Source organism: Chrysochloris asiatica, unplaced genomic scaffold (assembly GCF_000296735.1).
Source record: "Chrysochloris asiatica unplaced genomic scaffold, ChrAsi1.0 scaffold00086, whole genome shotgun sequence".
NCBI classification, from domain to species: Eukaryota; Metazoa; Chordata; class Mammalia; order Afrosoricida; family Chrysochloridae; genus Chrysochloris; species Chrysochloris asiatica.
In genome coordinates this window covers 8,619,089-8,691,177 of record NW_006408604.1, presented here as the reverse complement: position 1 = coordinate 8,691,177, position 72,089 = coordinate 8,619,089, and the positions used below count along the sequence as shown (strand labels likewise).

The 72,089-nt window shown below is 40.4% G+C and overlaps 4 protein-coding genes across 4 annotated transcripts; 2 read left to right on the top strand and 2 right to left on the bottom strand.

The window, feature by feature from the left end:
- The first annotated feature begins 17,082 nt into the window (after nt 1-17,082).
- LOC102835343 (histone H2A.J-like) lies at nt 17,083-17,472 on the top strand. Its single transcript, XM_006866035.1, has one exon. It carries the CDS (start codon nt 17,083-17,085, stop codon nt 17,470-17,472), a length of 390 nt encoding a protein of 129 aa, XP_006866097.1.
- Nucleotides 17,473-32,714: 15,242 nt separating this feature from the next.
- On the bottom strand, nt 32,715-46,904 carry WBP11 (WW domain binding protein 11). Its single transcript, XM_006866034.1, has 11 exons — nt 46,798-46,904; nt 44,857-44,888; nt 44,019-44,112; nt 41,962-42,158; nt 40,589-40,722; nt 40,244-40,443; nt 39,645-39,836; nt 37,196-37,297; nt 36,504-36,794; nt 35,212-35,394; nt 32,715-33,734 (listed from the first exon to the last, which is right to left on the bottom strand). The coding sequence occupies exons 1-11, from the start codon at nt 46,859-46,861 to the stop codon at nt 33,301-33,303; spliced, it is 1,923 nt and encodes a 640-aa protein (XP_006866096.1). The 5' UTR covers nt 46,862-46,904; the 3' UTR covers nt 32,715-33,300.
- A 353-nt stretch (nt 46,905-47,257) lies between these two features.
- Nucleotides 47,258-54,023, bottom strand: SMCO3 (single-pass membrane protein with coiled-coil domains 3). Its single transcript, XM_006866070.1, is given in 3 exon segments — nt 47,258-47,313; nt 53,313-53,367; nt 53,370-54,023. Coding segments are annotated over 3 exon segments (765 nt in total).
- A 16,536-nt stretch (nt 54,024-70,559) lies between these two features.
- LOC102834574 (chromosome unknown open reading frame, human C12orf60) lies at nt 70,560-71,333 on the top strand. The gene has a single exon (XM_006866033.1). It carries the CDS (start codon nt 70,560-70,562, stop codon nt 71,331-71,333), a length of 774 nt encoding a protein of 257 aa, XP_006866095.1.
- Nucleotides 71,334-72,089: the final 756 nt, after the last annotated feature.

The following is a 72,089-nucleotide window of genomic DNA, read 5'->3' as shown; positions in this document are numbered from 1 at the left end:
TCAGGCAGAAATTCAAGCCAGATTTAGAAGAGGACACGGAATTAAGGATATCATTGCCTGTGCCTTATTGACTATGCAAAGGCTTTCAGTTATGTAGATCATGACAAGATATGGGATACTTCTTTATCTGGATTGAATTCTAAGTGGTATTCTCTTGTATGTCAATCTCTGGTTGTTGTCTCCTGTTGTTAGTTGTAAATTCAAAGGACTCCCTTTAATACTTTTTGTAAAGTTGGTCTGATTATTGCAAATTCCTTAAATTTCTGTTTACCTGTAAAGGTTCTAATTTTGCCATTGTGTATGAGGGGACAGTTCTGCGATATGATTCTTGGTTGGCTATTTTTTTTCTTCAGAGTTTTGTATATGTCTCCCCATTGCCTTCTTGCTTCTATGGTGTCTGCTGAAAAATCAAGCTTAATCTTATTGGTTCTCCTTTGTAGGTAACTGTTTTGTTTTTCTTGAGCTGCTCTCAGGATTCTTTCCTTGTATTTGATTTTGGAGAGTTTGATTATAATATGCTTTGGTGATTTTCTTTTGGGGTTTATCATGTTTGGGGTTTGTTCAACTTCTTGACTGTTTATCTTCTTGCCTTTCATGATGTTAGGAAATTTTTCTTTCAACAGTTTTTCAACTATCTTTTTTATGCTTTTCTTTTATCTCGTCCTGATCTGGAATTCTGAGCACTCATGTTATTCCTCTTCATGTTGTTCCACAAGAATCTTAGGCTTTCTTTGGGTTTTTAATTTTTTTGTTCTTCTAACTTAGTAGTATTTATAGATTTATCTTCAAGCTCACTAATTTGGGCTTCCATTGATTCAAATCTACTCCTTAGCTCTTTCAATGCATTATCCATTTCTGAAATCTTAGTATTAATCTTGAAGATTTCTCTTTGTAGGTTTTGTATTGTCTCTTATCTTCATCTATCTGGCTTGATTGTTCCTTTAACACTTTCCTGAATTCTTCCTTGTTTTCCATGATCTCTCTATTCTCTGTCAATCTTTTGGAGGTACCTAAATATCATTCTCTTGAATGATTGTTTTTCAGGTAGTGCCAATGCCTTTTTCACCCTTCAAAAATGTTTTCTAGTTCTGCCTCTTGACCACTTGGTTAAGCTACTCTGTCTTGTTTCTACATGTGAACACAAAATGTCTGCTGTTTTTAAGACATTGTGGTGTTGCTATATTTGTATTAAGTTGATGATTGTATGTTGATGTATTCTTAGGCACTTTCCAGCTGCCTCCTGATGACTGTAATAAGGAGATGAGCTTGTGCATGTTCATTGTTCATGCAGTTCAGTTCAGGATGGACTTACCTGATGTTGATTGTTGGTGCTGAGCTGGTATTGAGTCTTCTCCAATGGGTGTGGCCATAGGGGGTAATAGTTGTGGCTAGGCTGTATGGACACTATTGCTGCCTCCTGTTGCTTGAGACAAGAATGGAACACACACACACAAGAGAGATGTAAAACTAACACAAACCAGCAGACAACAGCAAAAAAAAATAAAATAGTTTAAAAAAAAAAAGCAGGCAACTGCTCGAAAATGAGAAAAAGAGGGAGAGGAAAATAAATAATCTAAAAGAAAAAAGAAAAGAGAGAAAAATAAAAAGAAAGAAAAATACCTAAACATAATTAGGGGAAGGAATGAGTAAAAGGGAGAGAGACCAGAGAGTACTAAAAAAATTCTTAAAAAACAAGAAACAGTAAAAAAGGAAAGAAGTGGTTGGGAAAGTGAAATAGCAAAAATTAAGAAAACTGAAAAGGGGAGATGGAAAGATTAAAAAACAAGAGAGAGAAAGGTGAGAGAGAAAGAACAAACAAAATAATGAAAGGAAAAAAATGGGGTAGATGCCAGATCAAGAGAAGAAACTTCTGGGGTCTTCTGCCAGCCAATGATCTCATATTGTGGGTGGGAGAGGGATGAGACAGTAATACTCAATCCTGAATGGAGTTCCTGTAAGGCTAGGCGATGTCTGTTCTAGGCACCCAATCCTGAAGTAGTTCATGTAGACTTCTGAGCAGTTGGGAACTCAGGGTATTTCTGTCCCAGAGGGGAGCCAAGAGTGAGAGGTCCCTGTAGTCCAGGGCTGACCAGAACCAGCTCTGCAAGTCTGCAAGTCTGCAATAGGTCATACCTGGCTCCAGGTGCTGGGGTTTTACTGCTAGTTCCCCATCCGTTTTGATAAAACTTCAACATCCCGGAGCACAGGAGCTTCTGTGGAAGTGTATGTGGATGGGGGCCAGCCACATATCTGGGCACCAGGGTAATGTGGAATACAAGAAAAGGAAACAAAACAAATTTCACTCTGTCTCTCCACCAATAAGTGATATGGCTCTGCACTACCTACTGCCCTCTTGCCTTCAAAGTTGGCTGCAATAGTACAAGATGACCTCCCTGGGGCTGGCCAGACTGCACAGAGCTCCAGTCATTTTTATTCCCACTCTTCTCCCCAACCCCATGCATCTTCTTAGCTGCTTCTCCTAGTGAGAGGTAGTAGAGGACTGGACAGGGCTGACTCTAGATCTGGATCAGGGCCTGTCTGAATGGGGTACATGCAGATAGCTCCCCTTTCCTTTAATGGAGCCCACAATGGTGGCACCTATCTCCATGCAGCCCTGATGACTGAGACACCAGGAGCTTCCCAGGGGTGTACTAGGGTGGGGGCTGGCCTTGCCTCTGGTCACTGGGGAAGTGTAGAGAACAAGAAAAAATATAGCATCCTAATCTCTGTGAGTCACGGGTCTGTTTCTGCAATGCCAGCATGTTTTCCTGTCTCTGAAGCTGCTCACAAAAACTCAAGATGAATGAATCACCAGTTTCTCCTTTTTTTTTTTGCCTCATCTGCTTGGCTCTCTCTCCTAGTAAGCATTCAGTTCACTTCTCTATCCCTTCATCTGAAGTTCAGGGTTCAGATTGCCATCTGCATCTGTTTCATTTGCTTTTCCATATCTTTGCTGTGGAGCATGGTGAGGAACATCCAGCCTGCGCAGGTCTTATCATTTGGTCTGGCTCTGCCAAGGCAACCACAGGTGGAACTCAAAATTCAATAAGTTTAGGGGCTTTCCCCATAGCAACATAAGTTTATATCAAGTGAATCATAATAATAACTTAAATTTTGAGGGACAAGCAAGGAACATTCATTATGGGGCAGACAGGGCACATACAAGTACATGGCGGGACCGACATGTATGTTTCTCATCGGCTGCCTGCATCCCGTCTGCCTGTATTGTGGTGACTGAGAGGACAGCCAGGCAGTGTGGGAGTGTACATGTTATGAAAGTGTTGACACATTGTGTTGAAACTACAACAATCTGGTGATAATGAGAAAGATGTGATGCGATGATTCTTTGTGTCATTGACGATCTAGCCTCCAATGACTAACAATGATATTGTTGACTTCTTTGTCAATTCGGAAGATACTGCTAATAAAATCTTTAACCACACATCCACAATCAACAATCCTCACAAAAATTAAATCTTAGATGATGATTAAGGAAATTACAAATCACAGAAAAGACCGTAAGAGCCGATGATACAAATGTTGGATATGTTCCACATCCCAGATGTAGGATTAGAACAGTGATCAAAGCAAAATAATCATGTCGCTAGCAACACACGTACCAGATAGTATTAAAACTTAAGTGGTGTGACTTGCTACAAATGACAACTACAAAGAAAAAATGTTGATGCGGAGTGTCGATCTTTCCAAGAGAAATGGACAAATGATTATTTTTTTGTGAAGTAAAAGGTAAACCTGTGTGCCTAGTTTGTGGTGATGTGTTAGCAGTAATTTTAAAAAGCCAATTTGGAGCATCATTACAGCTCAAAACATGCTAACCTCAATGAATTGGGAGGCCAAATTGGTAAATTGATTTTCTTCAGCAGAGTTTGGTATCACAACAAGCCTCTTCCACTAAGCCTCGCTATTACAGAGACAACGTTATTCAGAGGAGTTATGTAGCGAGCAAGCTAATCACAAAGCAGCTGAGGCCTCAAGTAGAGGGAGAGTTTGTGAAAGAGTGTCTGGTGGCTGCTGCGAGGTTGTTAGCACCAAAGTAAAATTGTTTCAGAATGTTAGTTTGTCTTGGAGAACCATCTCAGATAGGATTATTGGCTTAAAACAAGACATTGGAAAAACATTGAAGGATTCTGCAGGAGATTTCCAATTTTCCTGACTTGTGATGAGACAACAGACATAACAAATACTGCTCAGCTGGCCATTTCCATTCATGGGATAACTACAGAGTTTGACTTGCAAAAGGAACTTTTGTTACTGGAAGTCATGCATGGCACTACAGGAGGTGGAGACTTGTTTGAAAGACTTGTTTTATCAATGAAAAAACTTGAACTAACATTTGAAAAGTTAAATGGCCTTACTACAGATGGAGCTCCAGCCATGGTTGGCTCACAAAAAGGGAGCATTTGCCAAGAAAGAACGGAATCTCTCAGTCTTGATCCAAGTGATTTAATTATATGCCACTGCATCATACACTAAGAAAGTCTCTGTGCACAGTCGTTGCAGCTCAACAATGTGATGTCAACAGTAGTATCATTCATAAATTTTGTCAATAAAAAAGGTTCCCTGCCTCTACTGTAGATGGTCTGTACACCTTTACTGCCTAGTCTGCCATCTTACTGCCTTTCACTCCAATCCATGGTATTTTCAATAGCCTCATATGCCTTTGAAAGTTGGATAATGAATAAAGAAGACCATAAAAGAACTGATGGACTTAAATTATGGTATTGGCAAAGAATACTGAAAGTACCATAGACTGCCAGAAGAACAAACAAATCTGTCTTGGAAGAATACTCATTGGAAGCCAGGATGGCAAGATTTCGTTTCTCATACTTCATACCTCTTATCAGGACTGACCTGTCCCTGGAGAAGGATATAATGTTTGGCAGAATGGAGGGTCATCAAAAAAGAAGAATGAGTTGTCAGGATAGGATGGCAGAGTATGCAGATGCACTGAATGAACCCTCTGCAACAAAGATATGGGAGAACAAGTGAAATATATACAGATGATGGTTCTAGAACAATGAGTTTCAGAAGATAGGGCAGAGAAGTAGACTGAGTGTTGACTGGAAGAGTAAGTTGAACAGAAGCAGCAAGAGAGAAGAAAAACACGTGGGCTATCAGCTGGCATGGAGCTGTACGACCATCCTGAACTTCTGCAAGTAGCTTCTTAAACAGTGGACCATGGGCACAGGATTGGACTGCAGGTGGGAGATAAGAAGGTGCAGTCCTTTCTTGTTCTATTGCCCTCCTGGTAGCTGGGGCATGGCCAGTCCCACCAATGCCAACACAGAGACCAGTGGAAGCCCCCCCTGTAAGCCTCTGCCTAGGGTGCTTCCAGAGTTGTATGAACCCACCCTAAACTATGCTACATATACAGCAAATGATGAACTGTGTTCAGACTTCTAGTCTCTATTCACATCTACCAGGAGGCAGGTGGTAAGTGCTTGAGAACATACCAACATACCACCATTAATTAAATATAAATACAACACCACAATGTTTTGGAGAAAACAGACAGAAACAAGACAGAGTGCCTCATATAAATGACCAAAATATAGAGTTAGAAAACATAATACCAGAAATGGAATCAGAAACACTTGATAAGGAACGTAAAAGAATGCTATTTAGGTACCTTCAATGAATTGAGAGAAAGATAGAAGAAAGCAAGGAAGAATTGAGAAAAATAATATAAGAATAAACTAAAAAGAAAAAATGAAAAATTGGAAACCAGACAAAAACAACAATCAGCGAGAAGTTTAACACTAAGACTTCAGAAACAGGTAATACATTAAAAGGCAGAGAAGTACAGTTGAATCAATGGAAGGTCAAATCAGTGACCTTGAAGACAAAGAGGTAAAATTGAAAAAAGAATTTGAAAATCCAAAGAAAGCCTAAGATTATGTGGTACACTATCAAAAGGAATAATTTATGTGTGACTGAAATTTCAGAACAGGAAGAGACGGAAAAAAAAACAAAATAAAAAAACAGAAAATTGTCCAAGAGTTGCTGGAAGAAAGCTTTCCCAGCATCATGAAAGATAAGAAGATAGTCATTCAAGAAGTTAAATGAGTAGCTCAAAAAAGGAAACAAATCTTTACAGTGAGGATCATTCCCACCCCCTTGATACACAGGAGAGACAGGGATGGGCAACTTGGACATTGGCTACCCAAAATGGGGGGCTACAAAGGCAAGAAGTGACTAGCTTACAAGCTTTCAAGAGGGAGCCTAGATCCAGAGGGTGCAGAGGAAGGTAGAATCTCCATGGAGTAATATACAATCTGTCTGGGTGGAGCTGATGAAAGGAGACGGGGATAAGACTCTTGTGGTACAATAGTGAATAATTACTAACAGGACTGATTGTGAGGGTTGGAAATGTAAAGGTAGATGTTTTGTAGCAAAAAGAGGGGAGTGGTTGACTTTGCAGTCCAGTAGTGGAGGTTCCTGGGACCATCAACGGAGAAGAACAGGGTGCAGGACCCTATCCAGAGAAACAGTGACACCAGAGATGGAGGCAGAGACAATGGTGTGGAGAAATTGAGTGGCTGGGAACTCTAGACTCAGACAGGGTGAGGATGACCTGGGAGCAGGCTTACAGGATAAACCTTTTGGTTGTTTGATGATGCACTGTTGTTGTTGTTAGGTGCCATTGAGTCAGTACCAACTCATAGTGATCCTATGCACAGCAGAATGAAACACTGCCCTATCCTGGGCCAACCTTACTACCGTTGCTACGCTTGAGTCCATCAATGCTGCCACATGGCCAATCCATCTCGTTGGGGGTCTCCCTCTTTTTCTCTGACCCTCCACCTTACCAAACATGATCCTTCTCCAGCAACTGGTCCCTCCTGACATGTCCAAAGTATGAGAAATGAAGTTTGGCCATCTTGGCCTCCAAGGAGCACTCTGGCTGTACTTCTTCCAAAACGGATTTATTGGCTCTTTTGGCAACCCATGGCACTTTCAATATTCTCCTCCAACACCATAATTCAAAAGCATCAATTCCCCTATGGTTTTCCTTATTCACTATCCAGCTTTCACATGCATATGAGGTTATTGAAAATACCATGGCTTGGGTCAGGTGCACCTTAGTCCTCAAGCTGATATCTTTGCTCTTCAACACTTTAAAAAGGTCTGTGCAGCAGATTTGCCTAATGCAATACATCATTCGATTTCTTGACTGCTGCTTCTGTGAGTGTTGATAGTTGATACCTAACTATCCCCTCAAAAAAAAAAAAAAATTAAAAGACCCTTAGTGAGATAGATTGACACAGTAGCAGCTTCAGTGGGCTTAAACAGCAAATATTATGGGGGTGGCTCAGGACCTGGCAGTTTTTCATTGTGTTACACATAGGGACATTATGACTCAGAACTGATTTGATGTCACCTAATAACAACAGTGTAGGAAAAATGAAAAAGCCATTTCCGTACATATTAAAAGTCAGATTCATACTAACTTTGTGACTTAACACATAATTTTCTTTTTTATCTACTCAAATTTACCCATTCTTTCAACGAATATTAAGAACAGAGCTATGTACCAGACTCTGTTATTTGATTAAATGTCTCCATTTTTCACTTATGTTAAATAAATTTCAGCTTCTGGCGCCGTCTCTCTGTCCTAAAAACTGAATTAACTCCAGTGTCATTAATAAACGTGTGTCTGTGTGGCTCAGTAAGGAGCCCTAGTGGAGTAGTGGTTGAAGCACTTGGCTATAAACCCAAAGGGTTGTGGCTCGAACTTACCAGACGCTGGTGGGCGAAAGATGAGGCAGTCTACTCCTCTGAAGATACATAGTCTTGCAAACCCTATGGGGCTAGTTTTACTCTGTCTGACAGGGTCTCTATGAATCTGAATGGACTCAATGGCTACCGGTTTGGTTTCAGTGTATGCGGAATAGAAGAAAGTACTTAGAAGTGAAATTTCTGTGAACAGGGACAAGGATCTCCATGTCAGAAGTGGAGTATGAGAGTTAAGGTTAACACATGGGGTACAGAATCCAACAAGTCTCTGCTCAAACTCTTACTCCTGAGCTTTAATTCTCCTTATCAGTTTCTTCATCTGTACAATGGAAATTAATAACAAATAGCTCATAAATTTGCTTGGCATACAAGCCCACTGCCATCCAATTGATTGCAACTCATAGGGTTTTTCCAGGCTGTAAATCTTTTGTATAGCAGAAAGCCTCATCTTTCAACCACAGAGCAGTTGGGAAGTTTGAATTGGCAACTTTAAGGTTAGCAGTCCAATAATTATCCCACTGCACCCCCCAGGGTTCCTTGGCCTACAATGTTGTTAAAGTGCTGTCAAGTGGTTCCAACTCATATCAATTCATAGGGTATTCAAGGAGTGGCTGATGGGTTTGAACCATTGACCTTGTGTCTAACGGTCTAGTGCTTATTCTACAGCACAGCACCGGGACTCCTGGCATATAATAAGCACTCACTAAACAACAACCATTACTTGTTGTTGTTCTTGGGTGCCATTGAGTCAGTACTGACTCATAGCAACCCTATGCACAACAGAACGAAGCACTGCCTGATCCTGGGCCAACTTCACAATGGTTGACACTCTTGAGCCCACTGATGCTGCCATTTTGCCAATCCATCTTGCTGGGATCTTCCTCTTTTTCTCTGAGCGTATAAAGACAGAGTCTTGTTGAGGGAACACAAAAAAATCATTTCCCTGGTTAGAAAACATTTGATGTCAAAAATTAGGACGTTCTTCCAATGCATTTGCTATTTTTCAGGCTGGGGCTCCAGCATACCATCTCCAGGAAGTTAAGCAACTTCACAATGTTTAGAAAAGTCAGAATTGGGGGATATTAGTTTACGATGCAAAGAGATTTCCCCTGCAGTCCTGGGTGTGGCGCTGTGGGTTAATGCGCTGGGCTACAAGGTCAGTTTGAATTGCAAGGTTTGCAGTTCAAATTCACCAGCTGCTCCTTGAAAACCCTATACAGGGTCGCTATGAGTTGGAACCGACTTGATGGTATTTAACAACAACAATCCCTCCATCCCGGTACAAAAAGCCGCAGAGCCGCCAATATCCACATTGATTTCTGTCTCAGTTTACTGGTGGCTTCTGTCCGCCTTGGGAAGCGCCTTCAAATGGCCACCTCTTCACCCCATTTTGCTTAGTCTCCTTGCCCCGTAGGATCACTCAACAGGAACCTGCATCTCCAAAGCTCTCTTGCCCACACCATTTTCACTTTATCAGAAACAACCCCACAGCCCTTCTCCCTTCCAGGTACCAGCCCGCTTGTTAAGTGCTGTGAGTCGGTTTAGACCCTGTATAGGGTTTGAACTACCGACCATGTGGTTAGCAGTCCAGTGCTTATCCTACAGCGCCACACCAAGACTTCAGGCAGCTTTGAAAATAGCCTTTACTTGGAAACCAGGGTTTATCTCCTGAATGCGACAGGGTAATTTAAAACGCGGCTCCAGAGCAGCTAGCAGCGCCGCCTGGAGGTTGGGAAAGGGCCTCCCAGCTGTTGATTTCCTGGCTGCTGCAGAAGGCAAACTGTAGGTAAAGAGGATCCCTTTTTTCTTGTCGTGATGCGCCGCTCTGCCGGCCAACTCCAGGAGGTCCAGCGCCAGGCTCTCAGGCGCCCAGACGCACATCCACTCGGTGCAGGAGCCTTTGCACGGCTCGTGCACTGGAAATGGTGGGGCCCGCGACCTCACATCTGACCTTCGATTTCGCTTGCACTTTGCTGCAATGCATCCCGCGTCTAAATTTGCTCACCTCTCACTTAAAACCGGCGACGAAACCGCATATTCCACACTTCGTTTCTGAAGGCTACAGCTCGCCACTTTTACAGGCTGAATGTAGTGTATTATAGTTTTCTTGTGAAGGCGTTTTCCTATTGGAGGCTGAGACATCTCTGTATTCAAAGTCTGTTGCACCTGAGACGAACAATCCTTTCTGACTTGTATCCCTTCCCTCCAATTGGAGGTAGAAAGTCTGCTAGCCCTCATTTACATAGAAGTCACTATGTAAGGGTTCAGCTGCGGGAAAGCTGCTTACCACTTCTAAAATGGAGATCTCAATAGAGACAATGATCCCTTCTCCTAAACAGAATCTAAATGACAGAGACCAGCATCTGTATTTGATGTACACAAAAGAGCAAGGTCACTACAGCACTGCACCGCCCTTCCAAGTTCTGTCGGAGATAAAAAAAGTTCTATGGAACCCAGAACTGCTACATCCGTGCCTTTTTCCAAACTCCAAGACCAAACGGAGCCAACCTTAGGAACTGTTACTTTACCAGCAAAGTTTCTATTAATGGTCTCAAGAACGTTCCATCTATAACACATACCTACATTTAAAACAAGCATGAGATAAAACATGTTAACAGTTCCTTATTTGAAATTATGGGGGTCCTGAAAAGGGCCTTTTCGACTGGGGAAAAGCCGAGGCCGCAGCTCAGTCATCATTGAAGCTAGACAAGAGTGCATTTTAAAGTATACACGACAGCCACCGCTTGTGGATGGTTCACCACATGGATGAACCTTCAGGACATTATGCTGAGTGACATTAGTCCATCACAAAAGGAGAAATACTGCATAGGACCATTTTTTTAAAACCTTAAGAAAAAGTACCCACACTAAAAGGGTTCCCGGATGTAAGGGATCCGACAAGGAGAGGGGAGGGAGAAGAATATGGAGCACAGGGTAGGGAATAGACACATGATAGTTTGGGTGCTGGGGTGGGGGTGGGGGGCAATACACAAGAAAGAGGAGGGGAATGGAAGAACAAGGTGGATAGGAGAACATTTAGGCAGGTTTACATGGACTAAGTGGGACAGAGGTAAATAGGGACAGAGGTAAATATGCTTAACCTTGGAACAACAGGGCTCTGGGACACAGGGATTGAGACATGGTTTGAATGGGTAAAAGAGGGGAAATAACGTTAAGATGCTTGGCTGTCTTTTGAATCTAGAGTCCTGGTGTGGCGCTTTGGGTTAATGCGTCAGACTGCAAAGCCGTTTGAACTGCTAGGTCGACGGTTCAAGCTCACCAGCTGCTTCTTGGAAACCCTATACAGGGTCGCTATGGGTCAGAATCAACTCAACAGCACTTGACAACAACAACTATTGTAAAATAGACACTTGAGGGGGAGAGAAAGGAATAGCCAGAAACATCACCATAGAAAGCTTATAAGTCCATCTTTAGCTCTTTGTATTTCTACATTGTTTAAAAGGGATTTTAATTACCATTATATCACTAATGTGAAAACTAGGTATAGAAGCAAATATCGCTTTACATCTTATGTGTCAAAGCAATGAACAGGTTTTCACTTGTGGACTTTTTTTGTTTTTTTAAGTCACTTATGGGGGAGAATTTTTTTTTTTTTAATATTCTTCCCTCCGCACCCCTTATTTGTCACCGTGTGGAGTAATTTGATGATTAAAAATTCTTTTAATACATCCAGTCTTACTCCACGCATTCCTGCTTCATCCCTTTCAACTTCCTTTATGCCGTTTGCAGATTTTTCTGTCCTTTCCTCCCCCAATAGTGAATTTGCTTTTCAACCAATTAACTTCTTCGTGATGTGAACTTTTCAATTGTGAGATTGTCAACTCTTCCATTTAAAAATGTTAAGTTCTTGTAAAATCACAGAGGCCACACTTGTGATTTTGAACAATGATTTAATTATTTATACTGTAAATCTCCAATAGGGAAGCTCAGGATTTCTTAAAGATAATCCTTGGGGAGGGGGTGGGGGTTAGAGAGGGTGGCGGGGCTGAGAAGTATGTAAAACAACTTGCCAGTGCTCTTGGAAGGAGACAGGACTCTGTATTACCAAAAGAGTTTTGTTGTTGTTATTATGTGCTGTGAAGTTGGTTCTGACTCATAGTGACCCTGTACAGGGTTTCCGAGACTGTAAATCTTTACAGGAGCAGAAAGCCTCATCTTTCTCCCGTGGAACAGCTGGTAGTTTCGAACTGCTGACTTTGTGGTTCGCAGCCCAATTCGTAAGCACTATGCTACACACACACACAGCTCCTTACCAAAAGACTTTACTGGGCTAAAAAGCAGTACATTTCTCAGGCGTACTTGGGAAGATGGAGTCCTGGTGTGGCACTGTTTTCATTGTTGTTGTTAAGTGCCACCGAGTTGGTTCCGACCCATGGCAACCCTGGACGGAATTTCCAAGGAGGTGCTGGTGGGTTTGAATCGCCAACCTTGTGATTCAAACTGACCTTGCAGCCCAGCACATTATTCGGTGTGATACTATGTTGTTGTTAAGTGCCGTCGAGTCGTCGAGTCGGTTCTGACTCATAGCGACCCTGTATAGGGTTTCCAAGGAGCGACTAGTGAGCTTGAACTGCTGACCTTGCAGTTCCAACCGAACTTGCAATCTAGCGCATTAACCCACAGTGCCACACCAGGACTGTGGTATGATGCTATAGGGGGTGGTTGAAATTCTATACATGGTCATCATGAGTCAGAACCAACTTGACGACTTTATAGCCATGCTTAGAAAGGTAACATAATTTTCCTCAGGTACTTAATCAATGTCTTGAAGAATGTTTTAGTAAATTGAGCTCTCTGCCCCTAGCTTGAAAGATGAGCCTTTGTAGCAGGAAAACTTTGTGGTAAACCTTTATTGCATTTATCCTTGGTTCAATCCTGGCCCATCTCCTTTGACCAAAAAGTACTTTTTTTGGTTAAAGATGAGTTTAAAGAGATCGTGAAATACTTTGTATGGCTGTGGAAAAACATCCTGAATAGTTAAAATGTACTACACTATTTTAATCCTTGATTCAGACAAGAAAAATCAGATCTTGAAGACATCAGGATTCTTGTAACATAAAATAGGTTGACTTATTTATATTTACTCTTTTTTCTAAGAAATAAACATTAGAATATTTTCAAGTTAGAAATCTCTCTTGCTTACAAGGATAAAAATAAAAATTGTGTCCAAGACAAAAAAAAATAATAAACAGCTCTTTATTAGGAATTTTCCATGATATCAGTAAAAACAATTAAGTCAATTCACAGACCTCTTTACAGGAATATCTTGTTAGAAACTGCATCAGAGGTTTATATATTAATTTATTCAGTATAACATATAGTTATTGGATGCTTACTAATGTATTTAACCTTCAAAACAAGCTTTGGGATATGCAGAGGTTAAATGTTGTTGTTGTTAAGTGATGTTGAGTCGATTCTGACCCATAGTGACCCTGTACAGGATTTCCGAGGCTGTAAATCTTTATGGGAGCAGAAAGCCTCATCCTTCTCCTGCGGAAGAGCTGGTAGTTTCAAACTGCTGACCTTAAGGTTTGCAGCCCGATTCATAACCATTACGCTACCAGAGCTCCAGAGAGGTTAAATAACTTACTCAAAATCAGCTGGCAAGTGTAGAGTAGTCATGTTGGGGACTGGCTCGACATAGGTGTTTGGTTCACGAGGTGGGGATATCTGGTGGCGATAGGGATAGCAAAAGAGACACAGAGACACAACGAGAGAGACAAACAGACACTCCAAAACCAGAGTGGATGTGGGACTGGTATCAGGCAGATCCTGCATTACAAACATCTCAGCCAGGATGGCGGTAATATCCTGCATAGTAAACATCTTGGCTAAACAGGCAGTATGGTTGCAATGCTGGACTGAGCCCCCTGCATGCTGTAACGCACGCCTTGCCATTCGTAATGAACCTGGATTCGTTCTGCACCTCCGTTTTATTTAGGGGAGGTACTTTACACAAAGCTGGGTGGGACTAAGACAAGGTACAGCTAACATACGTAATTTTCCAGACATTCAGGCAACTTTACATTGTACTTCACAGGTTCGAATCTCACGACCGCAACTTGGTTTCTCAAGCTTAATTAACATACCTTTTAGCACCTAGCCTCAAATGGGGGAAGGAAAAGGAGGATTGAGAGGATTCCCATTATGTTGGCTGCTTGGGCCAGGTTTGCAGGAAGAAGTGAGGTGCCTAGGTGAATGGGCTGCACCTGGAAACACTTTAGGCAGGGTAGTTCTTTTGTTCTTAGAACAGAGACCTGGGGAACCACCCAATTTACTTTGAATGAATTCTTTGAGGGAAGAACTTTGCCTTTTTGGAATTTTACAGTTTCGGCTTTTAGGAAAATATCACATTTATCTGTGGATATCAGGGCTTCATGTATGCAATTAATAATAAACATAACTGAACACTAAGATGAAAAACAGTTTGCTATGACTGCTAGGTGGCTAGAGTCTGTTCCTCAGAGCCTGCGGCCTGTATGGTCTGCAACACTTGGGCCCACAGGGTCTCGAACTCCTGCCCGGGTCTGGACGGTCTGCAACATAGTCATGTTTTGAACCTAGCCTTTCTGGCTCCAGGATGATTGCCTTAAGCATCACAACATACTGCTTTTCAGCTTCAAAGACATTCATTGAGTTCTCACTATGAGTTAGGGAGTCCTGATGTGGCATTGTAGAATAAGCACTGGACTGCTAAACACAAAGTCTTTGGTTCAAATCCACCAGCCTCTCCTTGGAATCCCAATACAGTTTTGCTATGAGTTAGAACCAACTTGAAGGACTTTAACAACAACAGCTGTGAGTTAAAGGAACCCTGGTGGCACAGCTATTAAGAGCTTGGCTGCTAATAGAAAGGTTCGTGATAACAGAAATATTTGAAAGATCTTCAGTTTGAATCTACCAGCTGCTTATTGTTGTTGTTAAGTGCTGTTGAGTCGGCTCCAACTCATAGTGACATTGTATAGGGTTTCCAAGGACAGGTTGGTGAATTTGAACCTCCGACCTTGCAGTTCAAACTGACCTTGCAGTCCAGTACATTATCCCACAGTACCACACCAGGACTCCAGAAAAAATATTAGTAGAAACTAATTTCTAAATGAAAAATACATATTTGCTTTGAATTTACAGTTTAAGTATATAAGGGCAGCTGCTGCCATTTTTCATGACCTCTGAGCTTGGCAAGGGCAGTAGAAGGGAAGGGGGAAGGGGAATACCTTTGGAATACTCTACAGTGAGACTTGTTGTTGTTAAGTGCTGTCAAGTCGGTTCTGGCCCATAGCGATCCTGTATAGGGTTTCTGAGTAGCAACAAGTGAGCTTGAACCACCAACCTTGCAGAAATGCAAAGCCAGGCTTTGCAGTCTGGCGCATTAACCCACAGTTCCACACCAGGACTTGGGCCTACTCAAAGTCATCCTGGAAAGCGTGATCTGCAGGACCATCATCTAAACAAGGCAAGAGCAATTCAAGACTTTCTGCCTCAGTGTGTTAGTTGTGCATGAGGCCTCTCACTAGAATCCAAAGGCTTGTTTCAAGCCCATAACCTCTTAAAGAGTCCTAGCGTGGTTATGAATCTGGCTGCGAACCACAAGGTCAGTAGTTAGAAACTACCAGCTGTTTCACAGGAGAAAAATTAGGCTTTCTACTCCTGTAAAGATTTACAGCCTCGGAAACCCTGTACAGGGTCGCTAGGAGTCGAACCGACTGCATGGCACATAACCACGACCACCAGTGTGGTGCTGTTGGGTAATGCACTTGACCATAAACTCTGTTTGAGCTGTAAGGTCGGCTGGTCAAATTTGCCAATTACTCCTAGGAAATCCTATACAGGGAACCAACTCTATGTAACAACAACCTAAACGAAAACAGATGTCAATTTTTGGCTATGCGACAGAACCAACAAAATGCCAGGCTGGCAGGAACAAAGCTCTTGTGTAAATGAGCAAGACTTGTAACCTGCACTGTTGTTAAGTGTCTTCTACAGCGACTCTGTATAGGGCTTCTGAGGCTGTAAATCTTTGAGGGGACAGCAAGCCTAATCTTTCTACCCCTGAGCAGCTGGTGGGCATGAACCACTGACATGTGGGTCACAGTGTTTATCCTACAGAACCTATATTGTTTGGGTAAGTACCATCGAGTTGGTACCCACTCATAGCAACCTTATATAGCTTCTCCGAAATGGCTGCACTCAAGCCCACCTTACAGTCCAGTGCATTTTTCTGAAGCACCACCTATGTTGTTGTTGTTAAGTACCATCGCGTGGATTCTGACTCACAGCAACCCTATGAGGAGCGGCTGGTGAGCTTGAACCTGCCACCTTGAGGTTCAAGCCGACCTTACAGTCTAGCACATTAACCCATAGCAAAACACCAGCATGCAGAATTCACTACCGATGTTGCTTTCAAGAGTGTTGCCTCTAAGAGATAGGCTCAGGAGTTAGATAACTATCTTGCTAGATGAAATATGGAATGCAGTGGCGTCATATGATAAGCACTGGACTGCAACCATAAGCCTACAAGCTGCTCTGCAGGAGAAAGATGAGGCTTTCTGTTCCTGCGACGATTTAAAGCCTCAGAAACCCTGTACAAGGCCACCATGAGTAATCTAGAACCGACTCAGCGACTTAGTAACCACTCTGAGTCAGAACCTACTCAGCAACACTTAACATCAACAGATGCAGTATTGACTGAGATACAGCATTGCAATGTACGGTGTGACCTCATTTCACTTTGGCACTTAGTGGTATAGCTCTTCTTGTGAATTTTTCTATTTCTTTAAACTTTCTTTCCTGGGAGCGAGAGTGAATGCTGAAACCACAGTACACAGAAAGTTCAGCGGAGCTTGCAGACACCCACCGTTCGTTGGGGTCCTAAGCATTCATGGGTGGGGTGGGGTGGGGTGTTGTTGTTGTTAAGTGCCAGCCAGTCAGTTCCGACTCAGGGTTTCCGAGGAGCGGCTAGTGGGTTTGAACCGCCAACCTCATTATCATACAGCGCTTATCCTAGTGCTTATCCTACAGCGCCACACCAGGACGTCTTTCATAGGATAGACTATATAAAGGAGGACCAGAAGTTTCCTCTTTCTATTGGAGAGAGCTGAAGAAGGAGGTCCCTCTACTAGTGTGCTAATTGGGAGCAGAGGCTGCCTGTCGTTGGTCACCGGAACGTGATGGCGCCCAATGGGAAGACAGTGCCGAGCGGTAGCGAAGAGTTAAAGGCAGTTCCGGGGTGGCGCTCGGCATTCGTGTACGGTAATCTAGAGCGCTATTTTCTTCTGTTCCTGGAGTTTGGTGTGAGCGGCGAGCATGTCCGGTCGCGGAAAGCAGGGTGGCAAAGTTCGGGCTAAGGCCAAGTCCCGGTCCTCCCGCGCGGGCCTGCAGTTCCCGGTAGGTCGAGTGCACCGGCTGCTGCGCAAAGGGAACTACGCAGAACGAGTCGGCGCGGGGGCTCCGGTGTACCTGGCTGCGGTGTTGGAGTACCTGACGGCGGAGATCCTGGAGTTGGCTGGCAACGCCGCGAGAGACAACAAGAAAACAAGGATAATTCCTCGCCATCTGCAGCTCGCCATCCGCAACGACGAGGAGCTAAACAAGCTGCTGGGGAAAGTGACCATCGCTCAGGGAGGCGTCCTGCCCAACATCCAGGCCGTGCTGCTGCCAAAAAAAACGGAGAGTCAGAAGACGAAGAGCAAGTGACCCCAGCCCTACGAGGCGGAGTCAGTGGGGCTGGCTTCCCCAGAAAGGCTTTCTTCTTAGCCGCCCTCTGTGTCTTTGGATGTGCTGGGTGTTATGAAGAGCTGGCGCCCTCTGGTGGGGTGGTGGGAGGCGAGGAGCCTGCCTGGGTCCCGGACCAATAAAGTCGGTGAAAATCTTCTTGTCGAGAGAGCTATGTAGTCGTGGGGCGGCCGGGAAACCTTGAGAGCAGGTAAAGGTGATCGGTTTCAACCACCTTCTGGGCTGCTGTGATTCGCAGGCCACCCTTGAGGCATTATGGCTTGGTAAGGGAGACCAAGAAGGACCCGCTGGCCTGGAGGGGGGCACTGTTGGACTCTGTAAACCTTAAGGTAAAAGAGTCAAAAATTGTTGAGCTTGCGGAGAGTGGTGTGAAAGGTCGAGTGGACTTTTTATACCCCCTGACCAGGGTTTTCGCTCTTCTGTGTGTATGTGGGTTGTTCAGGACTCGTTTATAGAAAAGAAATCAATCTGGTCGCAGGTAAGAAGTTTCTTCGGCCAGTCTCACTGCCCCCGTCCTCTTCCCCCATACTTTTCAAAAGGTCGAATGATTTTTTCCGCCTTTAAAGCGCGGCTCTAACTTCATGGTATCAAAATTGCTGTCAGGTTTTTAGGTTTGGGATTTTCAGATACTTCTGTTTGGTTCATGTTGCTTTAAAATGAAGAAAACTTTCAGTAGTAAAATGTGTAATGCAGAAGCATGAGTCATGAGGTTGGAAATTCGTTCCCTTGATACTCGTTCTGCATTAACAGCGATGCACCTTCAGTGATGAGTTACCGAGCTTGTCAGATGTTAAAATGATGTTCTCACATTTCAAACTTTGGTATGGTCTTGTCTTCATCGTATCAAACTCCTTTGGAAATGTCATCGGTTTGATTTTGCTTTATAACAAAAAGAATCTCTTGCGTTAAGGAGTTATTTTTACCCAATACATAGTCACCTTGAAATCCCATATGTTCTACCACTGGCTTCAAGTAATGACCTCATTTCAACATTGCCTATATAGGGATTCTGTTGTTTACTGGCATAACATTAGTTTAATATGTGAGGAAAATTAAGTCCAATGATTTAAGTACAAGGAGAAACACGCCAGATCAGGAACCCATATTTAAAAGTTAAAACAGTGCCTTGGTTGTTGGGCACTTCCATTTCACCTGCTCAACAAGCTTCACCCTTGCCCACAGGACCCATAAAAAGATCCCAGTTTAGATTTCATGCCTTTAAACTCATCTTTCCTGAGTCTTGACAAAAAGTAGGTGTATCTTTAGCCCTCAATACTTAACCTACCCCAAGGTTCAATTAGTCCCTCACCCATATCTATTTTTGAAGTTTTTTTTTAACCTGAATAATTCATTGTCAGTTGAAAATGCGTATCTACAGAATTAATTCATCCTGTGATGAATTATTTCTGTATTCATTCAGAATTCATTCTGAAGGAACAGGTCAATCTTGTCTACATACGTTGTTCATTTAAAAGACCAATATTTCTTGAAGTGTCAGACCATATGGAAAAATACTTGGGACTAATAGTGAATAATTGAATTTTGGTGTGGCGCTGTGAGTTAATGCACCAGACTGCAAAGCCGGTTTGAACTTCAAGGCTGGGGCGGTTCAAGCTCACCAGCTGCCTCTCAGAAACATGATACAGGGTTGCTATGGGTCAGAAATGACTGGACAACACTTAACAACAACAATACCCTTTCCTGTGGAGATAAGCCATTTAATATGGCAGGTTGTAACTTAGCCGGGGTTTGTTTGGTCTCTGCTTTTCCTACAGGGCCAATCTCGCCTGTGTGTCTCTCTGAACTGGTTTGTTCAGTTTTGTCTGTTTAGCAACATTAAGTTTGCTTCGGCCCCACCATTAGTAGTAACTGGTTTACTGAGTATATTGCAATCTCCTCTCAAAGTAAAACTCCTCACATCCCACCCACTCATACTAATTGTTGAAAGGCCACATACTATGGTGTTTAACAACTCCAGCTCACTAGAATAAAATTTTGGTTCAGATTCCTTCTCATCACTAGTGTACTTTTGAAAACATCACTCAACTTCTTTAAACCTGTTTGATTTATAAAATGGGTATAAAAAGTTTTCCTCAGACAATTATGGGATACTATAAATAAAGGCACTACGTGTGGTGCTAGTAGGGTCAGTACTTGACTGCGAACCACAGGGTTGACGGTTCAAACCCACTAGCTGCCCCTCAGAAGCCCTGTACAGGGTCGCTATATGAGTCAGAAAGACTGACGACACTTACCAACAATATCTTACCAACAATATTTGCCATGTGGTAAAATGTGCAATAGTTAGCTTCCATAGAGTCTGCTTTGGCAAATGGTGACCTTATGTGTAAAAAAGACAAAATCTTCCTCGGTATTGTGACATCTTCATGATTGAAACTAGATTTAGAGTGAGGAGCAGTAATTACTGGAAACTAGCAAAATAGTAAACATATAAACATTTACCAAAAAAAAAGTAAACATATCACTGTTTTACTAATTACAAGAAGTTTATAATCCGATCTGTAACAGAAAAGAGTAATAAATGAGTATAGCATGTGAACCCGAATTTGCATTTTCCCCTTGGAGACAAACAGGTTTGGAGTTACAATGGCTTAAATTAAGCCACTCAGGTTAAAAATGGAACCCATTTGCTCCACAATTTATTGAATCTCTCTTCTGTGTTAGACCCATGGCTAGAAAACCAGCTGTCAAGAAACCCAAGTTTGATGTGGAACGCACACTCCAAAAGATGATTATAGTATAACAAGCTACATGTAAATAAAGAGTTAGGGTGTTGCTGTTACAGAAACAGGTATTAGGGACACCTGACTCATTTATCCTGGTGGGGGCAGTAATACCTAAGATAGGTCCAGGAGTGTTCTAGGAAGAGGCAGCCTGTGCAGAGGTGGGCTGGGGTAGGGGAATGGAGGTGTGGGGCTATCAAATGCAGTACCCACAGCTGGATGTGAAAGGTCAGGTCTGGAGATCTGAATTTTGGAGTCATTAAAAATTGCCAGAGTGGATCAAGTCATCCAGGAAGAATGTGTAGAGGGAAAATAGCCGCAGTTAGGGGGAGACATGGAGTCTGCAAGATTTAAGGGGAGACACTGGAAATCTGCAACGTTTAAGCAGTGCTGGATGGAAGGAGAGAATTACCTAAGAAGATGAAAGTGTCAAGGAGTTTTCAAACTTTGGATCACTACACTGCCACCCCCTAGTTTTTTTGTATTTTGACGTAACTCGAAAGTCCTTCATTTTCCCACACATAGGAAAGGTGGACAAGCTGTCTTACTTCTCTCCAAAGTCACTAGAATATGCACTTTTACCCTTTACATTTTTACATTACACATAAGGAAAGATGACATATATAGGGTATAAACTTTTTTAAAAAGTCAAGTAGAATATCGGTAAAGAACTTTTTAGAAATACAAGTATGTCTACTATTTAGTCAAATTTTTAAAATGTAAGCTTTAATTTTAAACAAGTTACAGAAACTGGTAACCCACTCGTCAAACAAACTTAGGAAATTTTGAATCTTTAAATCATGAGAAATTTGATTTGATCCTGACAAACTAGTTTTTAAAAAATGTCAGTTAATATTTAGTTTGCCAAGAGACAAAAACAGAGGACTATAAATACATAAGGAGCTCTGGTAGCGTAGTTACGAATGGGGCTGCGAACCTTAAGGTCAGCGGTTCGAAACTACCAGCCGCTCCGCGGGAGAAAGATGAGGTTTCTACTTCCATAAGGATTTACACCCTTGGAAACTCTGTACAGGGTCGCTATGGGTCGGAACCGACTCGACGGCACTTAACAACAACAACATAAATACATATATAACCCACTGCCATGGAGTTGATTCTAACTCCTGGAAACCCTGCATAGGATTTCCAAGACTATAAATCTTTACAGGAACAAAAAGCCTCATTGGCCTCCTGGGGAGCAGCTGGTGGGTTTGAACCGCCAACCTTGTAGTTAGCAGTCTAGTGCTTATCCTAAGTGCCACCAGGTCTCATTGTATAAATATGATGGATGTCAAATACCATTGAGCTGGTTCTGTCCCAAGGAGTGGCTAGTGGGTTTGAACCTTGTAGTTAGCAGTACAGTGCTTATCCTAGAGCATCACGCCAGGACTGTTAAGTGCTGACAAACCTGTTCAAATTCATAGCAACCCTGTTTAGGGTTTCTGAGGAGCAGCTGATGAGTTTTGAAGAGGTTATCATTCGGTGATTATCCTACAATGCCACACTTACATACACACAAACGAGATCAACAGGTTTAAACAGCAACTTAGTAATTTTATTAAATCATACAGTTAAACAACTAACACTTAGTAATCCTAATTATGGAGCCCTGGTGTGGCATTTAGGATAAGCACCGGACTACAAGATCAGTTTGAACTGCAAGGTCAGCAGTTCAAACTCATCAGTTGCTCTTTGGGAACCCTATACAGGGTCTCTATGAGTGGAACTGACTTAATGACACTTAACAAGAAAAATAACAATTATGGAAACAAAGGAATGTGATGTTAAAGAAAATGATCTCTTAGACAAGACAATCTGCATATGAGTGCTTCTTTTGCTTTCTGTTTTAAAATACTTTTTAAGCAATCTTGTTCATATTAAAAAAAAAAACAAAAAACCAAGTGCCAGTATAATTTCAGTATTGAGTAGGTTCAGACTCATAGCAACCATGTATAGGTTTCTGAGACTATAAATCTTTACAGGAGCAGAAAGCCTCATCTTTCTCCCGTAGAGCGGGTGATAGATTTGAACTGCTGGCCTGTGGTTAACAGCCCAATGCATAACCTACTATACCACTATTGCCCCTAAATTCCAAATTATCAGTGGTGAAATTGTGGCTATCAGAGAGGTCAGCGTACAAGTTAGTGTTACAATGAGAAAATATGAAGGAAGCAGTGTTTGGCCTGGAAGAGTCTCAGTTTTAGATTGCGTAGGCTCTGGAAGAAATTCAGTGACCTGTAAAGATAGTACATGCGTAACTTGTAATCTTCAGAATTTGTCATCATTGATCATATGGTTAGACTAAACCTTTAGTATCATGTAGATAAAATTAAACCAGTTCTCAGAGACACAGACTGACCAGACTAAAGAAGGTTTGGAAATGGTGACCCAAAGCAAAGTTTGTCCTAGGTTGCTGGCATAGCGAACTACTCAACCCCAGAGGAGCTTTAGGCTGACCTATGTCATCCTTTCCTTGTAGACTTTTCCTTTTATAGACAACACTCAGACATTTGTAAGATTGACAGGCCATAGGACCAAGGGACAAAGGCTAAAAGCAGTTTTTCAAAAAGGGCTGCACAAATCTGATTGTTGTTGTTAAGTGATGTTGAGTTGATTCCGACCCATAGCGACCCTGTATAGGGTTTCTGAGGAACAGCTGCTGAACTTGAACTGCCGACTTTGCAGTTCAAATGGCTTTGCAGTCTGGAGCGTTAACCCACTGCACCACAAAAATCCCAAGGAATCTTGTTCTTAGGGAAACAAAGTAAGCTCAACATTTAAAGTGCTTTAAAATCCAGTATGAGATCTCAATTCAGCATGAATTTCTCCCTTTGCCATGAGTGGATATTGACTTGAGTGCCCTTGTCCAAGGCAATGTGTCCTTTCAGTGAATCTCAGGGAACCTGTACTTCTGTGTGTGCCCTCCAGTCAAAGACCACCAGAAACACACCTGTAATTGAACAAGTTGGGTTTATTGCTTCTTATAGCAAGAGGGAACACACCACGGGGGAAGTGTGCAGAGTCTCAGTCAGACAGTATTTGAAAGGCTTTACAGGATTTGGGTATGCCCAAGTGGATTTTGGACTTTGGATAGCATGCAGTCAGAATGTAGGGTAAATTCATGATTGAGCATCTTGCCTATAAAGTAGCATTCAGGCCTGATTACAGAGTAGTGGGGTTTGTTTTGTTTTGTTTTGACCTTTCACTTTCACAGAGTGGCCTGGTCTGGTTAGTGTTCTGTAACATTTTTTATGTTCAGCAGAACACAACAGCGTAACTGTGATCATCAGGCCAACTCTTAGCAACACCAAGGCCTAACTGGTTGTATTACGCCAGTTGCTAACTACCATGGGTTGCTTTTCATTTTTTCAGTAAATAACTAAATTATGCAACACTCAGAAGAAGGGTGGCTCAGCAGTTGTTAAGTGTCATGGAGCCTTTTCTAACTCATAGTGACCCTATCTGTATAGGGTGTCGGAGGAGTGACTGGTGGGTTTGAACTGCTGATCTCTTAATTAGCAGTCCACTGCTTATCCTGCAGTGCACTAGCTCAGCAGAAGTAAAGATAGCTCAAGGCAAGTATTGGCAATGTTTAAACTCCATACCAAAGAGGGAGTTACTGCTTTTGAATGTTTCTGTTCTATTTTTACTCCATTTAAGCATCCCAGTCCCCTAGCAGCATCCCCTTGTTTTCATGTTCATCAAAGAACTTTCTATCTTGAGTTTATCTTTTTGTATATGTTTTCTCCTAGAGCAAGAATGTTATGGTTTCTTTAGCATGGTATTATGTGTTTTTAATAATAAATTATGTTTGCAATTATAATTATTAAGTTGTTCTGATTTGAGTTCATATTAGAAAAAAAAAAAAAAAAACTCAGCCCAATAAAAATCTAGGCAATTACTCATAACACTTGCAGAGTCTTGTTTTTTTTATGCATAAAACTAGGATGGTATCTATTCCCTAGTTATACTTAGTAACATATAGTGAAAGCTCAATAGGTTAATTACTATTATTATGAATGCTATCTTTTATTTCTTGCCTGATATTTTCCCTTTTGTTTTTTCCTGTCTTCTCATTCACTGTTTATCATAGCAACCGCCTGCCTTTTGAGCTTCATACTTTACCTACCTACTTAACATTGTCAAGAGGTTAGCTCTCACGATCTCATATACATCTTGTGGGATTGTAAAATGGTGTGACAACTGTGGAAAATGATATGGCACTTCCTCAACAAGCTAGAAATAGTAATAACGTTGCTGTTGTTAAGTGCCGTTAAATTGCTCCGACCCATAGCTCTGAGGAGCTGCTGGTGACCTTGAACTGCTGACCTTCCAGTTCAAATCGACTTTGCAGTCCAGCTGCATTAATCCACAGTGCCACACCAGTAATACCACATGATCCAGCAATTTCTCTCCTAGATATTGTTGTTGTGAAGTTGGTTCTGACCCATAGCGAGCCTGTATAGGGTTTCTGAGGAATAGCTGGTGAACTTGAACTGCCGACCTTGCAGTTCAAACAGCTTTGCAGTCTGGCACATTAACCCACAGTGCCGCACCAGGACTCCGGCTCCTAGATATATATATCCTATCAAAGAAATGATATGAGTAGATATATTCACACCGATGTTCATTAGCAGCATTATTCACCGTAGGAAACAATGTAAGCACCCATCAATGGATGAATGGATAAATAAATTATGGTACCATGTAAGTAATGGAATGCTATATACCACTATAAAAAACAAAAAGTCCAGGAAACAATTTCTAACACAGATTATTCTGTAGGACATTATGCTGAGTAAAATAAGTCAATCATAGAAGGGCAGTAAAATCAAGAATAGGTTTACAAAGAGGAAGAAATATTCTTTGATGGTAATTAAGGATAGGAGAGGGAGAGAGAATCATTTACTAGATGGTTGTTGTTAAGTGCCATCAAATTGATTCCCACTCACAGACACCCTGTATAGGGTTTCCGAGGAGCAGTTGGTAGAAATGAACCACTGACCTTGGGGTTAGCAGTCCAGTGCTAATCCTACATTAGGACTGCTTGTTAATTCTGGTGATAGGAAAGGGAATTCACAACACGAGAAGAGTCAGCACAACATGACTGCCTTAGTTATCTAGTGCTGCTGTATCAGAAATACCACAAATTGACTCTGTCACAGATTAGGATGCTAGAAGTCTGAATTGAGAGCACCAGATCTGGGGAAAGGTCCTTGTCGCCTTTCATCATCTGTAGACCCTGCATTCCTTGGAGATTTCTATGTGTCATGGCAGTAATCTTTCTCTGCATCTAGGAGCTATATATACACTTCAGGGAACCCAGGTCCAAAGGATGCAATCCACTCCCAGCTCTTCTTTCTTGGTGACAGCAGGTCCCTCCTTCTCCGTTCACTTCTCTCACCTTTTATATACCAAGAGATGGACTTCAAGATACAACCTAATCCTATAGATTGCAGTCTGCCTATGAGCATAGCAGTGAGGATTTGGAACACATAGGATAATTAAATCAGATCAGGGCTGATCACATCAGATTTTACTTTGGGAAAGAGATTATATTAGCTCTCATCATGGGGGATTACTATGTCTTAACTGCCAACTCACTGGGAATCCAGGTCGACACTAACAAAGTCAATCGACAGGTCAGGTAGACACTAACAAAACCTTAGTTATCACAGAGACTAACATAAATGAAGATACTGAGAGGTCCAGAAAACAATAAAGGGCAACTACTGTAAATGACAAAAGGGGCTCTGGTAGTGTAGTGGTTACGAATTGGGCTGTGAACCTCAAGGTCAGCAGCTGTTCCATGGGAGTAAGATGAGGCTTTCTGCTCCTGTAAAGAAACCCTGTACAGGGTTGTTATGAATTGGAACCAACTCCACGGCACTTAACAACAATAACAACAACAACAACTGTAAATGACAAATGTAAATGCTGTAAAATATACAATTCTACAACAACAGCAATAAACAAAATTTTGTGAGTCCTATATAGATAGATGGAGTCCTGGTGTGGCTCTATGGATTAATGAACTGAACCACAAGTTCTGTTTGAACCACAGGTTGGTGGTTCAAACCCCCCAGCCGCTCCTTGTAAACCCTATACAGGATCGCTATGGGTCAGAACCGACTCAATGGCACTTAACAACAATATAGATAGATGGAGCCCTAGTGTGGCACTGTGGGATAAAGCACTGGACCACAAGGTTGGTTTGAACCATAAGATTGGCAGTTCAAACTCACCAGCTACTCCTTGTTGCTGAGTTGGAACCGACCTGTCTGCAGTTAACAACATATAGATAGGTATGCATGCGTTATAGGTGTGGGAGTACATATTTAAGTATAGTTGTGGAGATTTGTATGTGCTTCATATGTATTCACATATGAGAACACATAGAGGAAAGAGTTATAGGAACTTCTCAGACATGTCAGACACCATTTGGAACTGAGTTACTGGGCTTGAAAGCTAAGGATTATTTGAGTTTTGGGGGACATCTAGATCAATATGTTGTTGTTAAGTGCCATTGAGTCCATTCTAATCCATGACATAGGTTTCCAAGGAGCAGCTGGTGAGCTTAAACCGCAGACCTTGCGGTTCAAACCAACTATGCAGTCCAGTGCATTAACCCACAGTGCCACACCAGGACTCCTTGACATAACATTATTCATAAAGATAATAGTTTGGTGAGTAATATCTGGGGTCATAAAAACTGCCTAAGCTATTGGGTTTTTTTCCATCTGAAGTGAAGGAGAGTGAAGGAAACCCGACTCTAGGACTAACTGCCCAAGTGAGTTATTAGCCTGAAACCTGAAGAACTAGATGCTTGGCTTCCACTACTTATGGCTCTGACCAAGGACACAATAGAAGTCCTGGTTAGAGTGTGAGAGAAACGGAGAACACAATTCAAATTCTTAAAAAAAAAAAAAAAAAAGACCAGAGACGGTGAGATCTGAGTACTGATGCTATTGCTCTAGGACACCCTTCTAAATTGGAAATGAAGCCTTCTGTTCCTGGAGGTCATCTTTCAGTCAAATAATAGACTGTCCTATAAAATATACAATAATAGCTGTGGGGAATGTGTGTCTTAGAACAATCAAATGTAAGAGTTCAAACCATCAACATTTACCCTAAGGCAAAGATGAGAAGGCAAGGAAGAGCAGGGAATTTGGCAGGATGGAAGAAAGGGTGGAATGGGGAGACACAATGCTGACATGTTGAGAAGATAGCCACCAAAGTCGCACAATAAAATATTTTAAAAAAGAGTAAACAGAAAAGATGAAATCTTATACTTCCTTGCTCCGGCTCACAGAGTAGCACTAGTCCCATGCCTAATCCTCCCTGCAATGTAAAAGAGCAGAAGGCATGTTTTAGTACCACTAGCTGTGTTGGAGTCCTGGTGTGGCGCTGTGGGTTAATACACCAGACTGCAAAGTCATTTAAACTGCAAGGTTGGTGGTTCAAGCTCACCAGCTGCTCTTTGGAAATCCTATACAGGGTTGCTGTGGGTGAGAAATGACTTGATGGCACATAACAACAACAACAACAACAACAACACCCTCTCTGTTGGAGTTTCTCAGCAGTGTTCCTAGTTTTTTTCTTGGTTCTATTTAACAAACCTCTAACTGGGAGCCTGTCAACTAAGGGGGAGAGGAATTCCCTTGAGATCTTTTGAAAAACAAAAGCAAATTTTAAGTTTTATTAGCATTAGCTAGTACACTTCAGCTTCTTGTTGTTGTTAAGTGCCATCGAGTCGGTTCTGATCCATAGCAACCCTGTATAAGGCTTCCAAGGAGTTTCTGGTGAGCTTGAACCACCAATCTTGCAGTTTCAAATGGCTTTGAAAATCTGACCTATCACATAGCACCACACCAAGACTCCCATACTTCAGCTGTTGTTGTTGAGTACCATGGAGTCAGTTCCGACTCATAGTGACCCTGTACAGGGTTTCCGAGGCTGTAAATCTTTACCGGAGCAGAATGCCTCATCTTTCTCCCGCGGAACCACTGGTAATTTTGAACTGCTGACCCTGAGGTTAGCAACCCAATTCGTAACCACTATGCTATCAGACCTCCTTCAGCTAGCAGTGCCTAACTACTTACCAGAAGGGGCTTGAGAAATACTCATTTTTTGTCAGAGGAATTTGTGCTAATAATTTCATAACTAGGCTGTGATAACGGAAGTGGAAGGGACTAGATTTTCTTTGTGCTCATTTGTGGCTGCCTCCAGGCTCTAGCCATAACACGCATTTCTCTACTACAGTAACTAAGATGTCAAGCTTTCCAGTAGAGGGCGCTGGAGGGACATTGCAGGAGGAGAGGGCGTCTCTTGCTGATGGCCAGCTGTGGCAGAACTGGTCAGTGGTGTTAGTGTAAGGACTTCAGGTGGTGCGTTGCCTTGTCCGCATGCTCAGGACACACAGTCCTCCCCTGGCCCTTCCTCCCAACAGGAAAAGTTCACACTCTAGTCCTCCTGTTTGCAGTAGTGCCTGTACTCCCTCTTTACATCTCCCCAGAGGTCTATCTCCTTCAGGCGCTTCTGTTGTGGATATTGTGCTCCAGACCTCTTGCCTGCAGTAGTGCCTCAGCTACTTCTGCTTGCCTAGTGTAAACACAGAGGGTGGCATCCAGCTATTGAGGACAAGCTCAGCTCTGGTTCCAGGCAGCTCAGCAACATCTATATCTGGGCTGCAAACAGTGAGTTTGGAACCCCAGTGTTGTGGTGGGCGAAAAGTCGTTCGTTTTAGTTCTCTTGTTAAGTGGGTCTTAAAGTTTGGCTGTTCTGAAGGTAGAAATAGGAGGGCATATGGACTCGGAAACCCTATGCAGGGTCACTATGAGTCGGAACCGACTCTACTGCACACAACAATGGACTAGGTGAAAGGAGGGGTTTTGCTTTATCAGCATGATTCCCTCAGGGAGGGTTATTTTGGCCTTACAGATGACCTCCAGGGATATTAAGAAAAAATTTACCCCACAGTTTGAGTTAATTCATAATTCCCTTGGACTCTGGACTTGTTGTTTTAGGTGCCATCGAGTCGGTACCAACCCGTAGCAACCTTATGCACAGCAGAATGAAACATTGCCCGATCCTGGGCCAACCTCACTATTGTTGCCACGCTTGAGTCCATCGATGCTGCCACTTGACCAACGCATCTCGTTGGGGGTCTTCCTCTTTTTCTCTGACCCTCCACGTTACCAAACATGATATCCTTCTCCAGCGTTTGGTCCCTCCTGACAATATGTCTGAAGTATGAGAGACGAAGTTTGGCCATCCTGGCCTCCAAGGAACACTGACGTGTATTGTCTGTCACTCTGCTTAATGACAGCCTTGAGCCCCAGAAGTCCTTCAATAAGGGTCTTCTCCCAATTCCAGGGACATTTTCAGATATTAGACCTACTCTAGTTTGATAGGGACAAAACACAAGGCAACTAGTTCTATACTAGGTGCTGATTATGGCATCTTCTTGGTCTAAAGAATTACTTGAATGCGATAAAAAGTGATTTTAGAAATTGAAACCACTTTGTGTTCATGCGGAACCTGTTATTTGAAAAGGGAATAGTGTGGTTTAAAATCAGGATAGGTGTTAGGGTTGTATTCTTTCACCATACTTATTCTATCTATATGCTGAGCAAATGATCTGAGAAGCTAGACCATGTAAAGAATGTGACTTAAGGATGGAGACTCATTGACAACCTGTGATATGCAGATGACACACCTTGCTTACTATAAACTAAGAATTGAAGCAATTGCTGATGAAGAGACAACAGTATTGATTACAACTCAATGTAAAGAAAATGAAAATCCTCACAACTGGACCAATAAACATGATAGAGAAAAGATTTGATTTGTCAAGGATTCATTTTACTTGGCTCCACACTCAAGAGACTATGGAAGCAGCAGTCAAAACATCAAAGGACATAGTTTTATTAGGCAAATCTGCTGCACAAAACCTCTATTAAAGTGTGAAAGAGCAAGAATGTCACAGTAAGGATTAAGGTGTACCTAACCCAAGCCATGGTATTTTAAGTTGGCTCATAGACATGTGAAAGTTGGACAATGAATAAATTAGGCCGTAGAGAATAAGGCAGGCCGTATGGTGTTACAGAATATTGAAAGTACCATGGACTACCAGAAGAATAAATTTACCTTGGAAGGCCAGCCAGAATGTTCCTACAATGTTCATCTCTCATAGTTGGGACATGTTTATCAGGAGGGACCAGGAGTTGTGGTGTAGTGCTGTAGGGTAAGCACTGAACCACAAGATTGGCAGTTCCAACTAACCAGTTACTCTTTGGAAACCCTATACAGGGTTGCTGAGTCGGAACCAACTCTATGGCACTTACCAACTATCAGGAGAGATCAGTCCCTGGAGAAGGACATCATGCTTGGTAAAGTGAAGGCCAGGAAAAAAGACCTTCAACGGGATGTGCTGACACAGTGGCTGTAATAGGTTCACACATTGTGAGGATGGACAGTTTCAATCTGTTGTGAATATTGTCACCATGAGTCATAGCTGCAGATTTGAAGCATTGGACTGCAAGGTTGGTTTGAACTGCAAAGTCGGTGATTCAAGGTTACCAGCTGTTCCTTGGAAGCCCAATACAGGGTTGCTATGCGTCGGAACTGGCTCTATGGCACTTAATATACCTATCTGGTGTGGCACTATAGGAAAGGCACTGGACTGCAAACCACAAGATCGGTGGTTCAACCCAATCAGCTGCTCCTGGGAAACAATACAACACATACCTATCTACCGGCTGGCTAAGAATTAAGCCACTAGAAGAGTTCAGTTCCAGACCTAAAGACTGACTAAGGGCCACCGTCTCGTTTCTCCAGTCAGACAGTAAACCTAGTTTTTAAAATATTTTGTTTTGGTCTGTTTTCTCCCACTCTAGCCAAGACCTTCTAATGTGATCCCTTTCAGAACAATTGATAGTGGTAGCTGGGGAACAACTAGTTTTTTGAATCTGTTAGCCCATTGGACTAATGGATTCCAAACATCGTCAGTTCTCATCACTCTGTCTTACACACAGAGCCCAATAATTGCACCTTAGGGGCCACTCATGAGCTCTGAAAATCCCAGTCACTACTCATCAAAATTGGATATAGAAGACTGTCTTTGTGGACTGTTATGACCAGGGTGTCCCCTAAGACTATAGTCCTGACTCTCTAGGGATGGCTGTGTTCTTTTGGAAGTAGATTGCCACCTCCGAGTGGGCCTGAACTGCTAAATGTTTGTATGCCATATATATAAGGAAATATTTTCATTAACAGCACAAAATGAGTTATGAGACTAGAAACTAAATAGAACCTTGGATATCATTAGGGCTTTATGCGGATTCCATGCTATGGCAGATTATCAGTGTAATACTTGTTTTATAGCAACTTAAAAGAAGTGAAAAATGATTTTTATATTTCATAGCAATGAGCAAATTATTTTTATGAAGTCATGAAGTAAAAATGATGCTTACCCAGGATGAGAATGACTGATTCTCTTTTCCTGCAGACACAGCTGATAAATCAAATGCCTGACTTTATTACTGAATTTTCAGAAAACTAGCACTATTATGTTAAGTGTCTTTCTGAATTGTCAACAGCTTCCTTACTAACAACTTCCCCAGAGAGAATATGAATTTCAAGCAAAACCACGGAAATATCATAGACCAAACATCAGAGAATAATTCAATTTAACTATGGTAATATAACTATAAAATATTAGATGATGTAATTATTTATAATTATAATCAATTATAATCAATCCACCTGCTGACTTAAATGGCTTGCAGATTCACAGGCAGGACTTTAAATAGCTTCCAAAGCAAGCTACACACACAGAAATACCAAAATGAAAATCTAATGCTCTTTTTAGGACATTGCTTAGCAATTTTTGATCAAGGATTCATATGGTGTAAAGATAATCTTAATATGTGTGCCCTGCCTAAACAATACATAAACATATGGGTATATATGTACACATGTGTGAAAAACATGCTTTGCTCCACCGGATAAATCATGAATCCTCCCAATATTTAATGCTTTCACCTGTAAAACAGGGAAAATACCTGTTTAAATTACGTTCCTAGTTTATTTGAGTAGATAAATTAGCTATTAAAAGCACTGTAGTGCTTATTAGTATTAAAAACTCAAAAAAGAGTAACTTTTGCTCATTCTCGAATTTCTTGTTTAAAAGAACCCTTTTGTTTATTCATTAGTAGAAATTCACAAAGTTCTGGAGGAAGTTAATTTCTCTAAGGTTAATATGATAATCTTGAAGGAAAATATTTCTCTTTATTCCTTAGAAGTTAACAATTTAAAAGATTTTTTTTTTTTTTTTGACCACATTTTCATTAAGGTTCTCATTCAGTACCAGAAATATTTCCTCAAAACCTGAGTGTATACAGCCTCTCTGTCCATAAAGCTGATTTCAGGTTTACACATTATAATTAACAGAGAATATCTTGATGTGGAACATTTATTTATTTTTTTCCAGGAAACAATAAAAGTTGAGGTCAGTGGGAAATAATTTTAATCAAAGAATTGTACATTTTCTTCCCACAAGCCTGCTTTGTAAAAGGAAATGACATTGCGATCCATTCCACTACAAGTAAAATATTACAAAATATTTACAAGAGAATACTCAAAATAACTCAAACACAAAAGCCAAGATGGGGCGAGATAAACGGGTTTCTCAGAAATTTCTACTCCAGTGCCCATAGCACACAAGAGAGTTGAAACAAGTAAGTAACTAAGACTCCCCTGATCATGTTTCAAAAAAACTGGAGAAGGGAAAGAAACAGGATGAAAATTGTGTGAAAAGGAATGGATGTTAGCAGCACTGCTTTAATAACCCAGCTATTTTTAATGAAACATCCTCTCTCTCATATGCCTTAAATTCTGACCAAGACTAAGCTTTAGGAGATTCCTGCACTGGAATTAGAAAATACCCTGACAGTGGAAGTCGCTCGTTCACCTAGGTTTAATGAGAGCCTCTTTCTCCATGAACCACTGATGTGAGCAGAAGCCTTTTCTGGATCAATAGCTGTCACAGTAGCCCTTCCATCTCTTTCATGAATGCTTCGTACACATCATCCTTAGTTTGTACTGACACAGGAACAGAGGGACCGGATTTGGGAGCTGCTTTGGCGAGAGGCACAGCAGAATCATCCTCTGACTTCCTTTGGGGAATAGCAGTAGCCCCTTTATTCTCCCGACGTACTCTCAGTGCAGTGGGCACAAATCGAGTAATCTCCGCTTTGGGATTAGTGATCTGTGGCTTGGCACTGATGGTTGCTGTGGCTTTCTTCTCAATGGTGGCTGCGCTTGTATCATCCGCCTTGGGTCGCTGAATCAAGTTGGGTGGGGCACTTAAAACCCCAGGGTTTGGCAAGGGAGCTGGTGGGAAAAGCCCAGGTGGGGCAGGTCCAAGTGGAGGCACCAAAGGTGGGCGCATCATGCCAGGACGAGGTGGAGGGATACCTAAATAATGAAGAAAATAAGCTAAATGAATACCACAAATATGAGAAAATTTAACAAGTACTAAGGAAGAAGTTTCTGGATGGTGCAAACAGGGCACTCAGCTGCTAACTGAAAAACTGGAGGTTCCAGTTATAACTTTGAGCCCACCCAGTGGCAGCTCAGAAGTTTACTTTAAAGTATATATTTTAAAATGGACAATGACTTCTAGAAAATAAGCTCATGCTGCTTACTATCTGAAATCTGGACTATACCATTATATTAGAATACATTTTATTATGATACATTCATTTGCAGTCTGTTTCCTTGTACTAACAAATATAATCTGTAACCTGTATTATAATTTAATCTATATAGTTTTTAGTAACCATCAGGCTTTCTTCTTCCATATTCTAAAATTGACAACACCAACTTGTTTCAAATATTACTTCAAAGCTGTAAAGTTTTGGTGTTGTGGGTTAATGTGTCAGACTGCAAAATTGTTTCAATTGGTGGTTCAAATACACCAGTCGCTCCCTTAGAAGCCCTATACAGGGTCACTATGAGTTGGAACTGACTAGACATCATTTTATTAACAACAACAAAGCCAAGATGAAGAATCTGATCCCCATGAATCATTTCCTTACTTCTTTCCTATTGTCGCACTGTAGAGTAAGTAAGCACAAGACTGCCAACTGGGTTTGTATCACAAGGTCGGCAATTCAAACCCACCAGCTGCTCCTTGGAAACCCTATACAACAGGGTCGCTATGAATCAGAACCAACAGGACAGCACTAATAACAACTCTTTCCCCAAAGTATTCAAAGGTTAGAAAATTCCAGGTGATAATGACTCATCGTGATCCTGTACAGGGTGGGTTCCCAACAAGTGGCTGGTGAGTTTGTACTCTGACCTTGCAGTTAGCAGTCTAGTGTTTATCCTATGAAAAGAACACTTGTTTTATTGATGGTTCAGACATATCATCACCATAGACCAAGAAACCTAGATTATAATTTCCTTAAACTCCAACTTTAAAGATTAAATATAAAGTAACCATACTTCATCAAACTAATTTCTAAGAAGCAAATGATCACAACAATGTGTGATTATCCTATATAAAGTGCAAGCTGGGAAACTTTAAAAGAGACTTTCACTCACAATAGGCTAGAACATTCACTGTAGTAAACTAGAAATAGCCACAAATAAAAATATAACAAGGAAACATACATGTCTAACCCTGGCACTGGGAAGAAATGAGGAAGGGGACAAAGAAAATCTACCCTGTGATTGATGGTCCTTATGCAGATATGGGGCAATTTGTAATGAAGTTCCCCAAAATGTCAATAGTCTTTGGAAGAAGACCTCAACTTTCATCCAAGTTGACAGCAATTAAAAACTAACATCAATGATAAGATACATCTTGATTTCAGAATAATAAATGTTCAAGTAGGCCTTCAAGCAGATGAAATACCTTCTTTATCATGGAAATGGAGAGGTTTACCTGGAGGTGCAGGGGGAGGTAGCCTTGGAGGAGGGCCTCGGGGAGGAGGGCCAGGAGGCAGACCTGGAGGAGGGCCTGGAGGGGGACCTGGGGGTCGGCCCGGAGGTGGTCCTGGAGGTAAAAGTCGGGGTAAAGGCCCTCGGAGTCCTGGCATTCCAGGTGGCCTCAGGAATGGAGGAGCTCCTGACAAGAGAAAAACGACCCATTAGTGTCAAACAAATACAAATAAAACAATAATTGGTGGTATAAAAGAATTCAAATATGGTCTACCACTTTAACCTGAAATCAGGTAATTCCCAAAACTGATCAAAAACATTTGTGGAAACAAATAGCCATACCAGAGATGGTACTGAATTTGATATGGGTCATTTATTTTCCAGCAATGACAAAACACATATTCAATCACAGTTCTGCTTGGTTAAAATTACACAAAGATGAGAATTCCTAAATGGTTTATACAAACAGACAATGAATTATAAAGCAAGGTGCTTTAAAGACAGCCTAAAACTCATTAAGAGATAGATAATAACCACTGATAATGACAGAAGATAGGCAATTCTGCACAATCAAAAATGAAGGACCAGTTAAAATAGCCCAAAAAGTATCTATATGATGTTCTGAATTGCAAATAGGCTTTTCACACTGTTACACAGAAAACTTGATATTATTGATCACCCTGTTTCTAACTATAGCGATTATACTGATACCTAACTATTACCAACCTAAGAAAAGCACAAGGCAATTAACTGTGCCCTGTTCTCACCTGGTACCGACTGAAAACTGGGTCAAACTATCAAATTATACAGTGCTAAAGAAAGCTCATGCTCAAGTTTCTGCCTGTTGTAATCAGAACTGCTGGTGGTGGTTATGTGCCGTGAAGTCAGTTCTGACTCACAGCAACCCTGTACAGGGTTTCCAAGGCTGTAAATCTTTATGGGAGCTGAAAGCCTCATTCTTTCTCTTGTGGTTTCAAACTGCTGACCCTAGGCTAGCAGACGGATTCATAACCAAGTATGCTACCAGAGCTCCTTAATCAGAACTCAAGAATCCTTACAAAGGAATAACCCACATAAAAACAGGTGGCTGTCAGAAGTGCTATCCTGCTGCAAACAAATGCTATAGTAAATAGGAAGTTTCATTTATCCTTCAAAAATCCTTATTTCTTGCAGAATTCCACTAAGAAAACAAAAGACCTCAATACAATAGATGACATTTTCGGGAGTGACTTCACTTCTCTTACCTAATTTGACTTGAATACATTTGACATTTATTCACATTATGTAAGTTCTTACCTGGTGGTGGTCCAGGAGGAAGGCCTGTAGGTGGTCCAGGTGGCCTTAAAGGTGGAGCAGGTGGTGGTCCAAGGGGTGGTGGTCCTGGCATGGGAGGTGCCTGTATCTGAGGAGGAACAGACTGTGGAGGAGCCTGCTGCTGTGAAGAACCAGTAGATGTGCCATCAGAAAGCGATTCCTCTTTATGTTGCTTTTGTGATTGTTTTTCTGCTTCAGAATCATCAGAATCATCATCATCATCATCTTCTGAAAATTCCTCTACTTCTCGTCCCTCCTCAGGGATTTCCTGGCCTGAAAGAAATTTTATATCAGGTCAATGGAGTTGATTCAATTTGTACAGCCTATACAACAGCAATGCCTGAGGACAAATGCTCAATAAAAGCATTCTTAAAAATTAACAAGTCTTCTTAAATAAGATATTTAAATGTGGAAGAATCAAATAGCATTTATAGCACAGTGCCCAAGAAACCAAGTTTTAGAGTAAGACATACCTGGATTTTCAAGTTAGCTTAAATATTTACTAGCTGTGCAACTTTGGGCAACCTACCTTAATGTCTGCAAGCCTTAAATAAGTAAAACAAATACTACTTACTTACTTCAGGATTTATGAGATATTAAATGTAAACGTATATGTAAAGCAAGTGACATGAAGAAATACTAAAAGATGATTCGCTATTCTTCCCCCGACTTACCTGCCATTCGAAGCATCATGGCTTGAAGAGGAGTCAGCTCCTTCATGTTCTTCTTTTTCTTCCTTGATTTTCCAGGCATATCTGCAAATCGCACACTCAGCCCTAAAGAGTCAGGTGGGTATGAGTCAATAAAATTCAGCAAATGCTTATTCTATGAGAAATACTATAACATACTAGTACAACTGCTACTTACTAGCTGGCACAGGAAGAAATAGTCACATTAAGTTATAGTACATGAAGAGTCAACCTAGTGGCAAATATAGGAGTATATAATAGAATATTATGAACTTTCATTCCAATAAAACTGAAAACCCAGATCAGAGTAAATTTTTAGAAAAATTTAAATTATTGCAATTGGTAAAAGCAATGATAAGAACAGAATACATACATTTAAAATAGTAGTCAAAGCTCTACTCCTTAAAAGGCACCAGGCCCAACAATGTTTATAAGAAAATGAAACCAAGGTTAATTTCAAGTTGCAGAAATTTCTTGTTAGAAGGCATATGAAAAAATGGAATGCTATCCAACTCATGAAGCAACACAGCTCTGATACCAAGTTAATGACTCAACTAAAATACAAACAAACTGAATCCAACGAAGGCTATCCACTATAAACACCAGGCTTAATGGTGCATTCTCAAATGGATAAACACAAGAGGATGTTATGGATTGAATTGGGTATCCCCAAAATTCATGTTAAAATCTCAACCCTTGTACTTGTAAAAATGACCCTATTTGGAAATAGAACTTCTGTGTTATAAAAAGAACAGAAGAGGTTCAGAGATATACACAAGGAGATACACAGACATCTCGTGAGGGTCATCTACAAGCCAACAAACACCAAGAATCACTAGGAGACACCATAATTAGAAGACGCTCACAGGACAAACTGACATGGCCCAGAGTCTGATTTGGGTTCTTAAGCCCCCAGAAATGTGAGAAAATACATTTCTGTACTTAAAAGCCACTCCGTTAGAACAGCCTTAAGAACTAAGATTATTGTCATTAAGTGCCACTGAGTTGGTTCCAACCCATAGTGACCACAGCGAACCTGTATAGTTTCCAAGGAGCAGCTGGTGAGCTTGAAACGCTGGCTTGGCAGTGTATATTAATTCCATGTGAAAAAGACCAGAAGTTTATTTTATTTTTTTACCCTTGTATCTTTAGTGCCTAGTGTGGTGCTGTAGGATAAGCACTTGACTGCAAAGTCAGTTTGAATCACAAGGTCAGTGGTTCAAACTTATCAGCTGCTCCTTGGAAACCCTATACAGGGTTGCTATGAATCAGAAGTGAGCTGACAGTACTTAACAACAATCCTTAGTGCCTAGAAAAATGCCTTGCATGTAGTAAAACCTCAGTATATATAATTAGGATGGTCATTTTCAGCAGATGTGTGCTGATGAATATGCTTGAAAATAAACCAGTCTGCAGAAAGGGGAAAATGGAGGAGGCAAGTGACAAAGCAGTCCTACAGAGAAATGGAGTGGCTGTGGTTGAAATTGCTTTCTACTTTCTAGCACCAGTGCAATGTAAAAGGCCTCTGTATCTTTTGTTGTCAGTCCTCTCTAGTGCCTTTTAAAATTACTTTACTGAAGAAATACCAGGAGAAAAGGTTATCATTATCAGTACTACAGACTGTGTGGTATGCTACAAAACACAATTCTAAAGAGGCTCCACACAATTGAGGTGAGACACAACTAGTATGTTTTGTATTTACATTCAGTACTTACATTCAGTTCTCTAATAAAAGCTTTTAAAAGAAAGTGAAGACTGAATGTGATCACTTTCTTTTAAAAGTATGTAACTCAGTTTGAATTTGTAACAATCAAATAAACATATAATATGCACTTAGTACATAATACACTTCAAGTAAATTCCCACCATACCACGCTTGGCCTACCTGACTTTTAATTATGATCCATGTTTTATGTAAGATACTATAAACATAAAAATCAAATGGTTTCAAATGCAGATATATTAAAAGACAAGACAACTCAACATGAATGTGGTGTTTTCCGTATCTTCATGTGGTCAGTCTTGTCATTTCTAAACATACCTATGGAGGTTCCACCTTTATCTTTTTGAACAGTTACCTATATCTTTTTTCCAAGGGTGGACTTTTACCTACATGTCAAAAACTTTGAAATCCTAAAGATTTAAAGCTGAATTGTGCAACAGTCCCTGCTTTGAAGAAGCTTAAAATTACTTTTATAAATACTTTAGTACGTTGTTATTGTTGTTAAGCACTGTTGAGTCGATTCCGACCCATAGCGACCCTGTACAGGGTTTCTGAGGAGCAACTGGTGAGTTTGAACTGTCAACTTTACAGTTCAAATGACTTTGCAGTCTGGTGCATTAACCCACAGCGCCACATCAGGGCTCCTTAGTACATTAGGACATTCAATTTACACACTACTTATCAATACCATAAACGTCCATCTGCACATACCAGACTTCTTTTCTTCATTGTTGTCTCTTTCATTATCATCACGGTGCACGAAATCATCCCCCTCGCTCTCTCCATCTGATCTGTCAGTGTCACTGTCATCAGTGCTGTCATCATGCTTATCTTGATCCATGTCCTCGGGATAGCCATCATCTTCACTGGTGCTAGAGACATCATCATCATGGCCTCGCTGAGCTGAGAAGGGAGAGCGCAGAAAAAATAAGGGTTTGAGTTCTCTACTACATGGTACCCAGAAATAGAGAAAAATATGATCGGAAAACAAATGAAGAATCAGGGGCACACACACATACAAAAAAGTCACTGACTGTATACAATGACACTAATCTGAGGACAATAAAAATCAAAAGGCAACAGGTGGGCAAGTCTTAAGATACTGACTGATGCAAGTATTAAGACAGTAACATCTTGAAAGTAAAATCTGAAGCACAACCAACATTTCTATACTTCCTTATGTATGTTTTTACTTTGGCACCTTCCTGTATTTCCTAAGTTCTGATAGTGAAGAGCAATGCAAATAGGGCCAACATAAAATACAACAGCAAAAAGACAATGAGAGCAAAAGTAACACAGTCACTCCTTACCAAGTTCAGGACTATATAACATATCTTCATCTCGCCTACGAGGAGGAAGATCTAGGGCAAAGCCCACTTTACGGCCATACATTTGTAACACTTGAGGAGGAGGTGGACCAGGGGGAGGACCAGGAGGCTTTCTACCAGGGGGCAAACGTGGAACACCATGTCCAAGAAGAGGAAGTATAGAGACTGCCCGAGTTGGTGGTCTGTAAATAAAATTTTATAGTAACTACAAAATAGTAACATTTAAGCCAATCAATGTCTTTTACTTCCCACTGCATATATTTCAGTACTAGAAAGTCAAGAGGTGCTTCTAATAAATATTATTTGATTATGACAGTGCTTCCTTACCCATACGCTGAAGTCTTTTTAAGGATGGAGGGTGGCTGAGCACCAGGAAGTGGAATGTCCTGGATCAAGATGTTGGAAGGAGCATGGGGCATATCTGGCAAAGGAATACTCTCAACTTCCACATGCTGAGCATTCTGAAAGAGATAAATTTTCAATATTATGCTAAGAGTATTCATAAGCTTAACACTAAAAATGTACTGTCAGCAGCTTCAGAACCTGGATTTGCTTGCTATACAACATGAACATCATGTAAAAAAAACAAGAATACAGTCTCTAGACTTCCAAAGACTAACAAAAAATTTAAAGAAATCTGTATCTCCTCTAAAAAAAAAACCGCACCCAAATTCAGCTATTTTTCTGCTCTCTTATCAACAGATTCTTTCTGGTTATGATTTGAAATAACTGCTGTTTAGAGAAACTCAACTGTTAAAGTACCTGGCACCAAAGCTACTGTATTGAATATTTTAGATATTAGAATACAAAAACAAACAAACAAAAATCCCAAACTGTCATCAAGTAGATTCTGACTCATAGTAACCCTATAGGACACGACAGAGTTGAACTGCTCCTTAACGTTTCTAACACTTTACAGGCACTGATAGCCTCCATCTTTCTCCTGTGGAACAGCTGGTGGGTTTGAACTGCCTACCTTACAGTTAGCCCAACGATTATTCTACTTAGGCTCTAAAATTAATTTGCCTGGGTAGAATCTCTGCTGTGTACCAGCTTTATGACACTGAACAACTTTCTATACTTCTCCAAACTCGTTTCCTTCAACTGTAAAATGTGACCCATAATACTTACTTTACAAATTATTTTCCTCCATAGATTAGTGTTCTTGCTCTAGAATTTCATACTGAGCAAGCTTTAAAGATTTATCCATGTTATTCTGGTTATCAGCAAATCATTTCTTTTTTATTGCTGCGTTGTAAAGAACTGTATATAGGAGCTTGTTTATCCATTAAGGAGTCCTGATGGTTAAGTGCTCAGCTGCTAACTGAAAGGTTGTTAGAGTGAACCCACCAACTAATCCATGGAAAAGAGATGGCAGTCAGTTTCCCTAGCGATTATCCTTGAGACAGTTCTACTGTTCTAAAGGTCACAATGAGTCAGGATCAGAATTAAAAAAAAAAAAAAATCTATTATTCTACTGATGGCCACCTGGACTGTTCTCAATTTTTGGCTAGTATGTGTTACCAAATAGATTAACTTCTCTTGTATAAATACCTAAGAGTAGAACTGACTCATAGGGTAGGCACAAGTTTAATTTAAAAATAAACTGCCAGGAGGAACAGATTTATGTAATTCTTCTAGTAAGCTTTAGGAGCTATCTCAACATAATTTTTCATTTCTTTCAAAAGAAACTTGGTTACCTTAACAGCATCAAAATATTGGCTAAGTTGAGCCCTCTTCTGTTCATACTCTACTTCAAGCTTTCTCAATTCTTTGTAAATATCTGGATTCTCTTTTTCATAGAGTCTTAGAATACGTTCAAAGGTTTCCCGCAGTTTTTTACGCTTGTCTTTTAGAACCTTTTCATTCAATTGTGGCTGTTGCACTGGATTAAACTCTGAGTGGGAAAAGCACATTAGAAAATGACATACACACAAATGTTATTTTGCTTAAATATTAACCGTGGTAATTTATTCAAGTCCAAAAAGTTCATTATTCTTGCATTACATTATTTAAAATATAGCATGTGAGTAAAGTGTTGAAGGCCAGAGTTCTAATTCTAGCTCTGCCACTTTATCAAATCATTCTGTGTCTGTTTTCATGGGGACAATATACCTATCCTAAAAGGCTGTTGAGGGTAAAAAAAAAATGAGTGCATAGCAAGGTTAAGTGCTCAATAAGTCTGTTATTACTTTTAAAACAACTTAAATCAATTTTAGGTTATTTAACAGACAAGTAGCAGACACCTGAAGTCCTTGTATGGCGCTGTAGGATCAGCACTGGACTGCTAACTACAAGGTTGGTGATTCAAACCCACCAGCCAGTCCTTGGAAATCCTTAACATGGTTGCTATGAGTCAGAACTGACTCAATGGCACATAACAACTAAACAGCATGATACCTTGGGAGAGTGGTGACTCTGAAGGGTAAGTACTGGACCTCTAACCATAAGATAGGCCGTCTGAGCCCAACAGCTGCCCTATGGGAGAAAGATGAGGCTTTCTGTTACTGCAAAGATTTATAGCTTTGGAAACCCTTTATAGGGTCACTGTTCTGGTGTTGTGCTGTGGGTTAATGTGCTGGACCGCAAAGTTGGTTTGAACTGCAAGGTAGGTAATTCAAGTTCACCAGCCGCTCCTCAGAAACCCTATACAGGGTGGCTATGGGTTGGAACCAATTCAATGGCACTTAACAACTGGCAACAAGAAGCATGATACCTTAGGGGCAGCAATTGTCCATACTGATATTTACAGTAAAGGCAACTATGAGTACCAATTATAGCTAAATTGAAAATGATTTGGGATCATGCAGCCTGACTGAACTCTTGACAGGTTAGCTCCAAAGGCTCTCTTGTGTTAATGTTATCAGAATAGATATTTTGGGTTGGGAAAAAATTTCCCGTGTAAACAATATATAGGTAATTCTCAATCAACTTAAGATATCTTGTCATTATCACACAATTCTAATAATGATTAATCAAACCAAATCCATTGCCATCGAGTTGATTCCAATTCATCACAGCAACCCTGCATAGGGTTTTCAAGGCTGTAAATCTTTAAGGGAGCAGACCACCTCATCATTCTTCCATGAGTGGCTGGTGGGTTTGAACTGTCGACCTTGCAGTTACCAATCCAGTGCTTATCCTATAGCATCACCAAGGCTCCTTAGTAATAACAAAGACTGACACTAGAAGATGCATATGTAGAGTGTCAAAGTACTGCATGACATGTGAAAGGGGTAGGTGACTCCTAAAATATACAATCTGTATAATCTAATTTAAAATACGTGATGATTTCTTCTACACATCCTTACTAAATGGTCAAATATCTTTTTGGCTCTTCTCACTGGTAAACAAAAATTACCTTATTCACATGGTAGTTAGCAACACTGAAAAACCAAGCAAACATCTGCCCAAAAAACCCTAACAACAACAACAAAAACACACACAAAAGAACAAGGAAATTTCATAGATCAGATTTTAGTACTCTATTGAAAAGGGAGCTGGTCTAACAGGCTTTCATTACCTTTTAATAATTAGCTGAAGCAAAACAAGGGTTTCCTTTTTATTCTTGAAAATGAGCTCTCTAGTTTACATTAGCCTCCTGCCACCTCCTATGTCTGTCTTTCTGACACTAAAGCCAAGTGTCAAAAGGCACTACACTTATCTGTTCTTAAAACTTTACTTATTACCTGCCTACCCCTGAAAGTATCAAATTACTATAACAGCAATAAAATCTAACCTTTTAATAAATTCTTACCCATTTCATCTAATTTCTCCATGTCACGAATAATCTGTTTGGGATCCTTCATCTTTAAAACCGCAGCTCGTACCATCATACGTTGTTTTTTGTTCTTGAGAAAAATGAAACAAGGAATGTTAAGAAGCTAGATGTTCAAGCGTTTTTGTTTTAATTTGCTTTAATAATCTATTTAAACTGAATTATGATTTTCCTCTTTGGTTTCTGATTGTGTCAATCACCAGAAACAGCTATATGATTTTTTTTTTTTGCTCTTAAAAAAAGTGCTTCCACTTTTATAAAAAAGATAAATAAATATTACTTTTTTGGGGAAATATCTTTGTTTAAATGAGATCTTTAGCAGTTACTTAAAAAAAATTTTTTTAAACAACGGTTACCGCTAAGTTCTAAAATTAGGGAAAAGTTTTACTAAATAATGAAAGGACAATGAAGAATGGAAATAAAAAGGATTCAATTCTAAACAACAAACAAGAAAACACAAGAGAATAACTTTTAATATCTGAATTTCTTCAATGTAGTATGATAGTAAGAAAGAACTTCTTGGGAAGCATTTTGCCACAAATACAACAGTCATATTAGTAGGAAAATACAGTAACAAAGATATTTAACATTATTATTTCTATTCACTGATCACTAAGCTTTAAACACAGCAGCTGTTTAAATAGTAATACACACATTTATATGTAGTTTTCAAATTACTTAGTTTATGATTTGTTCTAAGAAGCATAATGTATCCTTTCTGATAAATAACTGCAAGTATTTTAAAATTCATTAATCCCAAATAACAAGATATGTCAAATAGCACTTATAGCTCACCAAGGTGCTTTTGAAATCCTACCTTTTTTAATTCTCTTTTCCGGGCTTCCTTTCCTTTAAAAGATAGAGAAGGAGAAATAAAAGACTTTCAAATATTGAATATTAGCAATGAATTTAGTCCAGGTTTTTTAACTGTGAGAAGACCTTAATTTAGGTCAGGAGGACATATAATATCTTAAGTTTTTATGGTTAATAACAAGGTTTCTTTCTCATCCTTGGCACTACTAACAACTGCAGTTACATCTTTTTTGTTTTGTTGTAGGAGGTTGTCTGGTGCAATGTAGGATACTTAGCAGCATCTCTGGCCTCTACCAAGCATCCCTGGTAGGGTAGTGGGTTACACATTTGGCTGCTAGCCATACAATCAGCAGTTCAAATTCACCCGCTGCTCCTGGAGAGAAAGATGAGGTATTCTGCTTCCGTAAGGATTTATAGCCTCAGAAACCTTATACAGACCACTATGAGTTGGAATTCTGTTGATGTTATGCAGCAGCAGCTGGCTTCTATTAAACACTTGTTAGGTGCCATTGAGTCAGTCCCAACTCACATGCACATTAGAACCCAACACTTTCTGGAACTGCACTAACCTTACAATCGTTGCTATGCCTGAGCCCGGTGCTACTACCACTGTGCGTATCTACTGGTGGGGGGGGGGGGGGGGGGGGGAGTCTTCCTCTTTTTCTCTGACTCTCCACTTTACCAAACATATATCATATCCTTTCCTTCTCCAGGGACCTTTTCTTCCTGGTACTATGTCTGAAGTATGAGAGACAAAGTCTGTCCATCCTGGCTTCCAAGGAATATTCTGGCTGTACTTCTTCCAACACAGACTTGTTTGTGCTTTTGGCAGTCCATGGTACTTTCAATATTCTCCTCCAACACCATAACTCAAATGCATCAATTCATCTATAGTCTTCCTTATTCACTGTATAACTTTCACATGCATATGAAGGTTACTGAAGATACCATGGCTTAGATCAGGCAATAGTTGTCTTGTGAATGACTCATGGCAACCCCAAGTGTGTCAGTAAAACTCTACTCCATAGGGTTTTCAATGGCTGAGTTTTGGAAAGGTGATCTCTAGGCTTTTCTTCCAAGTTGCCTCTAGGTAGATTTGAACTTCCAACCTTTTGGTTAACAGCTGGGTGCACTACCCAGGAACTCCAGAGCGTTATGTCAGTAATACCCCTGACTGTGACAATACAAAGTGTCGAGACATTTTTAAGTTTTTTTAAAAATAATTATAATTTTCTACATTCTCCATTGGTGACTTGGGACTAGGGACTTAAGATCTCATGAGCAGCCTACCAGTACCAACTGCTCTAAAAGGATCCTGGAAGGGGTGGGAGAAAATGTGGAATAAAACTCAGAATCTTAAAAAAGACCATGCTTACTGGCCAGGTAAACTAGCGGAACTCCAAGATTATGGCCCTTAATCACTCTTCATGTCTGAAACTGAACTCACCACTGTAGCTCAATTTTTAGTCAAGCAATAGACAGGTATATAAGGGGGACAACGTTAGCGAGGTATGCATACCATAGAATGAAAAAGGACAGCATTTACCCAAGGACAATATTTAGAAGGGATGGGAAAAGAGGAGGAATGGAAACAAGAAATACAAGGAGGAAGTGGGATATGTGAGAGGATATATTATGGGAACTGCAATCAATGAGATAAAACATACTGTATGATTTGTTGAATATAAAACATAATCTGCGCTATAAACTTTCAATCAATTTACAACAAAACATTTTAAAGTAAAAATGAACCCGAAGGAAAAAGAAACCATGAAAACACTAAGCGAGAGTTCGCAAAACTAACTTGGTCAAAATTTCAAAAGAGAGCTTTAAACTCTTTCTTCGACATTATAGATCAGTGAAATTTGAAATATATAATTCAGATACTATAATTTTTACCATTCTTTAATCTTTGCTTCATCATTCCACATTAATGGACACTTACGGGCCTGGTCTGTGGGGTTCATAAATTTTCCACTCTTGGTGGATGATGTAGACCTCCGTCCCATGATGGCAATTTGTATGGTTTACTTGTTATTAAAAAAAAGAAAACAAAACCTGAAAAAAACAAAGAAATCAATTATTTTTTCCCTATAAGATTTTTTCCTACTAGAGTTCATTCATCTCAGACAAGAAACATTCCTGTGATTCTTGCTGTTTTGATGTTATTGTCCAAGAAAGATGGCCTTAGCTTTCTTGAATACCCCAAATTAGATCTTCCAATTTAACTTTTTTGTTATGGATTACAGTATTTACTGTCACTTGGAAAAGATCAACAATAAAGCACAAGCCACCAACAGAATAGAAGTTATTAGTTCTTATCCTATCTTTTCCTTTTATTTAGATGGGAAGGATGAAAACAAAGTAAAGGGAATGAAATAAAATCTGGGCTCAAAGACAAATAGTTACCCAAGTCTCTCTCTATGGTTTTTCTTGACATTATGTTGCATATTCTCAAAACCTTCAAGACAGCAATTTAGGCATATTTAATTCAGATATAGTTCTTGATTTTCAAGTACGAATTTGAAAACATAATTTAAAATGCAACTATTCAAAATCAGTATTGTGCTAACAAATTGTTGTTAAATTGGTTCTGACTTATAGTGACCCTGCACAGGATTTCCGAGGCAGCAAATCTTTACAGGGGCAGAAAGCCTCATCTTTCGCCCGCGAAACAGCTGGTAGTTTCGAACTGCCGACCTTGAGGTTAGCAGCCAGATTTGTAACCATTACGCTATGACTCATAGTGACCCGGTATAGTTTTCCAAGGAGCATCTGGTGGGTTTGAACCACCAACCTGACAGTTAACAGTACAGTGCTGATCCTACAGCACCAAGGAATAGCTTTTGCATAATTTTCAATACTTTGTAGGATCAGCACTGGACTACGAACCACAAGGTTGGCAGTACACACACACCAGCTGCTCCTCAGAAACCCTATACAGGGTCGCTCTGAGTCAGAACCAACTCGATGCTAAATAATAATAACCATTAAGATACAGATTTTTCTCATACACATACCTACTTTACTCCTGATTTGTATTTTTAAAAAGTAACTGGGAAGGTAACTGTATTAGGGCAAATATTTTGTAAGCCAAAATGTTCATTAATCTAAGATAAGATACTAAGATACCCTGGTGGTGCTTGACTGCTAACCACAGGGTTGGAAGTTCAAATCCACCAGCCAGGGTGGAAAAAGAAAAGGCTTTCTGCTCCCATAAATACTTACTGCCTCGGGAACTCTATATTGTTGTTAGGGCTGCCAAGTCAGTTCTGACTCATAGCGACCTTCTACAGGGTTTCCAAGGAGCGGCTGGTGGGTTTGAACTCGCAACATCTGGCCCACAGTTCAGTGCTGATCAGACAGAGCCACATCAGGTCTCCTAGACAGGGTTGCTATGAGTCAGAACCAATTCCACAGCCGTGAGTTTGAAGACACTCAGATTATTCCTTCCCCCATCATTTCAAAAGGAAAAGCATTTTTGAAACGTAGCACTTTCCCTAATAATGAAGGTTCACAAATTTCCTCCCTTCTGCAAGGATGAAAAAGGGGACGGTAACAACGTTAAATTTGGAGTAGACAATCCAATCACACTTTCCCACCCACTCTTTAAAAAGGTTTTCACAAAAAATTATGCATCTTAAGGAAAAAGAAACCATATAACACTAAACGAGAGTTGGCAAAACTAAGTTTTAAAAAAGAAAGCTTTAAGCCTTTCATGCCTTGATTCTGTGAGAATCTTCCGATCTTTTCCAGCGGCAACTAATTTCACAGGTCAGTGTTTCTTAGAAAAAAGAGTAGGAAAAAGAACAAGCAAAGTGACGAGCAAACACAAGTTCTCCTATCTTTTGATAGTCCGTTTCTTTTTTGTTTTCCTCGTAATTATCCCAAGGCTCGTGTTCCCTTCTTCTCCCCACAAGTGTAACATAAAACAGGTACAGAGAACATAATTACAAGGAACCTTTAGCCTGGAGTCTTAGTCTGCACAAATTAATCTTTTTTTTTTTTCGTCTAAAAGTAGAGGCCGCCGGGGAACCAGGCCACTAAACGACGAGGAACTCTAAACAGCTAGAGGCTCCGACAGAACGGAGTCCACATGCACCAAGGGGACAACAGCAGCAGTAACTGTCGGAACCATAGCGACGGTTGACCCTGACTCGAGGAACTAGACGTCAATCCTAAGGCAATCAGTCAACGTGCTCAAGAAGCGGCGCTAACCGACCCCGGTGAAGTCACATGCTTAATCGCAGCCACAAACCGCACCAGGCCCAGCGGTCCCGTAGTCCGCGACCCTGAAGACCCCAACCACGCAAAGAAGAGCAGGGGCCTAGAACACCTGAGGCAGCCGCGCGGGGCCTTGAAAGGGACGGGAGACGGGAAGAAGCGGAGTGGGGCAATCCCGCTCACTCACACTTCTGTTGGGATCCCAGTACTGCGAAGAGGGGGCAGGGGCGATTCCTAGTTTTTTTTTTTTTGCTTCGTAGGGGCCTTCACCCCTGCTTCTCGGTCAGCCACCCAGCCACCGCCATCTTGAAACCTCGCGCCCCTCCGCCGGCCTCACGTCACTTCCTGTCTCTTCGGGCCGACGGTCTCTTAGCGTTTCCTTTGGATAGAACCGTACAGAGTAGCCCAAAATTCCGTGACCAAATCGTTCCCTCTACAATGCAATACCGAATTGGTTGGTTTTCGGCAGGAGCCCGCCCCTTTAATCAATACGAAAGACTACACGTCGAGTGACACTTCCTCATCCAATAGACTCCAGAAGTGGGAGGAAAGGCAGATGTCTGATTGGTCGACGCAAGGTCTGCCCTGCCGGGGAATGCAACTACCTAATTTCCGGGAGCGCCATATATTGCGCCACCGTAGAACCTACGTTGGAAGTACGAATGTTGTCAGGACTGTTTCTCATTCTGGTGCTGGATTGGTGCGCGGTTTTTAGGTTTCTCTATTTCTTATTAAGAGTCCTTTGTCGCCCTGTAGATAAACACTGGACCGCAAGGTCGGTTCAAACCCACCAGACACTCTTCGTAATAGATATATACCGGGTCGCTGTGAGTCCGAACCGACTTGCACGTAACAAGGTTGGTGGTTCAAACCCACCAACTGCGCCTGGGAAATCCTACACAATGTCTCTATGAGGCGGAAACGACTCATCGGCACTAAGTTGCTGTTGTGTGCCGACGGATCGTTTCTGACTCATGTTGTTAAGTGCCATCGAGTCGGTTCCGACCCATAGCAACCCTGTATAGGGTTTCCAAGGAGCAATTGGTGAGCTTGAACCACCGACCTTGTAGTTCAAAGGGCTTTGCAGTCTGGCGCCTTAACCCACAGCGCCACATAGCGACCTTGTTACAGGGTTTCCGAGGAGCGGCTGGGGGGTTTGAACCACCGACCTTGCGGTCTAGTGCTTATCCTTCAGCGCCGCTCCGCGGGAGAAAGATGAGGCGTTCTGCGCCCGTAAAGATTTACAGCCTCGGAAACCCTGTACAGAGTCGCTATGGGTCGGAACCGACTCGACGGCACTTAGCAACAACAACAACTATATATATATATTTTAATGTGGGCACCTGGTCCGTTTATAAATTCTATATGTTTTATAGACGCAAAGTATTTGTAGATAACAAATTAGCACCCCCACTGGGGTCCCAGATTACAAACCTACAGGATTATTTTGGGAAGAGGAAATGAGAGGATACGCGTGCAATCAATTTTAAACTGACGAATGACGAGGTTGGTTTACATTGATTTCTTTTCCAACTGGTCTTTTCACCCGGCGCTGCGAAGATAATGCGCTGGACCGCAAGGTGGGCGGTTTAAACTAACTAGCTGCTCCTCGGAAACCCTGTACAGATAGGGTCGCTATGGGTCGGAATCCACTGGATGGCATTTAACAACAGTATCCTCTATGATGTCACTGTACACATCGGATTATTCAGTTGTCTCATGTTTGTCATTTCCTTCCGGTGTCTCTTCCCTTAACACTTCCTGAAAGTCCTCCCCCTCTTTTTCCCCACTTAAAGGTAAGTTTAAATATATATATATATTAAAAAGTCTTCTATAGGAAGATTTTGTTATTTCTGATCTTAAATAAAATACCCGTATAGGAGAACAAATTAGATATAGGCAGATTATATCAACTAAAAATTTTAAAAGTATTGACAGGAATGTTGTTTAGTGCCGTCAGTCAGTTCCAACTCACAGGGATCCAGTATAGGGTTTCCGAAGAGCAGCATGTGGGTTTGAACTGCTGACCTTGTGGTTTCAGTGCAGTGCTGATCCTACAGTGCCACACCAGGATACCCAATCATTTTTCAGCAGATCATTTAAATATGTAGTTACCGGTGTAAATTCTGTACCTAAACTAACATTTGTCTTAAATTCTTTATTAGTTTTGACTATACACGGAATTTTGAGTTCTTGAAAGAGCAAAAACAAGGCCTTGTAGGTTAAAGCTACCAGGTGATAAGCAAAAAGGAAATTTAAGTTAAGTGAATTGAATTGTGATGCTTTGCAATGAAGAGAAAGAAAAAAAAGGAAGAGCAGATTTGATGTTAAAGTCATTTACCTTTTTAACTTTTCAAATTTTGAAATGTGCTGAACATTTTTTATTTCAAGACATTTCTTGTACTTACTGCAAAAATCAACTGTATCAAACATTTTCCTGTCAACAGCATAAAATAATTTTGTGAGTAGAACCCAGAAGAATCTCATCTGGGAGATATTAGTTGCTGAAGGGTTTAGAAAATAAATACTTGACATTAAGTTTCAACTGTACAATTAGTTGACCATCCCACTGTCATGGACCCAATAGGACAGGGTTCACTAAAGTTTATGAGTCTGTAAGTCTTTAAGGAGCTCTGGTAGCATAGTGATTATGAATCGGGCTGCGAATTTCAAGGTCAGCAGTTCGAAACTACCAGCTGTTCTGTGGGAGAAAGATGAGGCTTTCTGCTCCTGTAAAGGTTTACAGCCTTGGAAACCCTGTACAGAGTCACTGTGAGTCGGAACTGACTCCACAGCACATACCCACCACCAAGCCTTTAAGAAAGAGCAACTAGTGGGTTCAAACTGCTGACCTTTTGGTTAGCAACCTAACGTGTGACCCACTGAACCACCAGAGCTCCTTGTTGTGACGTGCCATCGAGTCGATTCCGACCCATAGCGACCCTGTATAGAGTTTCCAAGGTGCAGCTAGCTGGTGAGCTTGAACCACCGACTTTGCAGTTCAAACGACCTTGCAATCTGACTCCTTAGCCCAAGCGCCACACCATGACTCTTTAGACCTCCCATAGCATCTAAATTTTCTTGAAATTATATAATTTCAAGAATATAAAGTTTCATCTATCAAAGGCAGCTTCCCCCTTTCTGCTAGTATTAAAGATAACTATATTTTTCTGAAAACTTGTAATAATTTATGACTTTCCTTTACATGACAAATTCTTTAAGACTAGTAGGTTCTGCCTCTCCTGTATTTATAGTCGGGATGTATTTTGTTTTGAAATGTTCCAGAGTGTTGAGTCATTTACTTGATGGTTATTTAACTATCACACCACAAGTTGGTCAGGGTCAATTGCAATTCTAGAAACAACTTTTATATTCTGAGCTCTAATTTTGATCTTTTTACTCGACCCAGACTGTAGTGTGTGGCTGGTAGGTTATGGAGCCATTCATGGCCTTTTTTCTTTGGTAAAGCATCTTGGTACTCACCAATATTTAATATCTTCCAGTTTACAAACAATTGGATTTAATCTGATAGTAAAAAACATGGTCATATTTCTATTCCATTCAAAAGTCTGGGAGTTGTGTCTAAAGAGGAACTTACTAAGTATGTCCCCTTAAAACTAAATGATGTCGACACCAGAGATGGAGGCAGAGATGGGGACATGGAGAGAGGGGACAGCTGAGGACTCTAGATTCATGGAAACAGGGACTGAGAGTTGGTGGCCAAGAGGCAGACTTGAAGAATGTGCCCTTTGGTGGTATAAATGATTATATATGCCTGAGTGTTTAAAAAAAAGAAAAGAAAAGAAAAGAAAAAAAGAGCTAAAATGAATAGAGAGAGATACTGTTTTATTTGGTGGTACATGGAGGGGATTATACTTATTGTAATGAAACAAGGTGTGTGGTTTGTTGAATGTAAAACTGATGACCTGCCTTGTAAACTTTCACTCAATTCATAATAAAGAAACAAAAAACACACACAAAAAAATCATGTCTGAACTGAAGATAGGGGTAGAAATGTAAATCTCTGCATTCAATGTAAATTTTAAGATTTTTGACTGGTAATTAGAATAAACCTACATCAGCTGATCCACAAGGAGGCTACCCTATTATGTCCATATAGGAAGCATATGAAATTTGAACCTATTTTACATTGTTGAATGGAAAATTGATCTGGTCTGTAAACCACCCAATTCACAATTTAAAATGAAAAATGAAAAAATGAAGCAGAACACTGACAGGGAAGCAGGAAAATAGTGACAAAATGGTTGTTCATTTTGTTTGGCGTTTCACTGTGTTGGTAACCTCAGTAATGGCATGTTGATATTTTTCTGAGGCTGACTTGAACTCTATCAGATGATTCTCATAACTTCTGATGGCTGCTTGAAGCTGCGTTTTCTCCACGGCTCCCAAGATAGCACGAAAGATCATATCTATGCCAAGGCTAAGAACAGCCACTCCAATACTACCAAGGAGAGAGCCACCAATTTGAGCTAAAACTGTGACCAACTGGTTAATTATGCCCGTTGTGACATTTGAGCTTAGGAGCTTAACAGCCACGGCACTGGCTGCAGAAGTGGCTTCTCCCAGGATGACTGAAATAACCTTTTGGACGATTGCAATTTTCTCCGTCTCTCTTTCCTTAATGTTCTGAAGTTTTCTATAAAGGGTTGGTTCTAGTTTGTCTTTTAGTGCTTTGTCAACCTTTTGCAATTCCTTTTGAATGTTCATCATGGCCTGAATGATGATATCACAGTTTTCTCTGATGGTTCCATCTCTTTTCATCTCAATTGAGGCCAGCCTGCATCCCAAGTGCATATTTAGAACCCAAATCAGCTTATTGGTGGCTTGGAAGCTGTCAGATAAGCAATCAAGGAGCTGCTGGTGAAGGCGGTTTACTTCCTGCCTCCTCTTTGGGTTCTCTGGGTAGAGAAAGGCGCTTTGAGCCATATTTCAAGTATGGTCTCTGAAAAAAGAGAAAGAAAATCTTTACTAAACATCTTGAGAGGTGTCTGCTATCTGTAGATTTCACAAGGAAATCTCTCACTCCATGGATAGCAAAGTGATACTCTATTTGAAGAGTTTCCCAGAAAATACAGAGTAAACTTTAAAACAATTATGAGGGGGTTTCAAAAAGTAACGTGAAAAAATTTTACTATCTGTAAGTTCCATTTTCCACATACTTTTTGAAGCCCCTTCATCCTTTTGTGGAAATTGGAGTCAGTGTAAAACTTGGAGTCAGTGTGTAGGTAGCAAAATACAACCCAGTAATACTTAAATTAAGGCATTAGAGTTTATTGTTGGGGGACCCTTTTTCTGTGTTTTTCCAGCATCTGATTATTAATAACTAAATAAGCTTATTTTCCTGAAATATTTAATAACATATTTGAAACACATCCTAATGTGAAATTGTTTACTCTTGATTACTAGTTCTCTTGTTCTTCCCCACCCCCAGTTCAACGTATTGAATAGACATCAGATTTATCTCTTTAATAACTTTGAGTTACTTAGGAGGGTGAGAAGAATATTAAGATCTTTGAGTTTTCAGGGTTCTTATTAATATCATATTTGTGTTTACATGGTTTGCTGTCTTAGTTTATAATATTGAAGTCATTTTATGTTTCCTGACAGGCAAATCATTTGTTTTCCAAGCCTAAGGGACATTCAACATCCCAAAGGAGCTATGGTGGTGCCGCGGGTTAGGTGTTGGGCTGCTAACTGTTAGGTTGGGGCTCTAAAGTCACCAGCCGCTCCACGGGAGAAAGATGAGGATGCCTGCTCCCATTAAGATTTACAGTCTTGGAAACTCTGCATAGGATTGCTATGAGTCAGGATTTTTCCCCTTCAAAGGATATCCAAAAAATAACATACAACATTTAAAAAAAAAAGCAAAAACCTTTTATAAAAATAAGATAATTCAAGGTGCATTTGATTACAATTTCACTTGGGGAGAAGGTGAACATAATGAAGGGTAAGGTACAGTTAATGACATCTCTGTGATTTTCCATTTGCAAAGCTTATGAATTAAATGACTTAGAATGGTCCATATTGCAATTGGATACTATTAAGGTAAGATAGAGTTACCCTTAGAAAGGCAATTCCATTTCACGGAAGTATGAAAGAGTAAGTGGCAAGAGAATACTATGTTGTTGTTGTGTGCCATCAAGTTGGTTCCAACTCATAGAGACCGTCTATGGTTTCCAAGAGTAGCTGGTGGTTTTGAACTACCAACCTTGTGATTACTGCCCTGTGCTTATCCTACAGCACCACACCAGGGTTCAGTAAACACCACAGAATGAACAAAATGAACTGGATTGGTAATGTGTTATAATAGGAACTTTCTTGTATTTGTATTTCTGTTTCATTGTTGTTACGTGCCATCGAGTTGCTTCCAACTCATGGCGACCCTGTATAAGGCTTCCAAGGAGCAGATGGTGAGCTTAAACTGCCAACCATGTAGTTCAGAAGACTCTGCAGCCAGCACATTACCATCTAAAGTTTACATGTATGAAGAATCTACATTTGAGTTCAGAATAATTTAGTACTTAACAGACACATCTTGAGTAGGCTTACTATCTGCCTAGCATTTTATGTTTTATACTTTTGGGAGAAAAGGAAGTGCTTTTACTATTTCTGAGATGTGGCCCATTCACTCTCTTTTAGTCACCAGCATCTTGATTAATTTAGTTCTTATGTACTGTAGCGTCCCTGAGGGAGAACGATGAGATTTTCTACTTCTATAAAGATTTACAGCCTCAGAAACCCTGTACAGGGTTAATGTGGGTTAATGCGCCAGACTGCATAGTTGGCGGTTCAAGCTCACCAGCTGCTCCTATGGGTCACTATGGGTCAGAAACGACAATAGCATTTAACAACAACATGAAAAAGAACTTTTATTTTTCAGGGTCAAGCTGACCTTGCTTGTTCTTTTTTTCCCCTTGGGCTCTAGGGGTGAGGGCCCCTCACTAAAATAGACTTACAGCAGCCCCGTCCCTCACACCTGTTCAGGTCTGTCTGAGCTCCAGTACTTTGACATAATTTAAGATAATTCCCAACCCAACAGTGACTAAAGAAATGCTAAGTAATTGAGAAGAAGAGAAGTGAGGTTTGAAGGTGAAGCTAATGTTTTGGAGAGAGAAGATTCGAAGCAACCTTATTTGAAGGAAGCAATCAATGAATTCATTCTATAAACAGTTAATCTAATAAGAGTAGTACTTTACTATGCTAGACTGAAGAACATAAAAGATAAAAAAGACATGGTCCCTGCTTTCATGGAATTTCTAATCTAGTTAGGGTGTTAAGAAAAGTCTAAAACTGCAATGTCAAGTTGAAAATGGTATGTCATGATAGAGGGAGTCCTTGAGCTAATTCAAAATTTGAAAAACCCACACTCGAATATATATTGACATTGGAGCCATATGAAGACACTTGACTATCCAAGGAAGGTTAACAATTTATACCCTTTTCAGTTGATATTAAATGTTTGACATTGAGAGGAGAGGTTAAACACCATGAGGAGAAATGTACTATTGTCCTAAACAATTTAGTTCTGATTTCCAAATTGCTTACTCAGAAAAACAAAAGCTCACCAATTAGAATCACATTCCTTAAAGATTATGGGCACCTTACCAACCATATGCATCTTTCTGAAGCATTCTTGGCCATATACTTTTCTCCATTTTCAGTGACGAGATGGCGGGTGACTTTGATAGATTGGGCACCATGACGTAGCTATCTAATTTTCGGACTTAATTCAGCTCTGATATCTGAGCCTTTTGTTTGATAAAACCAAAACCAAACCTGTTGCTGTCCAGTTGATTCTGCCTCATGGTGACCCCATGTGTTACAGAGTACAACTGAGTTTCATAGAGTTTTCTTCGCTGTAATCTTTATAGAAGCAAATCACAAGGCCTTTCTTCAAATCACCCAGTTAGCAGCCGAGTGCAAACTGTTCAAACCAGTTAGCAGTTGGTTAAAGCTGAGCACACTCAGAGATCTGTTTTCTATGATAAATTTAAATTTTTATATAATTTGAGTTATCACATAGTGGTATACTTTTGTATAGCAGAGTTTTTGCTGTCATTTGAATATTGTAGAACCCTGGTGTCACTGTAGGATAAACACTGGATTGCTAACCATAAGGGTGGCAGTTCAAACCCATCAACGGCTCCTCAGGAGAAAGATGAGGTAATCTGCTCTCATTTACTGTCTTGGAAAGCCTATGCAAGGTCACTGTGAGCCAGAACTGACAAGACAGCACACAACCACCACTACTATACATCAATAGCAATGAGGTTTTTGGTTTGTTTTTAGTGTTACATGAAGTAGATTGGTGAAGTAGATTTTAAGAATCCTGGACAGCTAGCCACAGGTTGGGGATTCAAACCTACCAGCTGCTCCTCAGAAGAAAGATGAAGGTGTTTGCTCCCATAAAGATTTAGTCTCAGAAATCCTGAGGAGCAGTTCTGCTCTGGGTGGTTATAAGGACCTCGTGAGTCAGACTAAACTCAAGCTGTGGTGGTGCTGCAGGGTAAGCAGTGGACTGCTAACAAAAGGACAGTGGTTTGAATCCACCAGCTGCTCTGCAGGACAAAGGTGATTTGGAAAAGATTTACAGCTTCCCAAATTGGTTTGGTTTGTTTTTGGATAGAGAAATGATAGCCAGCAGGTGGCGCTCCAGGTCTCTGGTAGTCTCTCCTTGTATCACCCAAGTGTTTAATGAAGTCGCATTATTTTTTGTTTGTTTAATGTTTTATTGTGAATTTTGTAATAGTTTACATGGGAGAACATTAGTTTTACATTCATTCTATCGTATATTGTCTCTCATTGCCATGGTTACAATCCCCTCCATGCAATCCTCCCCCTCCCCCCCATCCCCCCAGGTCTTCAGCACCCAGTCGCTCTTATTTTTTGTATTTTTTGTGTGTGCGTAGTCTGCACAGCGCTGTAGGATAAGCACTGGATCGCTAGGTCGGAGGTTGAAACTCACCAGCCACACTTCGGAAACCCTATACACGGTCGCTAGGAGTTGGAACCGAGTTGGAACTGGGAGTTTCGTGGTTCCGTATGATAATCACTGGATTGGGAACCACAAGGTAGAAAGTTCGAGCCCATCATCTGCTCTGCAGGAGAAAGATGAGCCTTTCTGCTTGGGCAAAACCCTATGCTGTGAATCAGAACCGACTCTATGGCGCTTAACAACAACACATGTTTGAGCGTGGAATGGGTAAAATGATATTTCAGGAGAGAACTCTGTTGTTAAAACAAAGTTTGGAAATCACATGTATTCTGACATAAAAATTAGAAGGAAATTTGGAACTGCTGATACCAGTGATAGGCATATTTCAGGAAATTAGAATCAAAACAAAGGCTCTGGTTTATTAAACCTAACCTCTGCAATCCAGTTGCACTGGAAAGTGAAAATTCAAGATTAAACAGAATGTAAGAAGAAATGTTAGAATAAATGGACAATTCTATTTTAAGGTCAAAGTGTTATTAAACATCCCCCCAAACAAATTCACTGACATCAAGTAAATTCCAACTACGGTGACTGTAGCAGACAGAACAGAATTGCCCCATAGACTAAATCTAGGATCTGAACTGCCTACCTTTCTGTTAGTAGCCCAACGCCTAACCCATTGCTCCACCAGGGCTCCTTTATTAGGCATACTATAAAATTACGAATCGGGCTGCAAACCTAAGGTCAGCAGTTCGAAACTACCAGCCGCCTCGTGGGAGAAAGATGAGGCTTTCTACTCCTGTTAAGAGTTACAGCATTGGAAACCCTGTACAGGGTCGCTATGGGTTGGAATCAACTCGACGGCACTTAACAGCAACAATAACAACAACATACACTATCAGTACAGACAGAACCACAAGGTCAGCCATTCAAGCTCACCAGCCGCTCCTCAGAAACCCAATACATGGTCACTATCGGTCAGAACCAATTCGACAGTACTTAACAGCAATACACTTTTTTAGTTCTTTTGAAAAATGAATATTATTTGATTATCACATGTTCAAATAAAAAATAATTAGGATATTTTTGTGAATAAAAGTAGTACATTAATGCACCAACTACATCCCTTCTTCAGATATTGTATTAAGTGCTGTTGGGTCGATTCCTACTACTAGTGACCCTGTATAGGAGCTCTGGTAGCATAGTGGTTACGAATTGGGCTGCTAACCTCAAGGTCGGCAGTTCGAAACTACCAGTAGTTCCGCGGGAGAAAGATGAGGCATTCTGCTCCCAGAAAGATTTACAGCCTCGGAAACCCTGTGCAGGGTCACTATAAGTCGGAACCGACTCCACGGTACTTAACAACAAGAAGTGACCCTGTATAGAATTCGGAGGAATAGCTGGTGGGTTTGAACTGCCACCCTTGTGGTTCTCAGTCTGGTGCTGATCCTACAGCCATACCAGGAATCCTTTTAGATATTTAGGTGAGAGGAATCTTTCTTACCCTGAAAAAGGAGAGTATTTCTAACAGCTATCATATGTCATTATCTGAAGGCTTGGCTTGTGGAAAAGGTGTTTGTTTCTATTGATTTCAAGATAACAAGTGGAGAAATGGGCTGTCAAAGTATAAGGAGTTCTGGTAGTGCAGTAGTTACGAGTCGGGCTGCTAACCTCCAGGACAGCAGTTCGAAACTACCAGCTGTTCCATGGGAGAAAGATGAGGCTCTCTGCTCCCTTAAAGATTTGCAGCCTCGGAAACCCTGTACAGGATCACTGAGGCGGGACCGACTCCACGGCACATAACCACCATCACCTGTCCAGTATGGTAGGAATTTAAAGGGGAAAATTTATACTGAGGTGATCACAGGACATTTCATAGAGAATGTGACTTCATAGAGAAGTTTGATTTGTGCTTTGATAGATGGTAGAATTATAATACAGCAAACTTAGAAACAAGACTTTAGGTAAAACTTTAAAAATAAAGGCAATATAAATAATTAAAATTTAATAGACAAAAAACACTCATAAATCCAGCATCTTAACAATTGTTTCTGCTTTTTATTATTGCTTCCCAATATTACTTTATATGCATGTGGATTTTTACAGTTATAATAATAGTATAAATAAAATTTCTATCTTACATTAATTCACTTAAACACTCCCTCATACTTACAGATTCTTTGTTGTTGTTAAGTGCCGTCGAGTCAGTTCCGACCCATAGTGACCCTGTACAGGGTTTCCGAGGGTGTAAATCTTTACGGGAGTAGAAAGCCTCTTCTTAAACTACTTGAGTGTTTTTTTTTATTAGTTATATGGAGCCATGGTAGCTTAGTGAGTTATGAGTTGGACTGCTAATCACAAGGTCAGCAGTTTGAATCTACCAGTTGATGTGAGGGAGAAAGATGAGGCTTTCTATTCCCATAAAGGCTTACAGACTTGGAAAACTGTAACAGGGTCACTATGAGTCAGAACTGACTCCATGGCACACAACCACCACTACCAAGATATTCAGAAAATATCTTTATGATAATTTAATACTTCCCCATTTTTATTTCATTATCACAAATAGAGTTATAATAAGAATTTTGCAGCAAATACTTTGCCCTCCCCCTTCTTTATCTGAATTATTTCCCCAGGATTATTTCCAGTGAAATTTAATTTTTCATTACTTATATTGTGAGTTGCAATCTGAAAGCTTTTATACTATCACCCAAGATAGATTTTTATAGCAGTACACTGAATCTATTTTGTGGGTCTGTTTTGGGGCTCTCTATTCTGTTCCACTAAGGAGCTCTGGTAGCGTAGTGGTTACGAATCGGGTTGCGAACCTTATGGTCAACAGTTCGAAACTACCAACTGTTGCATGGAAGATGAGGCTTTGTGCTCCTGTAAAGATTTACAGCCTTGGAAACCCTGTTCAGGGTCACTATGGGTTGGAACCGACTCGACGGCACATAACAACAACAACATTCTGTACCACTGATCTATTTGTAGATTCTTTCACCAACATCATACTGTCTTGGTTATGATAGCCTTATTTATATTAAGTCTTGACGTCGGTAGTGTCATCCTTCCCATTTTGTTCTTTAACACTGTGTCTATTTCAAAGTCAAAGATAGTCCTGTTTAAATATTGTTGATTTGGGAAGCATATGCTTACATTTCAAAAAAGGGAGTTCTTGCCTTTTTAGAGATACACACTGGAAAAGTTAATGGTACAGTCTGAGCTTTGCTCTATAAGGAGGAGTTGGTAGAGTTATAGAGACCTGTGTTGCTGATTTTGAAACTGGGTTATGGCTGCATGGAGTTTATTATGTTATCATTTGTGCATGTCCAGACTTTTCCATAATAAAATTTTTAAAAGAAAGAAAAAAAGTTGGTGGTTCTGTTTGCATCTCTGGTACTTAATCATGAGTCTTCTCAGATTTTTTTTGCTTCTCCTTGCTGTCATTTTTCCTCACTATCCGTATTGGGTCCTGCTATCAAGCAAGGGGCACTTTTTGGGAATGTGGAAGAAGAGTATAGGCAATGTCAGAAGACTTCCTAGAGAAGACAACAGTTGTTACTTCCTTCAGAGCCTTCTTTAATTCAACTAAAACCATGGCCTTTAATTTAAGAAAGAAAATAAAAATTAAGAGGATTTCTGACCAAAAGCAGAATATCAAAGTCATTCATCAATATGTATCAAATGCTCACTTGGGAAGCCTTGAGGCAGTTAGAGAAAAAGTACATAATATTCCTTGCTTTCCTTCAAGAAAGAAACAATCTATTGGTAGATGAACATCAAATAACCAGTGATAATGAAATGCAATATACCTTTTGAAGGATGGAAATATTATACATTAATTAAGGTTAGATCCCACATTAATTCTTTCAATTTGTGTATGTTAATGCTAAAGCATTAGTATGTTAATGCTAAAGACATAAAAGGAAGTGTTACTATCATTCCACATGCAGGAGTCGTGGTGTGGCGCTGTAGAATAAACACTGGACCACAACATTAGTTTGAACCTCAAGGTCAGTGGTTCAAAACTCATCAGCTGCTTCTCGGAAACCCTATGCAAGGTGTATATGAGTCAGAACCGACTCGACAACTCTTAATAAAACAACAACAACCCACATAGAACACAAAGTGTCCATTCATCTTTAATTCTTTCTAAAACTTATGTTTTATCTGTTCCTCTTCCCTTCTGACTTAATTCTATTCGAAATTTGTTCATTTGCATCCTTGCCTAGTGTCTTCAGAGAAAGGAATAACTACAAGCAACATCTCACATGGTCCTCCTATAACAAAACTGTTTTGTTACTTTATGCTGTTAATGTCTTATGACTAGGTTTCAAGACTTCTATGTTATTTCAAATAGGCTTCAATATTGAAAAACAGAGTGCTATATCAATACTTAGAGAAATATCCATACTGCTTACCTTGCTGTGTTTCTGGTTCAGTAGTCTCAGCAGTTGTTTTTGAGTACTGGTGAAGTGCATTTTCATCTAGTTTCATCTGGGTGCTCCTGATGGAATGTGATGACCTACAGACTTTGCTAGTCCTCTGGGTCCCTCTGCTTGTCTTGTTTATAGGCAATTTATGCGTTGCTTAGTCCTAAGAATTCTTCTGTTTCTTATATTAATTTAAGCTTAATTTAAGTGGTAAAGCTTATTTTCTACTCTGTAATGGACTTTTTAAACATTGAAATATGCTATACAATGAAGCTAATTCAATTCAGTAGAGAAGATGGGTCTTTGATTGCAGCTCTCAGACTTTAGGATTCCAGCTCATCTTCCATTCCAGATATTAAAGTTTCCTTTGGTTTCTGTTGCTTTGTACTGTCCCCTCCCTCTATCGCTGAGGCTTTGTTAAGTTCTCAAATAATAAATCCAGATATTTCCAGCCAAATGTGTATATATGTTTTTGTTGTTATTTCACTCTTTGTTCCTGCTCAGGGACTCTTTTATATGATCTCTTTTAATCTTGGTGAGTTGTCTTAATGATTTCAAAACATTAAAGACCCACTTGACTCGTTTCATTTAAAAGCCTAGACCAGAGTCTTCCTTTTTTCTTTCTCTGATTCCCATGGATTCTCCTGCAGTAAAGACACCTTACAAGCATGGGGATCACTCAGTCCCAGTATAATTTAATAGAAAGACCACAGACTCTAGAAACAGACAGTCTTGATTTTGTGTACACAAAGTACCACTTACCAGAAAGATGGTCGTGGTGGTTACGTGCTGTGGAGTCAGTTCTGACTCTTAGCGACCCTGTATAGGGTTTCCAAGATTGTAAATCTTTACAGGAACAGAAAGCCTCATCTTTCTCCTGTGGAACAGCTGGTAGTTTCAAAGTTAGCAGCCCAATTCGTAACCACTATGCTACCAGAGCTCCTTTACTAAAAAGGTAACCCTGGGCAAGTCACTTATCTCTTACTGATGCAATGTAAACAATAATTCATGATTTATGAATGTTCATCTGGATTACACAAGATCATGCATGTAAATCACTTGACGTGGTGCCTTGTATTTGACGAAAGCATATTAAATGGTTGTTGTTGTTGTTGTTAAGTGCCGTTGAGTCGGTTCCGACCCATAGCGACCCTGTACAGGGTTTCCGAGGGTGTAAATCTTTACAGGAGTAGAAAGCCTCATCTTTCTCCCGCGGAGCGGCTGGTAGTTTCGAACCTCTGACCTTAAGGTTCGCAGCCCGATTCGCAACCACTACTCTACCAGAGCTCCTTAAATGGTAGCTCTTCTGAATATATTAACAAGACAAACTCCTACAGGGCATAGAGAGGAGAGAGCAGAACCCAGCAGCCAGTCAGGAGACTTGCAAAATCTAAAGGTGCGGCCCTGTAATCTTAAAGAAGAATTAAGTGGGGTGTTTTTATTGTTGTTCCAAGGGGGTTATTTTGCCCTAGGACTTTAGTATGCATGAGTATGGGGACAGACAGAAACAGTACATGCAGTCAGTGTATCCAAACTGGGTGTGGTTGGGTAAGTAGAATTTCAACAGATGTATATCCTTAGAAACCCTATACAGGGTTGCTATGAGTGGGAACCGACTCAACGACACTTAACAACAACAACAACAATATAGGATAAGCACTGGACTGCAAACCACAAGTCAACAGTTCAAGTCCATCAGCCACTCTGTGGGAGAAAGATGAGGCTTTCTGCTGCCAGGAGACAATGCAAGGTGGCGAGAACACAGTGAGCAGAGAGGCTGAACAAAACAGTTGTAGAGCATTTTTAGGGAACATACTTAATCCAGTCTGTTGGTGGAACAGGGTACAAAGGAAAGGAGAACAATGAGCAGTTAGTTGGCTTTCATTGCCATGTTCAAAACCAGTTGCTCTTGAGCTGATTCTGACTCATGGTAACTATGTGTGTTACAATAGAGCTGTGGTGTATAGTGTTTTCAATGATTGATTTAAAAAACAAAATGTTTTTATTGTGAACTAGGTAAAGGTTTACAGAGCAAATCAGTTTCCATTCAACAATTGCACATTTTATTTCGTGTCATTGCTTGCCATCCCTACAAGGTAACATCATGTATTCTACATCCTCTCTGAGTTTCCTATTTCCATTCCTTCTTTCCTAATCCTTCTAAACTTTGTCCTTGGATAAATGTTGCCCTTTTGATCTCCAATGGTTGATTATACTAAGGTGTGCTTTCCTTACTAGTGTTATTGTTCCTCTTATAGACCTGTCTATTGTTTGGCTGAAAATTGAGTCACAGAAGTGAGTTCTGCTCCAGACCTGAGGGTGACTAAGAGCTATTGTCTTTGGGACTAATGACTGATTTTTTAAAAGGTCTGATCACCAGGTCTACTGAGGTGTACCCCTGGGTGGATGTGAATAGCTTAAGTTTCAGGTAGCAGTCAATCACACTAACAGTTTGCACAGTCCACGGACTCCTAAATGTCATGCTGGGGAATTATATTTTATTTTCTTGGCAATATTGAACCCCTGAAGGTTTTAATTATGGGATTTAAATATGAGGAGGTTTGGACTTCAGGAATGTCAATTGGGTTAGTGGGTATGGACAATAAAGCCTGGATCACCAGCCCCAATACTTACAGTATCTGGATAACTGACATAAATTGTTAAAACATTTGTTGTTGCAAGGTACCTTTGAGTTGGTTCTGACTCATAGCAACCAGATGCACAATAGAACGAAACACTACCTAGTCCTGCACCATCCTCAAAATTGTTGCTGCCACTGTGTCAATCCACCTGGTTAGGAGTCTTCCACTTTTTTGCTGACCCTCCACTTTTCCAAGCATGATATCCTTCTCAGGGTCTGGCCCCTCCTGATACTATGTCTGAAGTACAAGAGACAAAGTCTTGCCATCCTGGCTTCTAAGGAGCATTCTGGCTGTACTTTTTCTAAGACAGAATTGTTTGCTCTTTTGCCAGTCCATAGTACTTTCAATATTCTTTGCCAACATCATAATTCAAACACATCAACTTTTCTATGGTCTTCCTTAATCATTGTTCAACTTTCACATGCATTATAAGGCTGTTGAAAACATCATGATTTGGGACAGGCACACCTTATTCCTCAAACTGACATCTTTGCTTTTGTATACTTTAAAGAGTTTCTTTTGCAGATTTGCCTAATGCAATACATCGTATGCTCTCTTGACTACTGTTTCCATGAGCATTGATTGTGGATCTAAGCAAAATGAGGGCTTTGACATCTTCAGTCTTTTCTCCATTTAGTACGATGTCATTTATTGGTCTAGTTGTGAGGTGTAATCCATACTCAGGTACATATTTCAAGTCCTCCTTGCTCTCAGAAAGCAAAGTTCTGTCATCTGCATATCTTAGGTCGTTAATGAGATTTCCTCCAATCCTGATACCTTGTTCTACTTCATATAATCTAGCTTCTTAGATTCTTTGCTCAGCATTCAGATTGAATAAGTATGGTGAAGGGATACAACCCTGATGGACACCTCTATTGATTTTTAAGCCATTAATTATCACCTTGTTCTGTTCGAACAATAGCCTCTTAGTCTATATACAGGTTCCTCATGAGCACAGTGAAGTGTTCTGGAATATCCATTCTTCACAATGTTATGGATAGTTATGATCTACACAGTTGAATGTCTTTGCATAGTCAATAAAACACAAAGCGTAGTGGTTACGAATCGGGCTGCGAACCACAAGGTCAGCAATTCAAAGCTACCAGCTGTTCCGTGGGAGAAAGATGAAGCTTTCTACTCCCGTAAAGATTTACAGCCTCGGAAACCTTGTGCAGGGTCACTTTGGGTTGGAACCGACTTGACGGCACTTAACAACAACAACAAACATCTTAATGGTATTCTTTGCTTTCTGCCAAGATACATGTGAAGTCAGCAATGATATCCCTCATTCCACAAGTCCTCCTCTGAACCTGGCTTGATTTTCTGGCAGCTCCCTCTCGAGATTCAGCTGCAGCTGTTTTTTAATTTCCTTCAGCAGAGTTTTACTTGCATGTGATATTAATTATATTGTTCAATGATTACTACATTCTGTTGGGACACCTTTCTTTGGAATGGGCACAGATACAGAATTCTTCCAATTGGCTGACTGGTCTTCCAAATTTCTTGACATAGTTGAGTGAGCAACTACAGGGCTGCATTGGTTTGGAACATATCAATTTGTATTCCATCAATTTCTGAAGCCTTGGTTTTTGCCTATGCCTTCGGTTCTGCTTGGACTTCTTGAGTACCACTGGTTTTTGATCAATGAAATGATTGAACATCAACCAGTTCTTTTTGATACAGTGACTCTGTTCCTTCCATTTTCTTTTGATGCTTCAACCATCGTTCAATATTTTGCCTACAATAGTTCAACCCTAGGCTTGAATTTTTTCTTCAGTTCTTTCAGCTTGAGAAATGTTGACTGTGCTCTTCCCTTTTGGATTTCTAACTCCAAGTCTTTGCACATTTCATTATTATATTTGGCTTTGTCTTCTCTAGGTGACCTTTGAAAGTTTTTGTTCAGTTCTTTTACTTCATTACATCTTCCCATTGCTTTGGCTTCTTTATATTCAAGAATGAGTTTCAGAATCTCTCCTGACACTCTTGTCTTTCCTTTTCAACTGGTCATTTTAATGACCTTTTGCTTTCTTTATGTATGATGTTCTTGATGTCATCCCACACTGTTTGGGTCTTTGATTATTAGTGTCTAATGCTTCAAATCTGTTCTTGAGATGATCTCTAGATTGAGATGGGATGTTATCAGGAGGCACCTGTCCCCAGAAAGGAACATTAAAGTGGATGATCATGGAAAAAGTAAAGTGGAGGGAACAGTAAAATGGAGGGTCATCGAAAAAGAGGAAGACCCCTAGTGAGATGGATTGGCACAATAGCAACAGCAATGGGCTTAATTATAATAACAATTATGAGTATGGTGTGGAACTGGGCAGCATTTCGATCTGTTGTGCATTGGTCAAAACCAATTTGATGGCACCTAACAACAACAACAATATACTCAAGGTCATATTTTGGCTTTCCTAGACTTGTTTTACTTTACTTCAGCTTCAGCCTGAACTTGTATAAGAGCAATTGATGGTCTGTTTCAAAGTTTGTCCCTGGCCTTGTTTTGGCTGATGAAATTGAATTTCTCCATTGTCTGTTTTCACAGATGTAGTCAATTTGATTCCCGTGTGTTATATCTGGTGAAGTCCATGTATACAGTCACCTTTTATGTTGTTGAAAGAAATGTATTTGCAATGAATAGTCCTGCAAAATTCTATTATTCATTCTCCAGCATCGTTCCTATCACCAAAGGTATATTTTACAACTATGTATCCTTCCTCTTTGTTTCTTCCTTTCATAGTCCAACTATCAGTAATTATTTGTTTTTCAAAATTGCCTGTTTGATCAACTTCAGGCTGAAGAAGTTGGTTGTTGTTGTCAAGTCTGTTCCAACTCACAGTGATCCTATATAGTGTTTTCAAGGAGCAGCTGGTGGGTTTGAATTGCCTATCTTTCAGTGAACAGTCCAGTGTTTTATATTGTAGTGCCATATCAGGAATTCTTCAATTACATCATCACTGGTTGTTGCATACATTGAATAATAGTGTATTCCTTGTATATGGATATTATCCTTTCATAGACAGCATTGTGTGTCAAGATAGATCTTGAAATGTTCTTTTAGACAGTGGACTCGACACCATTTAATTCAAAATGGCCTATCCCAATCCATTTCAGCTCACTAATGCCTAGGATATTGATCTCTATGCCCTCCACTTCATTTTTGACAACCTCCAATTTTCCTAGATAGTCATACTTTATACATTTCATATTTGATTATTAATGCATGTTTATAGCCGTTTCTTCTCATTTTTAGTTGTGCTCTACCAGGAAATGAAAGTCTTGAAAGCTTAACTTCATCCACATCACTAAGGTCAACTCTACTTTGAGGACACGACTCTTCTCCAGTCATATTTTAAATGCCTTCCAACCTGAGGAGCTCATCATCTGGCATTATATCTGACAATGTTCCACTGCTATTCATAGGGTTTCCAGTGACTAGTCATTCAGAAGTGTTTATCTCTCCTTTTTCCTAGTTTGTCTTAGTCGAGAAGATCCACTGAAACCCGTCCATCATGGGTGACCCTGCTGGTGGCATAGCTTCTAGCATCACAACAAAACACAAGCCACCACAGTACAACAAGCTGACTGATGAGTGGTGGAATGAAAACATTTAGTGTAAAACAGTAGCATACAGAGGGTGAATGTCCAGTCTAGAGGAGGGGGCAGCCCCAGCTTTAGGTATTTTTTCCAACTGGGTGCAGAGGCTTAGTGTTATCAGCTAATCTTATTATTTTTTTCCAGTAATAAATAGAAATCCTAATTTCTAATTTGTAACTTTAAAAATTGGCAATAGATAGAAATTTTGAACATATATTGTAGTGGGCCAAAAGAAGATACACCTTGTGGATTGCCAGTTTTTGTGATTCCTGGACCAAAGGTGTGGAGATCAGTGTGAAAGTATTAAAATTGTCTAGGTTAGAGGTACTGTCTATTTATACAAAAGTAGTATTTATGGGAATGCAAGAGAAGGGATGTTAAGTGCCATCGAGTCGATTTTGACCCATAGCAACCCTGTATAGGGTTTCCGAGGAGCAGCTGGTGAGCTTAAAACACCGACCTTGCAGTTCAAACAGCTTTGCAGTAAGGCGCCTTAACCCACAGTGCCACACCAGGACTCCAAGGAAGAGATAGGTGGAAATCAAATCAAAGAATCAACATATCTTGGTGCCTGAAGAGATGAGTGTTCTTCAGTTTGCAATACATTGTGTGAATAGTACGGGTAGTTTTCACATGGGAAGGCCAATTGTCTCTGGAGTTCAGGAGAGATGTGCAGCCTACACATGGAGATATAGGAGCCATCTGTGTTCAGGAAGCATTTGTAGTGATGGGGACAGATAAAATTTCCAAAAGAGAAAGTGTAGAATGCCATGAGGGCCAAGGGCACAGCCTGGGAATGCTTAGGAGAGCAGAGAGTTGTGTGGTGGTGTGAAGACGAGAAGCCTGAGATGAATGAAAATAAACCCTAAGAGAGATTATAGGAGGATCAGAATTGTACAAGAGCATGGAGGCCTCAGGAAGATGCATTTTTCAAGCAGAAAGACTTATTCAACAATTTAAAGCAATACAGAGAACTCAAGATGATTAGGAGCTGGAAATAGGTGAATAGATTTGGTAATTGAAAATTATTGGTGCTCTGTTGTTGTTGTTGTTAAGTGCCATCAAGTCGATTCTGACCCATAGTGACCCTGTATAGGGTTTCTGAGGAACAGCTGGTGAGTTTGAACTGCAAACCAGGAAGTTCAAACGGCTTTGTAGTCTGGCACATTAACCCACAATGCCACACCAGGACTCCATTGGCACTATGGTGTTAAGTGCCATCAAGTTGATTTCGACCCATAGCGACCCTGTATAGGGTTTCCAAGGAGCAGCTGGTGAGCTTGAACTGCCGACCTTGCAGTTCAAACAGCTTTGCAGTCTGGCGCATTAACCCACAGCTATAGTATGTTGGAAAAAGTAAGACCCAGAATGAAGTATGGCAAGTCTGCGTACACAAGACCTGCAAGAAGGATGAGATGAGAGGCCTGTAGGGTGTCCTTGTGGTTTTAAGCAGCAGTTATCATCTTGATTTAAACTCGTAATGTATATTTGAGCTCCTTGAAGCTTTCTAAACCTGCTTCTTCTCTCTGGTTTTTCTTCTATTATTTTCTATTTTTAGTTGTCTTTGTCAAAATCTTCTCTGTATTATATTCCAGTGTCCCGAGCCAAGTAACAGACAACATAATAAAAGAAGTGAAGAATGAAAAAAAAAAGGAATAAAATGGGAAGAAACCCTACTCACAGTCTTTTCTATTTATTCAAGCTTGTGTCCTTTTTTTGTCCTTAACAGAAGGAACCCACATGTTTAGAATATACTTTCAGTTATGACAAATCAATTATTGACAAATCTGCTTTTAGTTTTCATTCAGATTACTGCTTTGTTTTACAGTGCAGCAATTTCTTTATTGGAGGAATGTCTTCAAAGCCAGAGGAGAATGAAGAAAGACTGGCTCAAGCTGCCAAAACATTCTTCTTTCACATTCAAGATCTTGCTTCCGTCACTAATGTACTTGTTGACTTGTTTAACCGCAATATGAATACCCAGATCCTCTTGACGGCCGTGAAGGAGGATAGTAATGTTAAGGATTTCTTTGAGCAAATGCTCAAAATTGTTACAGAGATGCAATCGGTGGTAGATGGAATGAACAAGAATATGCAAAATGAGCCTTTATATTCAAAGATTGCTAAGGTTATGTCCTCTGTGATTGAACAGGGTACCAATGTAAAGGAATTACATCAGTCAGCCAAAAAAGTGTTCAAAAATGCCCATGTACCACTCATTGTCTCTATCCTGAGTCGTGGAAATGTCCTTGGGATTTTGGTATCATCTATTACACTTTTGATGAAATCTCCCATCATGAACCTTCGATTGAGTGACTTCTATAGGAAAGACACCAAAGAACAGTCAGATGCTACTACATCTGGGAAAAACATGAAAGAGCAAACAGATGCCACCACATCTGGCAAAAATACAAGTTCAGGTCCTCTTGAAACCAGCACACCAGATACCTTGAAAAAGTTGCAGGAGGCACTAAAAGATGAGAATACCAAGAACCCCACCAAGTCAGCTGCAGATAAGTTGGAGCAAATTATCAAGACTATGGGACCAGCCTTAGAGATCCTTCAAAAAGCCACAAAGACTATGGAGACCAATATTTCCCTGTTTAAGAAAGTTAATGACAAATAGGGTCACAACAGCAATATCTCACTTAAGTCCAAAAATCAGTTCAAATTTTATGATTTTTCAAAATAATTTCTAAGATGGGCCCAGAAGCAGTCACCTGGCAAATCATTTACTTTTAATTATACTTTATGAAAATAAAATAATCAAAGGAAGTCTGTCTGAAGTGAGTTACTAAAGAGACTATATTGCTCAAAAGATCAAGGTAATGATACATTTGAGAATCTTTCTAAATATTAAAAATCATCTTAGAGTATAATTAGAATAACTTTTAACTTATTTTCACTCTTAGTAGTTCTATTTCTGGTTTCTATAGTTGAAAGTCTGAAATTCTGGTATAGTGCTGTAGGATAAGCACTGAGCTTCTAGCCACAAGGTTGGCAGTTCAAACCCACTAAGTGCTCTTCAGAAACCCTATACAGGATCACTATGAGTCAGAACCAATTTGATGGCTCTTAACAACAACAACAACAGTTGAAAGTCTAGGTAAATGTAAACATTATTATCAGACCATCTATCAAAGTAGTCTATTTAGGCTGAGTCAGTTCTGGCTCTAGCAACCTTGTGGTTAGCAGTCTGGTGCTTATCCCTATAGCGCCACACCAGGACTCTGTGATTCAGGTTTAGAAAACATTGAAAATTAAAATCACTCTTCGTTATTTATATACCAATTTCTATTATATTAGTACCTTTCTCATCGCCAGCTATCACTGTTGTTTGTTGTTAAGTGCTGGTGAGTAGGTTTCGACTCATAGTGCCCCT

What these genes read in the sequence shown, in the direction of transcription:
- LOC102835343 (XM_006866035.1), top strand. Translation starts at nt 17,083, where the DNA reads ATGTCCGGTCGCGGAAAGCAGGGTGGCAAAGTTCGGGCTAAGGCCAAG.
- WBP11 (XM_006866034.1), bottom strand. Translation starts at nt 46,861, where the DNA reads ATGGGACGGAGGTCTACATCATCCACCAAGAGTGGAAAATTTATGAAC. An exon ending in GGAGAAATTAGATGAAATGG is followed by an intron (nt 42,159 to 44,018) that starts GTAAGAATTTAT and finishes TTTCCCACTCAG; the next exon opens with AGTTTAATCCAGTGCAACAG. An exon ending in AATATTTTGATGCTGTTAAG is followed by an intron (nt 40,723 to 41,961) that starts GTAACCAAGTTT and finishes TATCTCTTTCAG; the next exon opens with AATGCTCAGCATGTGGAAGT.
- LOC102834574 (XM_006866033.1), top strand. Translation starts at nt 70,560, where the DNA reads ATGTCTTCAAAGCCAGAGGAGAATGAAGAAAGACTGGCTCAAGCTGCC.